Raw genomic sequence first — 72,089 nt, 5'->3', positions numbered from 1 at the left:
AAAAATTAAAAATATAACTACCACATGATCCAACAATTGCACTTCTGGGAATATATCAAAAGGAAAGAAAAGCACTAAATAGAAATTATAACTTCACTCTTATTTTCTTAGCAGCATTATTTATAATATCTAAGACATGGAAACAGTCTAAGTGCTCATCTATTAATGAGTAGGTAAAGAAGTTATGGTATACATGTAATAGAATATTACTCAACCATTAAAAAACACACACACACACAAGAAAATCCTGCTATTTGAAGCAACAAGGATGGACCTTAGGCATTATCCCAAGTGAAACAAGTCAGATGGAGACTGACAAATACTAATATGGTTTTACTCATATGTGAAATCTTAAAACAAAACAAACTCATAGAAAAAGAGATTATATTTATGGTTACCAGAGGTAGGGGTTGGGGAGTAGGTAGAACTGAAAGAAGGAGGTCAAGAGGTACAAACTTTTGGTATATATATAAGTAAGTACAAGGGGTGTAACGTATGATATGATGACTATAGCTAACACTACTGTCTGATATATATATATATATGAAAATTATTAACAGAGTAAATCCTAAGAATTCTCATCCCCAGAAAATAATGTTTTTGCTTTTTAAAAAACTGTATTTATATAAGATTATGGGTCCCACATAAATTTATTATGTTCATTTCACAGTATATGTAAGTCAAACCATTATGCTGTACACTTTAAACATATATACTGTTGTATATCAATTATAACTCTATAAAACTGGGAAAAATTATTATTTAACCAGAAGTAATAATCTAGACTACCTTATCACAAATTTTGGATGCACAAAGAATAGAAAATATCGTCATAAGATTTTGCAGCATACAAAAATGTTTGATCCTAATTCATCATCATTAATACTCCTGTCTTCTTTGATAGTTAGTGATGGAACTAATTTATCTTCTGGCAATTCACTAGGTTTATTTTACTTTTTAATTTTTTCTGGTTGTGCTGCCACAGTTTGCTTAATCTTAATTCCCAGACCAGGGATTGAACCCAGGCCCTCAGGAGTGGGAGCATGGAGTCCTACCACTGGACTGCCAAGAAATTCCCTCATTAGGTTTATTACATGAGTCATAATACAGGCATATGTGCAGGATAGGGTTTGAATGCCAACATTTGTCACAGACTACTTTAAAAAGATACAGGACTTCACTGTTGATTTCATTTACTAGTAACCTTTTCTTTTGAGATGGATCATGCTACCCTTTTGGTGTTTTTTCTTCAGGGGGAATGAATGAGCTGCAAGGTCGACAAGTAATGCACTTAACTGCTAGAACAGACAATAGGCAAAGCAAGAAAGTAGAGAAAGCCATCTCGTCCTGGGGGATCCTGGCTCTGGGGGGCTGGGATGGCTCAGGATACACTGGAAGCAGCGTCTGTCCCTTAGGCCATGCTCTCTAGCACTTTCCTGGAGTACCTTTACCTTTAGCTGAAACTGCTGGTCCTGCACCAGCATTGGCTGCCTCAGTCTTAACTGGGCCATGCTGTTGCCTATGGCTGTAGCTTGTTTATTTTCTCTGCTATATAGCATTCCATTGTTGGAGGCTGCCGTAACTTATTTAATTTGATGAATTCTTTTTAAACATCTCTCATTCCTCTAGGCTGCTCTGCCTGCAATGCAGGAGCCATAGGAGATGCAGGTTCGCTGCCTGGGTTGGAAAGAGGACACAGCAACCCACCCCAGCGTTCTTGCCTGGAGAATTCCACGGACAGAAGAGCCTGGCAGGTGACGGCCTATAGGATCGCAAAGAGTCAGGCATGACTGAAGCAATTTAGCGCTTGTGCACTCTAGGCTGCATCTATCTCCACATAGGGTCCAAATGAATTTTTGTTGGATAAATGGATACTAAGTAGATGATGTGAGATAATAATGGAGAGCTAGTTGGGGCCATATTATAGAGAAACCTAAAAATCTAGTAAGAAGTGTGCGCTAGTTTATTGGACAAACAAGCTTTAGGGAGGTGAGGTTAAAACTGCAGAGTATGGAGGCAGTCTATTTGGAATTGAAGGTGAGTTCTACTTACTAGCATTTACTGGCTATGGAACTTGGGGCAACTTACCCAGTATCTCTGTGGCTCAGTTTCCTTATCTAAAACAAATGGGTATCACAGGAAGATTATAAAGATTAAATGAGTAAATCTAGTAAATTATAAATTGACTAGACCAGTACCCAATACTTAGTTCTATAGCAGTAATTGTTTAATAAAATGAGAATCCACTGTAGGTTTTTGAACAGGGAAGTGACATTTTTGGTGCAGGATAAAAGGTAGTAAAGGGAGGGCCAGTGGCCCAGTTACTATTTAGCTACTGTTTTTGTTAAGAGGCTGGTTCTCACTGACCCAAGGTGAACTGACTGCGCAGGAAATACTAAAGAGCAACTCACATGTAGAGAAAAAACTTGAAAATTAGAATGAGAAATGTACATTTCCAAGATTCCATCCTTTGCCTCTATGGACAAATTGTGAATGGGTGGCTTGGAATTATAACCTGTAATTAGAAAACTTTCATCTTTTGTAATTATCAGTTAGCAAACTATAGTCGTAGCAGTGGAATTTCAAACCAGCAGGAGAGGGATGTTATTCCATTCCACTGAAATGGCACAAAGTAAGAACTGCCCTCTAGCCTATGTACATGGCTGGTCTGGTGAGATTTGCAGAAATTTCCACTGCGAGTTTCCTGCAGTGAAGTTGTCTGGGCTGTGCTAGGTTATTTCACGGATCAAACTATGGAGCAGTGAATATAAAGGTATCTGGGAAGAAACAGATGCTACACTCCAACAGCATAATTTGAAAATAATATAAGAAAAGGAACATTTATGGAGTTAGGAAAAACACCAAGGATAGTGCAAAAGCCTAGACTAGATAACTTGGGAAGACCTGGCCACCCTAGGCCGAAGAGGCAGTGGGAGGGAGGGCTTATCAGAACCAGGAGAGGACTAGGGACAGAAGATGTGGGAACTGGTAGAGGAGAAATCCAACTGCTAGCTCCCTGGTAAGGAGGGAGCTGTGAGAATGAATACAGGATAAATACCAGACTTTCCTCTTACCCCACCTCCTCGTCTCCTGCCAATGCACCCACTGGATGCACTGGTCTGGAAGCTGGAAGGCATGGGAGTCCATCGATGCCTTCATAAGGGTCAGCCTTTTTAAGGTGCTGAGCAGGTGGAAAAGGCAGAGGAGTGGACCTGAGGACGTAAGTAACTAATGTCCAGCAGAAACAGAGAATTGTGACACGGGCCAGGTAGCCCATTTGGCTACTTCAGAGTCAACCTAATCTCATAAAACAGCTGTAATTAATATTAGTAGTAATAATTGATCCAGCAAAAAATGTGGCTTTTCTCTGTTGGGCATCTCCTGTGGGCCAAGCGGTATACTCAGCACATTGCATACTTTATTTTATTTAATCCTCACAATCGTCCCACGCCTAGTATCCGTGCTATCTTGCAGAGTAGGAAAATTGAGATTTAAAGAAATTAGATGACTTGCCCCAAATCCCATAGCTCATAAGAAACATGAGAATTAAAGTTTAGTCCCATGTTTTCTAAAGCGAAGGTCCATGCTTTTATTTATTTATTTTTTTTACCATTTCCTTAATCTGCTGATCCCTTTTATTGATATTTATGGATTCACTTATTTTCTACTCAGTTAGATGAATTTATTTGTTTTAAATGGGAACAGTACAGATGATAGATTCAAAAGTTCAACTTTATCTCTGTCCCTCAAAACATGTCCCTCCTCAGGAGTTTTCACTGTTAATGGTAGAGTATGTCTCCTTCCAGACTCTTTTTTCCTATATATTTATAAATTTGCATATTTATAAGCACCTACATAGCTGTTTTATTTTACAAAAATAAGATCATTTTGTTTATAATTTGTTCAACTTATTACTCTGGTCTTTTTTTCCCTCTTTGGACCCCTGCCTACCATAGTGACTTGAATTATGTTATTATTCTGTGGCTTAGATACATATAGGTGTAAAATTCCTTGTGCTTCTAGGTGGCACATGACTATAAAACCAGAATAAATGAAGAACTAACAAAATTTCAAGATAAAAATTAAACTGTCAATGTTACTGTAATTCAGTTTAACATACTTGAATTAAAATTGCCAATGCGTGTGTGCTAAGTTGCTTCAGTTGTTGCCGACTCTTTGTGACCCCATGGACTATAGCCCACCAGGTTCCTCTGTCCATGCAATTCTCCAGGCAAAAATACTGGAGTGAGTTGACATGCCCTTCTCCGGGGATCTTCCCGCCAGGGATTGAACCTGTGTCTCTTATGTCTCCTGCATTGTTAGATGGGTTCTTTACCACTAGCGCCACCTGTGAAGCACATAAATTGTCAATGGTTCAGTTCAAGAGTAGGAAGGACTATTAACAAAAACATTTTCCATGTATTTCTACAATTACATGTTCTGATAGTGAACTTTTTTAAGCTAATTAGATCAGAGGACTACATACACTTTCTTCCTAGATAGTAGTAATGATTATGTTACTAATCTGGATTAATGTGTATATAGTGATACAACTCTCCAACAAATATTTCCCTCCTCAAACTATTGTTAAGCTTTTAGACTGCACAAAATGAGGTAATTTGACCTCCAGTTGACCTTGGTGCCTCATTTCTATTCTAAGTCTGCCTCAGTTCTTTCATTATTAGACTGCTTCGGTAGAGTATGTTTTGCATACTTTAATTTTCATGATATATAGCAAAATCTCAGTTTATTAAGTTACTTAAGAAATAGAGTTTTAGTCCATGACAATGTCTTTCAATTTCGAGCATCACTTCAAACTCAAAATTTATCTTTGTAATTGGTTAACATAAACCACCTAAGTACAATATCAGACAAAGAATGTTGTCATTTGGATGTTAGGACATGCCAGCTCAAATGCATTCAGTTATGCCTCTTAGCACATAGAAGTTAAATGCTACCCCTTCAAGTGATCAATTAATAATAACCTGATTATAAACCACAGTGCAAAATTATGAGCACTGGAATTAGTATCTGCTGTCGGTACTGAGTGATCCAGGTTGGGTCAATCCTGATTGACCCAGAATATACCTATTTCCCAGTTTGAGAATCACTGTGCACTATGTTCCATTAATACTTTCCTGCATGGGGTCCAAAGGTCATCAAGACTGGAGGCAGTTACCACTCTGCTGTGGCTTGAGCCACCCTTTTCCTGTTTCAAGATATACTTACTCTAAAAGATGAGAGGGAAAGTCATAATGGTGATTGTATTGGTATGTACTAACCTCAGAAATGTATTATCCTGCTGTGTAACTCATCCAGGGGGCACGAGTGCCAGAAATGTGTTTTTGTTTCTAGATCTTTCCTTGTAATTCAATATGAGAATATCTCATTGAAAATGTCCCTTTAAAATGCTCCTTGTTTTCGAAGTTCCTGGTAGTTAAGAAAGAGACCCCAAAAGTTAATTTACCTTTTTTCCCTCCCTCTCTCCTTTTACTCTTTACCTTTCTCCTCTCCTCCTCCTCGTACTTCTTTTTTCTAAAAAACATCCTTTAGGCTACTTTCTTTGGCTTCAAAGTATAAAACAGACACATTCCCAAATTAATAAAGCTTATTAGAGCAGAGCTATTACTAGACTAGGACCTCTAAGGCTCCCAGGGCTGTACTATCCACACTAGACATCTGCTGAGGAGCATAAATCAATATTATATTAGGAAACATTCCACTTTACTGAATTCCAATAATACAGAAGGAATGAGGGAAATACAAGCCACCATTAGGCAAATACCACAGTAATAATTATTGCAGGCAAGATCCACTGATGGATAAAATCAGTGGTTGAAAGCTATTTCTAAACAGGATATTAGCAAAATCTCAAAACTGTCTCTCCCTAGGGAAAAATGACAGCTTGTAACAGTAATTTGCAATGAAGAAATCCAACAGATGCTATAGCAACCAAATGGTCAAGGTCAATGTCACTGGTACAGAGATATAACAGTATTTCCTACCTCTTTATATAATGCACTGAGAATTACACAAGATCACTTTTGCAGATATCTTGTCAAAAAAGGTATAAACTTCTCTTTAATCATGAGATAATATCACTTAAACCCAAATTGAGTGATATTTTACAAAATACCCGTCTACTACAGTTTAAAGGTCATAAAAGACAAGGAAAGACTGAGAAATTGTCACAGGTTGGAGGCAATTAGGGAGACAGTCAAATGCAATGTGGGATCCTGAATTGATCCTAGAACAGCAAAAAGACATTAAGAGAAATACTGGAGAAATTCAAATAAGATCTATAGTTCAGTCAATTGTATTGACTGAATGTTGGTATATTAATTTCCTGGTTTTGATACTTGTGTTAAGGTTATACAACATGTTAACATCAGAAGACAGTAAGTAAAGGTTATATGGAAGCTGTACTATTTTTAAAATTTTTGAATTATTTCAAAACAGAAAGTTAAAAAAAAAAAAGACAAGACAGAGATTCTCTCTTCTTGAAAAGGGAAGAAACAGTTGAAATCTTTAGACCTAACTTTAGAGGACCAGGCAAGTTGACAGGATAAAGTTCTTTAAGAACATCAGTATATTGTAGTTTGCATGAGGAATTTTACTGATTTATTTTGTATTCCATTTCTCATTCTGCATCAAAATGCCTTGCTATTCCTTGGCAAGAGTGATTTAAAAATTGTGCTGTTTTTTAAATGTTGTTTTTTTTTAAATTCTGAGCATGCAGTTTTTTCTGTTGAGAACTCATTTCCAACTTTACAGGAAGACAAAGTGAGTTTTGATTCTCCCAGTTAGCTGTGGTAATCTGCTTTTTGGGACTGTATCTCATCTTTAAAATGAGTCACAGTTGTATCCAAATCTAATAAAATTAATCAATCATCAAGTGTCTACTTACCACTTGCTGAGAACTCAGAACATAGCTGCTGTCCTCTATAAAACTTACTAGCTCACAATGTCTTTGAAGAAATAAGGTCAAATACCACAAATACCACTGAGAAATCAAGGCAGAACCTTAAATGAAGCCCTGAAGGAGATCCTGAGGAGACTCTTGAGAGTCCCTTGGACTGGGTGGAGCTGATGTTTGGCACTGGGCACTGGATCAGGTTGACCAAACTCTCTGCAACCTCTCTAGTTTTAGAACCTTCAGATACCCCTTACCAGGGTTGGGAGCTGGGGAGGTTCCGGCAGTATTCCCACTGCAGGTGCTGAATTTTCTCACTTCGGTCTGGGCTCCCTCCTTCTGTTCTCCTAGCTCCTGATTATTTTCCCTTTTGCCCAGATTCTGATGGTAAACTGAAATCACCTCTGACTGGTTTCTTGTTGTTTATAAGTCGATTTCTGTCTGTGGATGAGTTGGGCTCCCACCCTTCTGATAAGTTTTATCAACTTTTCCCCTTGCCCATCACCTGGCAGGCAGGCAACTTCAAGTTTCCCAGATACATGATCATCTTTAGAGCAGACTGAATTTTGAGCAGGGTTTGAGGGTCCCCTTATGATAATTAACTCAGAGCCATTCTGGTGTGACTTTGGAGAAGTGAAAAGTGTCCTTCCTGCCTTTCTTCTCTGAGCGTCTCAGTGCATTCAGCTATTACAGGTAAATGTGTCTTACAAGGCTCCTATCTCTGCTTGGCTGTGGAAGAAGTTGCCGTTTTGGTCAGGTTGAAAATTATTCATTATTATAATAAATTTGAAAATATATGACTGTTAAAATCATGATCACCAAACCAGAAACAAATAAAGATGAAGTTCCAATGTGGTTCCCTCTTATTCTTTCTCTGGCTAGCATGCTTTCCTATTAGCTTAATCCTCACTAAACTAGGTCTCAGAGTATAAGTAAAATCAATTTTTATTTGTCTGAAACTCACTAAAATGTAGCATCTTTTCCCTCACATCCTCATGGAGTTACCAGCTCATTACCTTTGATTTATTGGAGAGTCTGAAGCTCTTGACTGTAAGCAGAAACTGTTTCCCTCACTCTCTTGTGTCCTGAAATATTTGGCTCCAAATATTTTTTGGAGTCAAAAAAATGCCTAATTTTTTGGTATCAAGAGTTTCATTAAATCTTTCCTCCCCTTTCTAAAGCTTTCCACATTTAAAGTAAGCTACCATGATTATGATGGGACTGAATTTTTTTTTTTTTTTGAGTTCCAGCAAAAGTTACTATGAATCCATTCATATTATATTTAGGTTCATGAGTCATACCCACATTATGTCCCTGGTAAAAATTATGAAAGCCACAGAAAATAGGAGAAAAGGACCATATGAGTGTCTATTTATGGGTCCATGTTTGCTTTCCTACCTCAAATAGAAATACTCAACTCCGCACTCTCTGGGAAAATTAGTCTTTGATTCAAAAAGATGTTCTGTCACAGCATTTCAGCCCTAACCATACCATCAGCCCGCCAGGAAGTCTGAGGAAGAGACAGGCAGGCAACCAGGACAGAAACTTCCTCTCACCAGGAAGTGTCCAGCTCCAAACAAAAGATGAGTCACTTGGTTGCTACCAGGGGAAAGATAACTTAGCCATCGTGTTCATGATTAAGAAGCATTCCGATTCACTCGTGGAAGGCTTTCAGTGAGGCCAGTGCCTGGAGCCAAATGTAATCTTTCCAAGCTGTGGAGAGTCGTCCACAGAACAAGGTCAATTTGTGACCCTGCTGGGCACTCTATAGCTGAGCGTGGGTCCAGACCAATCTCCACAGTCACAGCCGCCCTGTGCTCTGGCCATGGAGCCCGTGAGCAGCGTTGCTGCAGCTCGCTGAAGGCTCCGCAAGGAAAATGCCTCGCAAGAGATGGCGCAAGCAAGCTGCTGAGCTTAGGCTCGGGTCCTTGCGATTGATGGTCACTCAGGACAAGTCAAGGTGGTAGGACTGAGACCGCCTGGGACCTGGGACTCTGTCCTGGCGGGCTTGCACTTGTACTTGGACAAATACCTCCTGGAGCAACAGAACATAAAGAAACAATTAGGGACTGAAAATAACTGTGCTCATGTGCAGGTGGGGCAAATTATGAACAATCACATACAAAATGCCACAAACCAACTAAGCTTTCTGATGTGCGGAGAGCAAAAGCAGCGTCCTGCCCCTGATACCTGCAGACAGCACTACCCAGAAGGTGAGCAGACCGCTTAAGCCAGCCTTCTAGCCTGCCCGCCTATCCGCCCCTCCCCTCCCCCCATGGAAGGACCCAGCGTGCCCTCCTTGGAGAATGTGAGCAAGGGCACCTGCTACTCATTTTCTCTCCCTTTGCAGCAGCGTGAGTCCCAATAAAGCGCTGCCTGAGTTCCTCCTCTGGCCTTTTATCAGTTTCTATTTATTAAAATAGAACTCCTTGGAACTTCGGGCTCTGCCCCCAAGGAGCGTCAGCACTTGTGCTGAAGTTCAGGCAAAGACCCTCGAGGTGTCCAGGGGCAACCTCCAGTTCTGCCAGGACACGTTGGCATTTCCTGCCGCTCTCCGCAGCAGTGGCCGGAGGTTCCTTCCTCACCACGTCCTCTCCCGGGTCTGCGCTTCCAGCTCTGGGGGTATGGTTACTACCCTAGGACTGAACTTTATTCTTACAGGTAATTTAGTGTTTTCTTTGAATTTGGGGGAGGGATAGTCAACTTCATTTACAAAAGGATGTATTCTGGAGTCCAAACAATGTGATCAATTGGCAAGGGAGAATCTTTGTATTAGAGAACAAACTGATCCTAACTCCCAATTTTAACATGACTAACTGGTATTTATCCCTAAATAACTCGGTGACTCAGGCATCACTTCATGTAGGAAGGCTTCTCTGAATTTCCCCACCTCCTTCCAAAGACACAGAGTCAGAAAACGAGAATGTATGGTCACCCTCTATAAAATTATGTCTCAATCTCAGAGTGCTTTTCATACTAATAGATCTCCTGTACTCACACAATCAGAAAATGATAGAATGCAAAAAAAAAAAAAAAAGAAAAAATGTATGGTATAGGGGATGGTTGACCTGGACATTCAGAAAGTACCGTTTCATCCAATGGTTAAACACATCTCTTTAGCACAGAGTGCCTTGGTCCACACTTCAGCTCTCTCACTGACTGTAATCTTGAGCAAGTCACTTAACCTGTGCTTCAACTTTCTCCACCTGTAGAATAGGAATAAATGGTAGCTACCCAAGAGGGTTGCTCTGAGAATTTAATGAATTATGTGTACAAAATGCTTACAACACTGCTTGACACGTTGTAAATGCTACTGATGTCTTACCGATTATTGTTCTGGCATGCGGTTGGTCTAGTAAAAGAGGTAGAATTTGAGATGGAGGTCAAGGAGAAGTGAGTTGGGTAAAGGCAACTTTTTACCAGGATGCAGGAACACACTTTTATAAGGCTATAAAAACTACTGGTTAAGGTGGTGTAGTTGTTTTCATTTTATTTCTCCTCGTCTCTATTCACTGCAGTGGTCTGGGAAAGTAATCCTTCGGTATTTGGCCCAGTGGAACTTACACTCCACTTCCCTACTCCTGAGCTCATGACAGATTCTGATATATTGATAACGGTATTCTTTCCAGTGAGAAGATGCAACCTTAGAATGCTTCTCACCATGGGCCTCCTGGGAGGCCCTGCCAATGATTGGAGGAACCAAAAAGATAAAACCACATACGGCATTCCTTGGTGAGTCCCCTGTTTCACCACAGAGAGACTTAGAGTCTAAAGAAGTTAAGTGACTTGCCCAAGTGCCACACAGCCAGCCAGAGAGAACTAGAACTTGGACTTTTCTACTCTTTGGTTGATATTTGTCATTCCATCATATATAATGGTATTTATTTTCCTAACATATCACTTGGCTAGCTTAGTTCCTAATTAGAATGACTTCTGACACCAAGTACATCAATGTAATTTTATTAATAAATGGTTAAATATACATATATAAAAATACATGTGTATGTATGTGTATATGCATGTGTGTAGATGTGTTGTCAAAAGTTCATCAGTAACAGAAGTAAAACCAATGAATCATTGAACTGGTAATCAGTAAAAGTTTATTGTGCACACATCACAGAGATGCTTCACATACCAGGAACCCTCAAACCAAAACATGGAATGTGGCTCAAAGTGTATTGCTAAAAAACAAGTTATTCATTGGGAAGACAGTGCCTTTTTATTCTTCACCATGATTGGTTATAATATTAGAATTTTGTTAAATGATAGGGAACGGGGTTAGTGGTTGCCACATAATCTGTTTGGGGAAACAGTTGTAAGTTTTGCTCTTAATTTTCAGAGGCATAAGCAAGAAATGACCCAGGTCAAGTCAGTCTTGTAAAATAAACTAAGGTTTGCTTGTATGATTGAACTGATTTTTTCTGCTCATGGAATTTTCCAGGCTGGTCTCTGTTTGTTTCTGATTTTGACAGTATCACATATTTATTAAAGACATGTAGATGCAAATGAAACACTAGGGAACATGACACACTCATTCATCCAGGAGCTGCCCTACACCATTGTAGTGAAATCCATAAGCCTTGCTTGTGCTGCAGCAGTGCTGATGGCACTATCTATCTGGCTTAACCAAATTATTGTGACATGATCTTGTACTAAGATTGCAAATTGAAAAGCTCCACCAGGCTCATCAACAGCAGACTGAGGATACTTAGAGCTTTGTGCCTGTAAGCATAAATTGTGATATTTTACAGCTTTTAAATGATGCATGATGAAATGATTGAAGACCTCATTACGTGGAACAATAGCCAGCAGGGAGTGTGATATTCTTAATGATTTAGCACTTTAAGCCCTTATGGGTGTTAAGTACTTTTACTAAAGAACTGTAGGGAAGTGGTGTTTGTTACAGTTAAGAGTGAATCTAGACCAACAGTAGAGACTTGACCATATCATAGACATGTTCAGGGAACCTGACAGATGGGAGAAAGTAAGTGGAGTGTCTGGTTATACGCTGAATGTGAGTGACTTAATTAGCATTGCTGAAAACCTGATAAAGTGGTTCTCAATCTTTGCTGAATATTAGATTCACCTGGGGACTTTTAGCTCTCCCATGCTGGGGGCCTGCTCTAGGGATTGTGAATTAGTTTTTTGGGTGGGCCAGGCAGTGATGGTTTTCAAAGCTCCCAGATGATTCTAATGTTTAGCCTGAAACATGAATCAATGATGTGGTCCTTGGGGAGCAAATGTATCAATTAGCCTGTTTTTTTGGTCCTCCTTTTTAACAACTCTAGTGTAGGGATTGCTGTGAGAATAAATGTAGGAGCAGAGAGAAGGAGCAGCAGGTAGGAAAATATGAAGGATGGGAAACAATTTCTCAAAATCATCACCTACTTGTTCAGAGTTTGGAACTCTCCTTATAGATGAATCATTCAATACAATTTATAATGACAAATCACGTCTGGAATATGATCTATGCTTCCTAACGTGGAATTGTAAAAATGACTTCTGATCAGTTCAGTTGCTCAGTCGTGTCCGGCTCTTTGTGACCCCATGAACCGCAGCATGCCAGGCCTCCCTGTCCATCATCAACTCCAGGAGTTTACCCAAACTCATGTCCATCGAGTTGGTGATGCCATCCGACCATCTCATCCTCTGTTGTCCCCTTCTCCTCCTGCCCTCAATCTCTCCCAGCAGCAGGGTCTTTTCAAATCATCAATTAAATTCACTTAATGAACTTTTACAAGAATACATGGGGCAAAAAAGCATAGTCTCTGCTCTCCAGAAAATGACAGCTGGATACTTTTGTGGAAAATGACATAGGAGAGGCACAAAATATGCGTATTTGGGCAATGGACTTTTCTTCTTCCCGCTCCTTCTTTGGAGCCAGGTACTTTCTGTCAGGCGAGTGTATGCTCCTCGGTTCTGTCTCATCACAACAAAGATTTGGAGTGACGGACATTAAAGCCCTCGGCGTGTCACAGCTCTCGGGTCTTGGACAGACCGTGTTATAGCTCTTAGACAAATCAGTGTTACAGCTCTATTTTATTTAGAAAATAGCAGGAAAATCCATCCCCTAGGCGTGAGGCCATATTGACCCAAAGACGTGAAGAGAAGAGTGCCCCAGCACGCCCGGGAGAGAGAGCGAGAGCGAGCCCCGGCCCTTTGGCTCCTCTTCTTATATGTTTTTTTTCTCCCCCTGGGCCTACCCTATGTAAATTGGGCTAGCCAGGAGTGTTGTTTGTTCTACCTGAGGTCCTCACTCCGGTCCTCGGACCTTCCTTTGTTCTATTTTTGTAGGCTTCTCCCTTCCTTATCTTTTAACCACTGCCATTCTGGACTCCTTTTCCCTATTCTAACTACCTAACATTTCTATGGTTCTTGAAAATGTAACTTGGGCGGGGAGGATGCTATTGCCTTTGTATAAGGTACAAGAGATAAGCTAACAGAAGATCATATTCAACAGCTGATTTTTTTGGATCTTTTGTCTATTGGCTAGATCAGGGCATGAACCCCCTTCCCTCATTTTTTAAATTCTACGTAGAGCTATACTTCCTCACCTCTGATTCCTCATCTTTCTCCCATCTGGCAGTGACAACTGAGATTGCAGTGAATGACAGTAAAACCTTCCTGGGACTACATGTAATACTTGACAGGGTGAGGGTTAGGAGGAGGTTAAAAGGACTGAGGGGCTATGGGGGATTGGGAGGATGGGGTATGGATTAGGTGTAGCTACTGAATTGCAAGCTGAAGCCCCCAGAGAGGCCTCTCCCATAAACCCACTATTCATTGAGTGAATAGATTTTCTCACCTCAGCCACAGGTAAAAGACTGATTGATTGTTCTTTGGGATTTTGTATAATTGTTTGTTCATTTGTTTTATTTATAGACTATGTTTTGTTTTTTCTTTCACACAACAATGATTAATGCTAGGGTTATGTTAATGCTAGGGTTAGGAAGCATTTCAGAGAGAGGTCAGACGGTTGTCAATAACCAAACCTTCAGGAAGCTGAAGCTAGACTTTCATAGACTGTAGACTTTTTAATTGGAAAAGTCACTGGAGAGATTTCACTCCACTCTGATTTTGTAATGAAGTGACCTAACCTTGAGAAATAGTGATGGAGTGGGGTGGAGATGAGGTGAGGCAGAGGGAACCTTATAAGCCAGACTATAAGAGAAGGGAAGACCAAAGACCCACTGGATAATGGAGAGATCAGCTGCCTGATTATTCAGGTTTTAACATTGGGTAAAAGTGAATTATTTTAACTAAAGAAACTGAAATATTAGTATGAACCAGATGTGAAGCACTTAGTTATGACTCATGTTAGAAAGAAATAAAAGATTCGGGTAGTTCTTGGAGAGATAAGGACAGAGGAGCAGCATTGCAATTTACTTGGACGTGTTGTTCAGTCAGTAAGTCATGTCTCTTTGCGACCCCATCACTGCAGCATGCCAGGCTTCCCTGTCCTTCACTATCTCTCGGAGTTTGCTCAAACTAATGTCCATTGAATCAGTGATACCATCCAGCTGTCTCATTTTCTGTCACCCCCTTTTCCCCCTGCCCTCAATCTTTCCCAGCACCAGGGTGTTTTCCAATGAGCCAGCTCTTCGCATCAGGTGGCCAAAGTATTGGAGTTTCAGGTTCAGTATCAGTCCTTCCAATGATTATTCAGGGTTGGTTTCCTTTAGGATTGCCTAGTTTGTTCTCCTTGCTGTCAGTTTGAAAGCATCAATTCTTCGGTGCTCAGTTTTCTTTATAGTCCAACTCTCCCATCCATACATGACTAATGGAAAAACCATAGCTTTGACTAGATGGACCTTTGTTGGCAAAGGGATGTCTCTGCTTTTTAATATGCTGTTTAAGAAGTGAGGCCTTCCCATGTAAGCTCTGAAAACAAAAGGGTAATGCTTCCTTTTCCTTTTCCCTCTTCACTACTGCTGCCGCTGCTAAGTTGCATCAGTCATATCCGACTCTGCGACCCCATAGCTAGCAGCCCAACAGGCTCCTCTGTCCCTGGGATTCTCCAGGCAAGAACACTGGAGTGGGCTGCCATTTCCTTCTCCACTACTCTCTCACATTTTCTCTCCTCTTCCCTTTCTCTAGTCAAGAGTCATCACTGAGTGGGAATCCATGCTGAGTGACATGAGGCTCTCTCCAATAATGCTTCCCTAGTGATGGAGATGGTGCCACCCAGGGAACTCACCTGCTGTGTGTGGGGACGGCTGTGCCAGCAGAGGCTGGAAGGTGGGGCATAGGGGGCCCTCGCCTCCATTTTGCAGTCTCTCTCTGCCCCACAATCAGACATCTGGGTTAAGTGTTATCTATGTTAGAAGTAGAAATTCAACAATAAAAAGGAGCAATTTGAATTTTAAATTTCATACGGAAATGATTAGGAGTATGAATATTGTCAATGGAATGCGTCATCATTGCTACAAAAATAGACTTTGGTATTACAGTAAAAGCAACTGTAATTTTATTTTGGAACTCCTTCTGCCTCCTCTTTCCTTATAATATCCAAGCAAATAATTGAAATAAAAAATTGGTCCTCTCTTCCCTGCTAACCCCACCATTAAATCTCCTCAATACTATCACATTCATTTTTATCAACATAATAATTCAAGAATGAATCAAAGAGAACACAAACTCTGAAGTTTGCTCTCAAAGCCTTTTCAAGCTCTAGAATTTAGTGTTGGTTTAATTTAGTCTGCAGGAATAACAATGCTACTGGTGTTTTGGTTAGTCAACTGTGGTGATGCAATGTACCTAGAGAATAACACTCTATTTCATGGTGGAAAATTGTAGTCTTTCCTTTCAATAAGAAGTGTAAGGACTCTTGAAATACAGTGAAGCTTCAAAAGCTAGAAAAAGTAGGTGAAAATATATGAAGTTTGTTTCCTTGGACCTCTCAAAGACTATATCCTTTCTTTAGGGCAGCTAATCACTCTGCAAATAACTTTCCCAAAATGAGGAAGCTTCCTTTAGATGATTTTTTAAAAATACTTTATATATTTAATGAAATTATTCCTTTGCTCCAACCCATAAGCAAGATATGTTGACTTTATAGCTCCAAAAATTACATCACATTGCACTGTGTCTCTGTCTCTGATGCCACCACCTTAGTATGGCTCTCATCTGTGTTGGCTCCACCTGCTCAGACTTATGCCCGCATGCCATCTTCTCACATACAACAAACAGTGTCCTCAAATTAGAGTGTAAATGACCTCCCATCCCACATTGCTTACCTGCTGAAAGACCTGAGGTGAGAGAAGTTTGAATTCCTCTAAAGCAGCCCCCTCTCCCCCATCCTCTTGCTTTCTCCCCAACACTCTGCTGTTTCTTTCATAAGACTTTACAATAATTTGTAAACAGTTCATTTGCTTATTTTTTATTGTATTGTATTAATTTTTTATTGTATTATTTTATTGTATTTTTTCCTACCAGATGGTGTGATTCATAAATTCAGGGCTATTTTTATCTTGTTCATCTTTGGTTCCTAGTGGCAAGTGCAATAATGGACATGATGGCCTTTCCCCGCAGTATTTTTAAAATAAAAATTTTCAAGCATATACTATAGAGAACTTTATAATGAACACCTGAATGCCTAACCCCTAGTTTCTACTGTACTTTCTTCATCACGTATTTATCCATCTTTCCATTCCTCTATCTACCCATCAACACATGGTTGACTTTTAATACATTTGTTGAATGAATGGGTAAATGAAGAATTTACTCTTCGGTAAATAGAAGGTGATGTCCTAAGGTGACTCAGCACTAGGCTTCCTTGTTTCTGTGTGGACACAAGGTATGGGGAACTGTGTCACGTTCTGTACTATGTGCATCTGTTTAGCTCTGTACCAGGCATTGGGCCAGAAAACTGAGAAATAAGGACAAATGTCCTGCCTTCCAGGGCTACATGCTTGAATAGTGAGAAGATCCTAATATGTTAGTGATAGAAGAAGAAAGAAGTAGAGAATGTAGACTAGAGGTTTTTTTTTTGCAGTCATGACTTGTTAATAAAGACCAACCAGTGCTATTGCAACGTTAAAACTGCCTGATTTCTTGGCCTTTTGTGTTTGCTGTTGCACAAGTAGGAAGAAACAATTGTTGACTTGGCCAATACCAATGAAGGAATATTTTATGATTCCTAGTTTAGCGAGTGACAAATGCAAGCCCATTGGAACCATGAAACTCCTAGCTTTTTGTTTTTTTAAGTTCTGTACATACCATTGAAATATACACATTATAGAAGCAAAGGAAAACAAATAAAAAGTATTGCTTATCTAGGCTAACTATGGTCAAGGTAAAGTGCATCTCTGCCTAGTCTGCAAAATTGACAGAGAAGGGCACGTAGAGGTTTCTTCCTTCTGCATGCAGATAGTTTTTTTTCCAACTATGGTCGATTATATTTTTTGGACCCTGCATTTATTATTTTGATCGCTCAGAGGAAATGCTTACCTTTGAAGTGACATCCTGGGGCTGTGCTTTGCAATATCCTTTATTAAGCTTTACTGTGCCTATTCACATTTATTTTAATTCTTATTTTTAGAAGGAGGATTTTAAGAAGGTCAATGCATTTAAGAAGGTCAGTGATTGAATTCCAAGAGTACTTAGCAGGGGTCCATGTATATAAGGGTGTTGAATCATTGTGAACTGGGAATGCGTCCAAGTTCATGCTTAACTGAGAATCCTCTGTGAAATATTTAAAAGTGAAAGTGTTCTTATAAAATGGGCCCATGGGCCTGGACAACACAGAAATGGGAAGCACAGCACTACAGAAGCAGCAGAAGCAGAGCTGAGATCTGGGCTTGCTGTTCTTCTGATCTTGGCTATATCCCCAGCCCCTCACCCCTGTTATTGATGACATTCTGCTTTCTAGCATGTGAGGGACCCTCAGACAATTAGCTTTCATTTGCTCACTTGTCCTCCCCTGGGCTTCTATGTGGCAAATATTTCAGGGCCCAGTATGGTCCTGACCTGGATTTGCTTCCTGGCCTTGCCATTAGTGGTTAAAGGACCTTGAACAAGAAATGTGCTTTTTCTAAGTTCTAGGTTCCTTATCTGTAACTGGGAGACCTTAATACCTATTTGGACATGTAAAGCATGTCTGCTATGTAGAAGACTCTTATAAACGTAGTCTTACCCTACCATCTGAAGATCAGTTGCCACCTTGGATTAGTAAGAAATGATATTTGCAGAGAAGTATGGATGTAAGCATCTAGATATTGAGTGCAATAGGAGGAAAAAGCAAATCTGGAGGTGGATATTTTATTTATAAAATTAAACCTAATTTTATTTTGCAAAAATCAACAAATACATGTTCAGATCTGGTTTGTCTTCAAAACACGTTTTTGTTTTTTAACAAACATGCAAGATAAGTTGGCATGCCAAGCATCTTTCTCTCTAGCTCTCCTTGAAATTTTCTTTCATAACACAAAGAAGGGTGCAAATATTATCCAAAAACTATTTATATCTTTTGCCCTCCAGAATTACTAGCATTAATATTTATTGAGAGGAAAGGAAAACTGCAAGGTTTGTTCTTTGGCATTCACATTTGACTCAACAGTATAATTAAAAACTTGTATTGGTTTCTAAGATAAACACTTTGAAGGAAATTTAATAAATCTTGTTTTTGCTCTGCAAAGGAGCCACTATATCAAAGCATTTAACTGAAGCTGTCGAGTTCCTGCTGGTAGAATATTACTTCCAGCCTATTTATTAGCTTTTCTTCCTGTAGCCCAATATATGATCCCTATCCCCCTCGCCACTGAGTGAAAACTCAGACAGGAGGCGATTTCTTGTCTCTTTCCCCCCAGCATCATGCAAGGCAAGGCAGCATCACAATCACAATATCTGAATTTATTTTGATTATATATTTTTTCTTATGCTTAAAATTATTTTGTATTATAGTACTTACTGGGTTATCTAAAATCAACACTGTTGATTTTGAACTGTTATAAAGCCAGACTTTTAGAGGCATTTGAAACAATTCATGAACCATGTCTGATCGGAGTTAATTGCCTTCAACCAATGCCTTCAATTCTTTTGCACTTGAAGGAAAAGAATTTTCGAATCAGCAGGTTCCTAGAAAATAAGACTTTAGGGGTCTATATAATTTATTCAGGTCTTTTTGTATATTGTAAACAAAGATAGGATACTTTGACAGTAGCTTATGAACAAATTTTCAAAAAATATATCCTTCACTATAGAATAGGTATCAAGGGAGCATTTTAAATATGACTCTGATAGGTCTCTTATGAGCCTATCTTCCAGAAAAAGCTTATAGGCAATTTACCAATTAAAAACAAAATCTAAACTTATAGATTTAAGTTGAGAGAATATGGTATGTGATGTAAGGTCATTGTGTTATCCATGGTCTAATGCACAACATAGCGTGTACAAAAGAACCTAAAGAGACATCTATCTCAAATTTCAGGCAGGATCTAAGACTGCATAGAGAGGGGAGAGCTTTCCCAGTTAGATAGTGAAAGAAGCCACAGTATTCACCTAAATCAACGCGTTGGAAGCAACATACACATATGCAATGCCAGTTCGCAGAATGCAGAAAAGATTAATTAGAAATTGTACTGTGATAGCCACACATTTTGGAGAAAAATTCCCAAGCCAGGCGAATGTGGATGGGGATAAAAACATAGGCGGTGTACACCACCATAGCAAAGATGGTTAGTAGGATTGTATTGAACATAGATTGCTCCCAAGGCTCCAAGACAGCACAGCAGCTAATGATTTGATATTGATAGTAGAGCCAGGATAAATAGTCCTTCACACGCTTGAAATCCATGGCTGGTTCCTTCAAGCTGCAGCAAGTCTGTCCTGTTAAACAAGGTAACAGATTAGAACAAAACATAAATAAGGCACTTTATACAGAATCCTCTTAGATTTTCATGATCTCAGCATGTAAAAAATTTTCAAAGGTTAATGATCATTGAGTGAATTACTAATAGGAATATTACATGGAAATAATAAATAGCATGTTAATCATAGGAATTAATAATATTGTCATTATTGCTAATAATTACTACTAGAATTAATAGCAATATTAACAGTAATATTTAACTAAAAATCATAAATGTTAGTAATAATTCTAGTGATACTAGTATCTACAATTGAGGCTAACCACATTTTCTTTAGCCCTGTACATTGAGAGAAATAAATATGAATTTTCTATTTCCTACAACATATATTTTGCAAGAAGAAGTTTAAAAAGTAGTATGCAGGAAAGAGCTAATATAGCAAGCCTGAGGCTGCTATCTTTAGAAGGGCCCTTGGCTGGCATCTGGGAACTTGGTTTTTGGAATGTTCTCTTCATTCCCTAATGGATAAGGATGATTCACCATGCCTAGACTGTGCAAACACTGTAATTTATGGTGAACACCTGCTTTATTCTGGGAGCCTGGAATTTTTGTAATTGCCAGACAAAGAGTGTCCATGTAGCCAGCCCCAATAAAAATCTTGGGCTCTAATGGGCTGCCCTGGGCAGAAACTTGACATGTATCATGGTACTTTTTGTTGGTAAAGAAAGAAGCACATTCTGGGTGTCCACTTCATGGGAGGGAGAGAACATCTGAAGCCTATAAATGAATTTCTTCAGACTCTGCCCATGTCTCTCTTCCTTGCTGATCCCGTTGTTTATTTGCTACAGTAAACCTTAGCTGTGAGTGTGAATATATGCTGAGTCCTATGAGTCTTCTAGTGAGGCACTTGACATGTGGTTGGTCTTAGAACCTTGGAAACAAAGGGGAAGCCGAAAGTGTACCTTTGGGTGATCATTTGGTTTGGGGGTAGAGAACTTATGAAAACCAAAAAAAATGTTTTGTTGGCCCTGAGATAGGATCACAGTTAAAACGTCCTAGAAGGAAGGCCATCAGATGCTCACAGACATGGTGGGTGTCCTTATAGATACGAGCTGACCCGCGCTTGTTCTGCTTACTCCTCAGGACGTCACGGTGCCACATAATCTAAGTTCATCTTGATGACTTACTATTCAAGTCACAGTTACATTTTTTGAAGATCATTCCTATGTTCTGACATGAACTTATCTCTCTTTTCTTTGTTTCTCATTTGAGTAAAAGCAAGATATTTTTGCTGCATAAGACTGTGGACTCCTCAGGTTATGGGGAGATTCTCATGATCTTAAGACCTAGCATAAAGACAGTCATCAGCGAATACTTGCTGAACAAATAAGCAAATGAATGAATAACATGTAACTAACTTAAAAAAAAAAATAGAGATGACTCATAGTCTGGACCTAAGTGGGATATGGTTGGCTATTGCTGATTTTCAACAGCTTGGCTTTGATAATAAGTAACCCTTTCTGATAAGGATAATTTCCACAAAAACTTAAAATGGGAAAGCCTTTGTGTTACCAGGTCATGATTATTTGTAATAATGGTCAGAATAATCCAAATAAGTAGATAATACAAACTGAAGTTCTTTTCACTTTCCCATGAAAAGAAAGGTGAGCCTCTCATCTTTTCTAGAAGCCAGAGTAGGGACTAAGTCATTGGATATAAATGCATTGTCTTGGCAGGCGGACTTCAGTGAGAAGTTACCTCCAGTGTTCTTCATTCCTAACTCTAGTTGTAGAGAAAAAGCAAAGGTCAAAGGTCTTAGAGAGAATGAGTGACAGGAGGAGTGATAATTTTAGTGAATAATATTATCCAAGCAGCCAAGACTTTCCACTGATAGACTGATAGAGAAAATTAGGAGATATGACTATTTGAGCTTTTAGGCTGTTTCGTTAGGCAACTGTATGTTTCAAACTAAATTTGATTTTTAAGAATCTCATTCATGGATACCCATACTTGCTCTTTCTCCATTACTCAGACAGTTTAGGGTGGTGCCAGGTAAGTGACTAGGAACGTGAAAGTTCATTCATCAGGTATGAGGTCCCAGACTAGGCTGGGTGAAGGTGGGAGAATGATGGTTCAGGGAGGCCCAGACCTTCCCCTTACCAAGCTTGATCCAGTTGGAAAGACAAGTAGCAATCAAACAATGTACATAAATATATAATTATCAACTACCTTATGCCCTAAAGGACAGGAGCGATGTATAAAGGGGCTGTGGGAAAATTAATCCAGACTGAGTCTATGTCTCTGAGGAAGAGATATTTGAGGTAAAACCCAAGAGATGATTGTGAGTCTAACAGATAAGTCAGGTGGGGAGAATGGCCAAGACAGAAGAATCGACTTGTGTTTGTTCAGAGGTTAGAGGGTGGAAGGAGTTTGATGACTGGTTGGGTGGGGCAGTGAATGAAGCACAGAGATCTGGGGAGGGAGACGGGGAGTGTGAGAAAATTGAAGAGGAGGGAATGACCAGAGTGAGGCCACACACCCTAAGCTTGAACCTCTGAGTGAGGGGGCTCCAGAGGTTTTTAATATGGGTTTTTAATATGCTGTAGTGGGTTTGAGAGGATGAGGCTTTAAGTTCATATAGACATGTTGCCTTCCCTGTATTCTAAAGCCAAGTTGAAACGCTTTTGAATTTTCAGTAAATCTATGCCTCTGCCCTCCCATGGGAATTACTCATTCAGAATTCAACCATGTACTGAAAATCTGTTTAAAATATTTTCAATTACTCTTTTTACTTTTAAAAATGAGATAAATCACTCTTTTAGGAATATCATTGACTTTTTCCCCGATACATTTTAGCTTTTAAAAAATGTACTAATTGATTGCCTAGCCATTGGTTTCTCTTAAAAAATTAAACTTCTTTCTTGAGTAGCCCCAGTGGACACCTTGATTGTACCCTTGTGAGGGATCCTGAGCCAGAGGCACTGAGCTAACTTGAGCCCAAATTTCTAAGCCATAGAAACCCTGAGGTGGTCAGTGTTCATTGTTTTTAGCTGTTAAAGTCAAACAATCAAGGAAACAGCAGCTCTAAAGCATACCAACATGCATCACACCAAAGCTGGATACCTGGTAAAGACTTGGTTACATATTGCTAACAATTTAAAGGATTAAGATTGAACTTTTTTATTCTCGCCCATTTCTCCAGTGCCCCGGATCATTTCCCAGCCCTCTCAGTTCTCAGCTCTGACAAGCTTTTATGGTCCCATTTCATTCCAGTCTCACAAAGTAGGGAATCAATAAAAGACATTGATGTCTCCCTTTCCTTTGATTCTTTTCCCCCTTATTAATGAGATGCAGTTTTAAAGATTATCTATTTACTGTTGGTCATGAAAAGGTGAGAAGAGAAGAGAGTTGGTTATTATTGGTAAACCATCTGCTACAACCTATTGTTAGAATATACACTATATTTAGATTCTAGATTTGCTTAGATAATATGCTTTTCCTTCCTTTTGAGTCTATTTTTAAGTTTCCTATGGGACAACATGCAAGATTTAAGAAAACCACTTTAGACAATTTAAGATGAGTGATGTGGGAAGGAGAATTCATTCATTCATTAAACAACTGCACTTTGAGTACTGCTCTGCGGTTTTTTCTGAGTAGTAACAGCTTCAAAAGAAATCCATTCCAAAATGGCATTGCAGACAGAAGATGCTCTTCTTGGCAGCAGCAAACTGGACCACGTAGCAAGCATGCAGTGATGGGGGCCAGGAATGAGCACTAAATGAGGGGAAAGTGCATGGAAAATGCTAAGAAGCAAGCTAGGAAAACTGGCTGAATTTGGGAGATAAGATGACAAAAATGGCATGAAATTAACTATCCACAGGTAACCTGGAACAATTATTGTTGTGTAGTTGCTAAGTTGTGTTCAACTCTTTTGTGACCCCATGATCTATAGCCTGCCAGGCTCCTCTGTCAATAGGATTTCCCAAGCAAGAAGATTGGAGTAGGTTGCCATTTCCTTCTCTAGGGGATCTTCTTCACCAGGAATTGAACCCACATCTTCTGCATCTCCTACATTGGCAGGATTCTTTATCATTGAACTACCAGGAAAGCCCAACCTAGAACTAGATAACAGCAAACATCTTAATGTCTTAATTTTCACAGTGAAGTGTGAAATTAGCTTGCCCTTAAAGACCTGATGGCATATCCTAGTAATGGTAAAAGAAAGACATAAAATGCTTACTCTATTTAAGCATACTATGCATCTCCTTGTTTTTAATTATGTGTTTTTTAAAAGATGATTTCCTGTATATGGAAAAGAGGCAGCAAGTAGTTTGTTCTTTCTCTTCCTCCTGCTTCTTTTAATTTTTCCTCTAAACTTGATGATTTTTTAAAACCCTCTTAAATGGTTAAGGAGGTTGTGCATTCAAAGGTGACGCTGCCTAAGCACGTGGTGGTATGTGTCCAGTAGGACAGTGGCCTGGCTGGGCTTGGCTCTAGCAGCTGAGGCTGTGTGTAATGGCTTAAGGCGAGTGGGGAGGGCTGGGAGCCCCTGTGGGACACGAAGTCAGTGAAGTGCTCGGTAAAAAATGGGGGTGGGACACAGGCCAGTACTGTTGCTTGGAGGGATGGATTGTGAGGCCAGGGGAAGAGGCTTCTCTGGGCCATTGTTTGATTTTTAATGTTTCTTTCAATGGAAGTATAGTTGTCAATGTTGTGTTAGCTTCAGGTATATAGCAGTGATTCAATTTCTTTGTGTATTTATATGTGGAAGTGTGTGTAAATATATGTATATATACATATATACATATGTATGTATATGTGACTAAGCCTAAGCGCTGGCTCAAGTTCTGACTTCCCCACTTGCTGGGCATGTAAGCTTGGCACAGTTACTTAATTATTCTGACCTCAAGCTCCTCATCTGTAAATGGAAATAACAATCCCTTCTGTTTAAGGTTGCTGTGAGGATTAGCAAAAATGCAAGCAAAGCGTCAAGTAAAGGGATTTGTATATGGAAGAAGTATAGATAGGAAGATGGAATCTAACCAGAGAAAGACTTTCCTCTCTCTCTACCTTCCTTTTTATTTACTACCATCCTGGTAATTGCACTAGGAACTTGAGATTCCATAGTGACTGAGACAATCATGGCCACTGTCCCCAAGAATGATAATTATAATTTAGCTGGATATATTCCACATATATGCATTTTAGACAATATTTACCACGTGTTAAGTAGCTAAAGTGTAATCCTAGAATGTTAGTGGCTGGATGAACTGTAGAATCCCCTAGACCCAGTCATTAATTTTAAAGAAAAGGGTCAAGCCTACAAGGCTAAACATTAAATGGATATTAAATTGCTTGATGTCAAATTGGTTTGTCAAACCGAATTAAAGTGACTAGATTATTCCAGGTGGTGAATACCCTGTGTTTGTGAACTGATGTTGGATGAAAGAAGTAGACATTTCAGTGGAGGCTTTCTGTGATCTTCAAAGATTCAAAGTTGAGCAAGGACATTGATATCAAGTGTGTAGATATCTGCAAGAACTTCAGCCCCACCTTCTCTCAATTTCCCAGATTCTACTCTTCTCTTACTCAAGACTCCTGAAACCCCAGATTCTCTTCCAGTCAAATAAAGGTCTGAATGCCCACTTATTGCAGATATTACTGGGAACTGGCAAAAGCCAAGGTTCCTATTACCAGTGTACAACTTAGCATGGATAAAAGACCTAAAGTAGAGTTTGCCAAGTTGAGGGGAGAAAAAGCTGGGAGGAAGAGATTATTAGAGAATGATTAAGAGAGTCTTGGGAACCAGAGGGAGAGAGAGATTCCTGCAGGGAACCCAGGGAATGAATGGGGACACAGTGACAGTAGAAAACAGGAGAACTTGGAATTCCCCTAAGAAGTTACATCATAACTGATTGGAGAGTTAGTGGCTATTTTTACTTTCTGAATGATTTTTTTATTTCTGAATATGGTCACTGAATGATTTCTCTCTCACTAGATTGTATACAGTGAGAAAAGGTAAATTTTAATCTCATCTCTCACAATGAGAGGGAGAAGTCCTGGGATTTGGGATCCACATTAATCAGGGACAAAACTTTCTTCTGGCCTGAGCAGAGAAGAAGGTTAGAATAAATAGAGCAATAAAAAAACTCATATGCTCGCATAAACCCATGTAATCTATGAGTCACGAAATGAGAACACTGTTAAAGCAACCTTCAGGGTGGGGACAAAAGTAGAGGCTGGGCTTGCTCAGGAGGTTTTTTGGTTTTGGATCTCTCCATGGGAACGGAAGTGGTAAAAGGTTAGGCAACCACAATGAAAGATGAGTACTTGATGATTTGTCAGGGTGGTGTTTACCTTGGGAATACTGCAAAAGACTTGATCCTGCAGCCCTCTTCTGCTTAAAGAAAGTACTCCAAATGATTGGATTTTCTAAGAAAGGGATTTTCCTTTCTAAACATTGGTTAAAAATGAATCTTCCCTCCCTAGGTGGGTGTGGGACCTAACACATTTTGGTTTAAATCTCCTTCTAAAATGTCAGAATCTGGGGCTAAAGAGAAAAGTCAGAAGGATCTACAATTGATCATGGGCTAACTCCTTCCCAACTTATTTTGGAATTCTACGTCAATCACTCAGCTTTTTCTGTGCTTCATATTTGGAATCTGAAAACCTGAGAAGTGGGAAAAGTATCCTGCCTGCTGCCGCAGAGGGAGATGCTGTATCTAAAAAGAGATTGTGTCTGTACTTGGAAGTAGCTTTCTTTAGAAAGAGCTCAATATGACTGACTCAAGTTGAAGCCTTCCTTTAATTAACTAACTCATTTAGAGAGGGAGCAGAGTGATTTCCTTCCAAAGACTACAGTGTGAAAAGTGGTGATAAACGCGAGTAAATTTACAGAGGAGGAGACTGATAAGCTCAGTCAGCTGATCAAGGCCACTATCAACAGTGATAACTCAGGCTGACAGTATGTATCCATGATATCATGGCATGAAAATGGCACTTTTCTACTGTCTTTCTCTCCCAAACTCAGCCTCAGTCTAATCATGAGAAAAAACACCAGACAAATTTCAACAGAAGAGCCTCTTACAAAATGCCTGCCCTTAAAATTCTTAGTACTTAAAACTCTCAAGGTCATCAGAAACAGGCAAAAGCAGAAAAATTGTCACTGCCCAAAGCAGCCTAAGGAAACATGACAACTAAATGTAGTATTTTAGCCTAGATAGAATCCTGAAAAAAGAAAAAGGATTTTAGCTAAAAACAAAGTAAATTTGAGTAATGTATTGGCTTTAACAATAGCACATCAACATTGGCTCATTAATTATAACACATGTTATACTAATGTAAGATGTTGATAGCAGAAATTGAGTGTAGGGTATATGGTAATTCGCTGTATTACTGTCTCAATTTTTCTGTAGGTCTAAAAATGTGCTAAATATTCTAATTTTCTAACAAAAGCAAAAAAAAAAAAAAAAAAAAAATTAGGAAAGTCCCAAAACATCCAGTTATCCTTACTCCAAACTCCAGTGAATTTTGCTTATACTGTCTTTCCCTTCTGGAAGTCTCTTCCTCATAACTCTGAATGTAGCTAAATAGCTTTCCACAAAAGACTGGCTTTCAAACATTTTCAAACACAATATAGAAGAAAAGCACACTTTACACCGTGATCCAAGGGTGCACACACATACACATACCTTTAACTGAAATAAGCACCTCTCACAATAAACTCTTCAGTGCATGCTGACATTTTATTTCCTATTCTGCTCTACTCCATTCATTTCTGTTCTGCTGTCTTCTGTGTTATTGTCTTCATTCATTAAAAAATACCAATTGTGAACTACCACATCAATTTTTGGGGGGCTGTGCTGCTCAGCTTGTAAGATCTCGGTTACCCGACCAGAGATCCAACCTGGGACATGGCAGTGAAAGCCCAGAATCCTAACCCCTGGGTCACCAGAGAAGTCCCTACCACATCTACTTCTTAACCCACCAATTGCAACCTGCAGTTGGAAAAACTCTCCTTTAAGGTTTAACCCAAGGTGTCTCTGCATTGTCCAATTTGGCAAATTTAAATTTAAATTTAAAATTTTAGTGCTCAGTAGCCGCATGTGGCTCATGGCTACCATACTGGACAGCACAGATACAGAATATTTCCATCACTGCAAAAAATTTTCTTGGACAGTGCTGTGGACTCTTTCCATCTCTTGTTTGGACTAATGTAATAGCCCATCTACCACTTGTCTCCTTTTCACCTTACACTCTTCCATGCTGTTGCTGGAATTAACTTTCTAAAATAACAGATTTATTTTTCTGCATGAAATCCTTCAATAGCTCTCAATTTCCTATGAAATGAAACATTCATCTAAGACCTCCAGCTCTCTGAACTTTCCTGCTAAATGCCATTCACTCTTAAGCTTCTATGTCACCTGCTTTCCTTTTCTAGAAATATTTTTTCTTTTAGATAAAATCTTATTTGTTTTCAAGATGTAGCTCTTATATTCTCTCTTCTACGAAACATTCTCAGAAGACTACCTTTCCCAAGGAATGTATATTGCTTTCTTCTATGGGTTACCATTGTAGCAAATATACTGTGTTATAATTAGCCACATATTCAATACAATGTTGCCCCATTAGACTCTGAGGTCTTTGAATACTGAGGATATGCCACAGTCATCTCTCTATCCCCGGTGTCTGGAATGGGATACTTACACACCGGCTCATGAGCTGGCGGGCTGACTGACTGACTTACTGAACTGTAAGGTTGTGGAGCACAGCGACCACACTTGTACTTATTAAATATTTCCGTAGCACAACGTGGGTATAAAAGGAACTTATGAATTCTCATTGTCTGCTTTCAGGCAATGAGTTTTAGACATATTGCTTTCTAAGTGCTGTCAAATTCAGTCTAATCTGTTTTTTGTAAGATGGAAGGGAGTTGGTACTAATTTTTTTATTATGACAAATGCTTTTTAATTTTCCAGTACTGTTCAAAGTTCATGGACTCTGTGGGGGAAATAAAAACACTTCTAAAGTTGTCTTAAATCCCATTAAAATAACTTTTTACAAGGGAGTATTCTAGGTGAGTAACAATTTAAGATTGGTAGGTAGAAAAGAGGTTCTAATGGGAATCATTCCAGGATGAAAACATCTGAAGACCTGAAGTGTATTACAGCTTTTTTTCTCTTCATCTCTTTTTCCCTTTATTTCTCTTAATTCATTCATTACTTTGTGTCTTTGAGAAAGTTCCAAAGTCTTTCTGTGTCACAGCCTCTCTATGTGAAATGGAGATAATTGGTAATTTTCTCTGTCTCAGTGATGTAATAAGGAATGTAGGCATAGTTTGTGAGTTCTTCAGGAATATTTGTAAGAGCCATAGTGATAGTAATAGATGTTTGTTGTTGTTCCTTCTGGATTGGTACAACTTTAAACTCTTTGCAAGATTTTATTAATTATAATTTAGAGTCAAAGATTCTTCATAGGAATAGTCTATAACGGTCACCTCAACAAGGGAGTGCTTTGGGGAAAAAACCTCAGTCCTATTTATGTTTATTAGATGAATTGCCTAGTACATTAAGAAATTGTAATAAAACAACACACATATATATAGTCATTGCCATAAACCATTACTTGAAAGGTGTTATAATCTTCACACAATTTTTTAAATGTGTTTTGGGCAGGGCCACCACACACCATTGTGTGGACTGTGTGTTGCCTAAGTTTGTGTCGTTGTTCATATCTTGAGGACCAAACCACAAGCTGCTTCTTTATATGAACACAGTTTGATTGACAGAGGTACAAATCTGTATTATTAAAGGAAAAAGCTCACATTGTGTCTGTGTAAGAATCAGACATAACAATAGTTTATTGACTTCCTCTGAGTTTGGCTCTAAGTTTTCTGTGGGTGACTCCGGTTTTTTTCTGTATCCCACAGAAGGTTCTATTTCTGCTTAACATTTTCTGGAGAATTTCCTTTTCATCTTAAAACACTCTCCAGTCACCCTTTGGCAAGTCAGATACCAAGGTGAATATTGGATATCAGACCAGAAGTGATGGATTTGAAGTCCAGGTCCTCAGAGGGAGCTTTGAAAAAAAAAACAAACAAAAAACTTAAAAGTTTGTGAGAAGCAAATCAAATAACTATAGGGCAATTAAGGAACTTTCTTTATACTTTTATGAATTAGATGAATAATTTATAGACTCCTCGAAGAGGAAGAAATAAACAATTGTAAGTTGAAGCATGTTTCTGCTTTTAGGGAGCTAAGTTACTCAGTTTTATACTCTAATACTTAGAAATGAGTTACTGAAATAGTATACTAAGAGGAAAAAGTTTCAACAACAATTGAGCCCAGTTGTTGTTGGTATGGTGTTAGTCTGAGTAATACACAAGAGTAGAGTATTTTTGTGGAACCATACTTTTGGCTTCCAATTTCCACTAAGGCCAACAAAAGCAAAACAATAGAAAACACGTATTTCTAGTCCAACTATCAATTGAGGCCATTGGGCAACACAGTGTGTGTTGAAATACTAATTTCAAAGCAGTCCTTGCTGTTTCACATTTTATGACAGACTCTAGAGGAATTTATATGAATGAAGGACGTCTCTCTGGGAAAGGAAATTTGGAATTTCACTTTAAGAGAAAATTTCATAATCATTTAGGAAATACAAAATTCAGATTAGATCAATTTCAATGTCATGTGGCTATTAAAAAGGTGATGCACATAATAAAACCAAGAAAAAAAAGGCAGTACATATATTAATGCTGAATAGATGTTATGCATAGGAAGAGAAACTTGTAATAGGGGATGATATAGTTATTCCTGGCATCCTGTCAGCAACTCATATATAAACAGGGTGAGGGGTATTCCCTGTTGGTCCAGTGGTTAGGATGCTGTGATTTCACCACGTCTGGATTCAGCCCCTGGTCAGGAAACTAAGATTCTGCAAGCCATGTGAGGACAAAAAAAAAAAAAAAAGCCTCTTTAAAGAAAACCAGCAAAGAAAAAGAAACAGGGCAAGTGTCCTTCTTTATTTCTGCTAACTTGGGAATGGAGAGTAGGACCTCTGGACCAACTTTTTAACTCTAATGTCACTTCCTAGGATGAACCTCTTCACTTTATTGTTTTATTAAAAAAAAAGAGAGAAAAACCCTGTTATCCTAAGGAAAGAAGAAAGAGTACAGCTTCTGGGTTGTTTTTTCCTTCTGCAGGTACTGTTCCCAAAGGTTACCAATTTGTTTTTTGTTTTTAGAAGTAAAACATGGATACAGCTACAACACTAACAGTTGACTTAAAGACATGAACAGTCATTTTTAAATGTCATTAAATGTACACACATGTTAAAGCACATCATTCACAATAGCCAAAAAGCAATCCAAATGTCTATTGGCAGATGAATGGATAAGCAAAATGTATTAATAGCATATACCTACAATGGAATATTATTTATTTTTAGAAAGTAAAGAAATTCTGACACATGCTGTAACAAGGATGAACCTTGAGGATATTATGCCAAGTGAAATAAACTAGTCATAAAAAGACAAATGCTGTATGATTTCACTTATGTGAGATATCTGGAGTGGTCAAACTCAAACAAACAAAGTAGGATAGTGATTACTAGGGGCTGGAGAAAGGGAGAAATTGGAACTTGTTCATTGGGTATGAAATTTCAGTTTTGCAAGATACATTAAAAATACTCAGAATGATATCTTTTAAAAGTCGTTGAGAGTCTCAGTTTGTAGTGGGCACTACTAGTCTAGCAAAATTGCTTGGATGGACCATCTGTAGTTGAATAAATGAATAACCCTAAAATGTCTTCAAATAATCATTTTAAGATCCCAGTTGGGGTTTTCCTCTCCTTGGTTTTCAGGGTATAAGAGGAAAATTGGAAACTGCTGAAATGCAAAGAATCTTCTGAGAGGAGTGTTGATCTATTTAGGTTGACTCTTGGCACCTGTGAAATTTTCAAATTTTAATTTCCTATAGTACTTGTGGGAATTATAAATTCTGTGATATGCTTACCTGTTTTTGACAAGACTGTGAAATAAGGGGCTCATAAGACCCCCAAGCCCAGAATATCCAAAAGTAAGCGGAAAAGTGGCTAAATCATTTGACTGAAGCTACTACTTTTCTACTGTCATTATAGACCCCTTTACTGGCAACTCTGTGCCACGTACATCATAATAATTCTGACTTTCTCTTTTCATCCCCAGGTCTTCACCATCAAACCTATACTTTGGTAAAGGAAATACCCGCTTTACTGTTCGTTTCTAAGGACTCGGTTTCCTTAGGAACTAGAAGCCTGGAGCACATAAACTCAAGCCTTTCTCTCATCCCTGCCTATTGCCATTATTGATGTGTCTTCAGAAATAGAAGACTTTTTTTCCCAAGGAGTCTGAAGGCAAGGAAGGTGAGTTACTAAAATACTGATTTATAAAATGCATACCTGCTAAGCATTTGTTCCTCGTGTTCTGCCAAAGGAAATCTGGTTGCATAAGCAGTTGGTCAACCAAGACTCTTCCAATAGTATTTTCTAATACTAATTTTCTGAGTTTTTTTTTGTCCTTTGGGGGCAATTTTTTGGATGACATTGAATAGATTTACTCATAAAACTTTCAATTGCTTTTATTTTTCTGTCCTTCCTCCTCCTCCTCTTTCTTTTCCTCATTCTTCTGGCTTATTCTTTACATCTTACTGCATTGTCTGGAAAGCTTTTGGTGATGAGTTCAATTTTTTGGTGACTAGTAACATGGAACTTGCATAGGTGTGATTTTTTTGATGACAATAGTAAGATACTCTTACTGGCTTTTTGTTTTTCAATACCCTTTTACTGCCCTCACTTGACTTGCTTTTGTATCTCAGTTATCACTGCTTTTAAGAAAATGGAATGGAGAGCTAAGCTGATTCCAAGGCTCATGGAGATAGATACAGCATTGTCGAGGTGTTCTCTCTGCTAACCCCCAGCTCAGGGGAGATTTCCCTACTGGGTTGGTTAGCCTGTAGGTCTAGTGAAAACCAGAAAAGGGCTGAGCTCCAAGATTATTCTTCTAAATAAGTAACAATTGTTTGTTTCCTAAGAACATTGTTGATTCTCAAGGAGAAGGCTAATGGCAACTGGGCATATTAATAAAAATATTTCAACCAATAGATTTATAACCAATTTAACTATAGGCTCAAACTGGATGAGATGAAATGTTCTTTGCTCTCTTTGAAAAAATATGGGCTTGTTTGTCAAGAATACCAGAGGAAACCTGCCAAGATAGAAAAATATTTGGGTTAAGATATTGTAGTAGGTTGAATGGTGACCCTCCAAAAGATACATCCACATCCAGAAACCTGTGAATATAACTTTATTTGGGAAAAGTGTCTTTGTGGAAGTAATTAAATTATAGGTCTCTACAAAAGCTCATCTTGGATTACTCAGGTCCGTCTTAATCCAATGACAGGTGTCCTCAGAAGACAGGCATGGAAGAGAGGGCTAGTGAAGACAGGCAGAGATTAGAATTATGTAGCCATAAGCCAAGAAGCCATCAGAAGCTGAAAGAATAAAAGTAGAATATCCCCTAGAGTCTTTAGAGGGATCGCAGCCCTGCTGATATCTTGATTTCAGACTTCTAGCCCTCAGAACTATCAGAGGATAATTTTCTTGCTTTCAGTCACCGACGTTGTGGTTCAGTGTTACAGCAGCCCTAGGAAATGAATTCAAATCTCTTCCTTAAATGTACTAGAATCGTATCATGTGGAATTGTCTTTAGGGAACAGAAATAGCATTTATTAAGTAGCACTGTGACAGGCGCTGGCTAAATGTTTAACTTAAATGATTCCTATTTTATGATGAAGAAACTGAGGCCCAAAGTCTCACAGTGACCACGTGAGGAGCTGGGTGAGAATCCAGGTGAGAATCCTACCAAGAGGCAGGGTGGTGAGTGTTTACGAGCCCTGTCTCTGGATCCTGTCTGGGTTTGGCCCTGGCTAAGTTGCTCAACCCTTCAGACTCAACTTCCTCTACTAGGAAAAAAGGACTGATAATAGAACTTCATTCATACAATTTCTGGGAATATTAAAAGGTTAAAGTATTTAGAATAAAACATAGAAAGAAGGCCTAAGTGAATGTTAACTGTTACGATGAATATATGCTACGCTAATATATTATTGCTGAGGCTATGAATACCAGGCAAAGAATAAATGAGAATGAGATCATTTCAAGGCAAAATGTGTGAACATTGGAGAAGGAAATGGCAACCTATTCCAGTATTCCTGCCTGGGAAATCCCATGGACAGAGGAGCCTAGAGAGCTACAGACCATGGGGTCACAGAGTCAGACACGACTTAGAAATTAAACCACTACAACACAGATTTAATAAAAGTGGGTATGTGGCCAGTGGCAGTCAAGGTTTTTTCCACTCCATTTCCTTTTCTTTCTTTCTTAAAAATAAAATAAGTTGAAAGAAAATGAATGCCCCATATGAACACTGACCAGCCTTACTTTCATTAACATTTTTTATGAAAATGTTTTTATTTTATCAAGTTTCTCTCTTAATGTGGTTAACTGAGAACTTATTGAAACATTTACTCCTTTCTTGTATCAGAAGTCTTCCAGGATAAGACATTGCTCCATTTAAATAAAAAATGAAGGATGCAGAAGCAGAGCAGCTTTAACCAGCAGACCCATAAATAAGATAGTAGTTGGTGCTATGTAATCCTTACCTTGGCACTTGTACTAGAATTGGCCAGAGGTTCTTACCGAGGAGGCCAATAACTTGCTGTGTGTGTGAGGGGGGAGGGTGTGGAATCTATGAACCTCTTGAAATGTTTTCAAATTTTGCATGAACATTTTTTAATATCCATTTCAAAGTGCTATTTCAAAGTGCTAGTCTCCCAGTCATGTCTGAGTCTTTGTGATCCCATGGACAGTAGCCCGCCAGGTTTCTCAGTTCATCGAATTTTCCAGGCAAGAATGCTGGAGTTGGTAGCCTTTCTGTTCTCTAGGGGATCTTCCTGACCTAGGGATCATACCTGTGTCTCCTGCATTGCAGGTAGTTTCTTTACCGTCTGAGACATCAGAGAAGTCCACTTCAAAGGTGCCTGTAATGTCTGTAAGTTAAGAATCACTGTTTCAAAGCCTCATTATTAAAGCTAATTGCACATTTCAGTCCTATATATCATCTTAAATGCCTTTGTAAAATCAAATATATCATAAATGTTTCATGGTTGCTTAAGTGAGAACCAGAAACTTCATCTCGTTAAAGATATCACCTTGTAAGGAAAAGGGGCAGATTTCTAAAAACGATACTCCATGATATAACCAGAAGAATCTACCTACCTAGGAGACTCCAGGTCTGGGTTCTTGTCCTTGCTTCCCCTGAGGAATGATTCTGTGTGTATTACTTCTACTCTCTGGGTTGCAGTTTCTTCATCTGTGAAATTAAGATTTGAATTAAACTCAAAGATGACTTCAAACTTTAAAACAATTGTATTCTATATAAAAGGTCTTTAAACCTTAGAGAGATGATCTCCCACACAATTCTAGAATGTATTATGTTAATAAAAATAAGGTATCAGAAACCAGCCTTATTTTAAAATTTATTTTTAGAGAAGGTTACAGCTTGAGGACATGCCATTGACCAGTGACTTCCCAATGTTCTCTGAGGACTATAAGACGCCACATTACTATCTATGGCGGGGTTGAAGGGAGGCCCCAGGTGGGATAAAGAGAGAGAATCTGAGAGCCCTCATCTCACTTATATCAGAGTAGACTGCTTTTAATCTGCTTTAAACACTACGTTTCTGGGTTTTCTATATTTTCTATAAACAAAAACACTAGATTTTGTTTATAGAAAATATTTCATGATTTTAATTAGTCTGTGTTGATATCTATATGAGGGGGAAAGGAAAAAGATTGGGTCAATCATTATATTTAAACATTCATCTTTGAAAAAGCACTAGAAACAGAGACAGAAGCTCTAAGGCTTGTTTCCTATTTTGTGATTTATTAGTTGTATCACATCAGGCAAGTCAGATATTCTTTCTGAGGCTCTGTCCTCGTGTATAGAATGGTGGTGCTGGTGGTAAAGAATCTGCCTGCCAATGCAGGAGACAGAAGAGGCACGAGTTCAATCCCTGGATTGGGAAATCCCTTGGAGGAGGACCTGGCAACACACTCCAGTATTCTTGACTGGAAAATTCCATGGACAGAGGAGCCTGGCGGGTTACAGTCCATGGGGCTACAGAGGGCCGGACATGACTGAGCACAAGCACAATAGAATGATGACAATATTCTTTTCACAGGTTAATTATAAGAATGAAATGAAATGACATTTGTGAAATTGTTTGGTAATTGGTGAAGCATTTATAAAGATGGTGAGCAGGACTTGAGTGAAGAGCTCTAGGGCTCTGCATCTTGTCCTACCCATTGTAGCATTTTTGTCCATCTGAATTATGTCAGAGAAAGTATCACTTCAGTTCCATCGCTCAGTTGTGTCCGACTCTTTGTGACCCCATGGACTGCAGCACGCCAGGCCTCCCTGTCCAGCACCAACTCCCGGAGTTTACTCAAACTCATGTCTATTGAGTCAGTGATACCATACAACCACCTCACCCTCTGTTGTCCCCTTCTCCTCCCACCTTCAGTCTTTCCCAGCATCAGGGTCTTTTCCAATGAATCAGCTCTTCGCATCAGGTGGCCAAAGGATTGGAGTTTCAGCTTCAACATCAGTCCTTCCAATGAACACCTAGGACTGATCTCCTTTAGGATGGACTGGTTGGATCTCCTTGCAGTCCAAGGGACTCTCAAGAGTCTTCTCCAACACCACAGTTCAAAAGCATCAATTCTTCGCACTCAGTTTTCTTTAGAGTCCAACTCTCATCTCCGTACATGACTACTGGAAAAACCATAGCCTTGACTAGACAGACCTTTGCTGGCAAAGTAATGTATCTGCTTTTTAATATGCTGTCTAGGTTGGTCACAGCTTTTCTTCCAAGGAGTAAGCGTCTTTTAATTTCATGGCTGCAATCACCATCTGCAGTGATTTTGGAGACCCCCAAAATAAAGTCTGCCACTGTTTCCACTGTTTCCCCATCTATTTGCCACGAAGTGATGGGCCTGGATGCCATGATCTTTATTTTCTGAATGTTGAGCTTTAAGCCAACTTTTTCACTCTCCTCTTTCATTTTCATCTTTAGTTCTTCAGCTTTCTGCCATGAGGGTGGTGTCATCTGCATATCTGAGGTTATTGATATTTCTCCAGGTAATCTTGATTCCAGTTTGTGCTTCATCCAGCCCAGAGAAAGTATAGGTGGTCAAATTAGCAGATGAACCAGGGTTATGGGATGTAGTTATAAAAGACTTAGTTGGTTACAGAGTCCCAAGAATGACCAAGGGTAGAATTTCGAGAAAAATACAAAGTCTTGTTCTTCAGTTCAAAAAGCTAATTGTCCAGGGATAAGATAGGGAAAAATGTGGCCCACAATCATTTCAAATAAAAAAGACTAAGGAATTTTATTTGACTTCAAGTTCATTATGAACCAATATTGTCGTGAAATGGTTTACAAAGAAGTGATCCAATTGTCTTAGTCTGTTTGGTTTATTATAACAAAATAACATAGACTAGGTGACTTATAAATAACAGAAATTCATTTCTCATGGTTCTGGAGACTAGGAAGTCTAAGATCAAGGCACCAGTGTGGTTGTCCTCTGGCCAAGTCCTCTTGCTATTCCTAGTTGCTACCTTCTGACTGGTTGAAGGGACAAGGGATCACTCCAGAGTCCAAAGAACACTAATGTCATCATGAAGATCCCATTCTCACAACCAAAGCACCTCCCAAAGGACCCACCTCCTAATACCATCTCCTCTGGGGGTCAGGATTTGACATATGAATTTTGAGGGGGAAACATTCAGACCATAGCACCAATATTCTTTATAGAATGTTGTGCCACAGATAAGAAAAGAGGGCCACAGCTCTTGGCTTTGGTTACCATCCTTCTTCCATCTGATGAAAACAGTCACTCCAGGAAGTTGACCATGTCCTCAGGAAGCCAGATGGAGAAAATCTGGAAGGCTTCCAAAAGGAAAGGTTGCAAGAAGATTTTAGGGGAAGGAATGTATCATGGAAGTCTTAAAAGATCTAAGAGATTTTAAATGGTGTTATAAGCTATGATGGAGAAAAAGGTTTGGAATTGTTTTATTGTTTTCAGAGGTTAATCTCAGGAAAAACGGGAATTCTCCGGTGGTTCAGTGGTTAGGACTCAGCCCTTTCATTGCGGCGGCCTGGGTTCAATCCCTGGTTGAGGAACTAAGATACCCTAAGCTGTGTGACATGGCCAAAGACAAAAACAAAAAACTCAAGAAAAACTTTAAACAGTAAGAATAATCTAAAGGGGAAAGGGTTAGCTGACTGAAGTAGTGAGAATTCCATTAGGAAACTGCTCAAACAGAATCTGGATAATACCTTCTGGGGGTTGCTAGCAATCAGGAGGAAGGGTTGAAGAAGAGAGTACTAAGCTTTCATCATATCTAAGGTGCTATTTCCATAATAGAATTCAATATCCAGTTGGAGAATGATTTGCTTCATTAATTTTTTCCATAATGAGAGAATATGGATTTTGAAATTGGCAAACTGGAGTTTGCTGTCGTGTGATATTCAGGATATTGATTAACCTCTATAAACATCAGTTAAGTGTTGGTAACACAGAGATGATTAGTTATTTCTGTGTTGTTGTGAAGATTATACAACATTGGTAAAGGGTACTTAATGGAGCCTGGTTTTAATAATGGCTCAAAGAGGGTAACTTTTATCAGAATATTATTTGTTCCTCTTATTTTCTACATGCATTTTATTGTTCCTTCTAAGAGAGTCCTTTCAGGTGACTCTTTTGAACTCATAAAGCACAAATGATGTAACTGGGTAAAATGGTGACTCTCATGAGTCTGGGAGAAAGAATTCACCCTGTAGGTCATGGGGAGGGGTACCATATCATCTATTTTACATTTGCATCAGGGTTTCATAAATGGAGGAAACCTGTAGAACCACTTTTTTGGTTCTGAATTATAACATGATTTTCCTGCCCATCAAGATCAGAACTAGGCCAACCTGATTGATTTTTCCTTTGTTTAAAGTTTTAGGCAAAAGATATCCTATTAAAAATTTAATGACCAAGCTCTCCCTTGTGGAGTAAAATATCTGCAGCCTCAAGGAATAAAAAGAGTTGGTAACTGAAGTATCAGGGTTTGTTACAAATTCTTACTCTAATTTTTTTCTATCCATAAAATGACTCTAAGTTAACTTTACTTAAAAATTACTCTTCAATGGATGAGTTAATTAAGGAGAATCAGTTTGCTATTCTTAGGAGAAAATTAAAAAAGAGAGAGAGAGAGATTCCCCTATGACTGGGGAAGAGGCCAAGAGAATTCTCTTTAATAGCAGTAGAGGGAGACATTAAAATTACTAGGTTTCCACAGAAAGTCACAAGTTGGCATTTCAGCTTATTTAGAAGGTAATCAACACAGCATTTGAAGACGTACTAGGATAATCCTGACTACAGATCTCACACAAAAAGAGGATTATTAAACTTTCAAAAGAAACAAAAAAGATTATATAACAATCTTAGGTTTAGATAAGGCTTGACTTTAAATAAAAATTTTTCCCACTTTTCTTTCTTCTGCATTAGTAAACACTTATTGATGTTTATTGGGCATGACATCCTATGAGGCATAAGTATGTTCTAGAACAGAGATGAACTGGCCTGTTGGCTGGTGGATGTGAGAGAAACAGAGGTATTATTGCCCCAGAAAAATTGCTTTGGACATGCCATCTTGAGCACTTTTCCTTTTTTAATTTTCCAGTTCAATTTCTACTTATCTTCATTTCCAAATTCTCCTTTTAATCTTTTCAGAGATCTTGAACCCAAAGTGATAACTTTAGCCCTAATGGACATCCTTTGATCTTATAATGGAGCCAAAACGGCAGGGATGTGATATTTGGATAGAAAATGGTCACCCAGGAAACCACCATTCTGTACCGGTAATAATAGTAGATATTTATTGAGCAACTTATGTCTCAGAATTTTATATGCATTACCTTAGTTCACTTAAACAACACTATACCAGAAGCACTATTTCTATATCCATTTTACAAAGGAGGAAACTGAGGCATTGAGAAACTTAAATATTGACCCAAAGTCTCATAGTTAATGTTGGTGAGAACACACTCTTAACTGCTATTCTTCCAGACTGCATCTCTTGGCAGAGACCTCTGGTTGCAACCTGGCAAATCATCCATCCATCCGTCCATCTAGTCAAATATTCAGTAAGCATGTACTAGGGATATATAAACTGTGAATAACGCTGACATACTCTCTTCAGACCACTTTCTAGAGAGGAGGAGAGACAGTTACAGAGGCATCCCATGCACTGTGATAGGTGCTATGACAGGGAAGTGGAGGGTACTCTGGGGCATGGAAGGAGGCTCTAATCTAAACCAGAAGCGGCTGTCAGAATAGGCAGGTCAAAAAGTTCTTGTCCTCGTCATTGTGTGCTTTGACTATGTAACAAAGGGCATATAAGGTAACCGAAGGAAAGTTCTTTGAAGCAAGGCCTGTGTTGTTCCCCTAGTACTTGACATATGGTGGCTGCTCAATTAAAATATATTTACTAAATAAATGAGAATTCTAATGCTCCATAATGACTCCATTGTAACAGGAGGTTTTTGACTTATTTCTAACTTGACTCTTAAACACTTCTCCTCCAAGCCTAAAATAAATGTTCCCTTTGACTTAAAAAAAAAAATCAAGTCCCTGATCCCTTTTAAGCCATTTTCTAAAAGTCCTATTTCAGGCGAGCTGCCACACCCATTATAGTTTACTAGAACAGTGTGTGCTCAGGTATCTTTTAAGTATCAGATATCAGATACCTCAGGTATCTTTACTCCTGAGGAGAGACTGTGGGTTGGTCTGGGAAAGCAGGTTGCTTTTTCCCTTTTTTCCAGTTCATCAGTGAGGTTCCATGCTATGTTCTGTAGTTCTGAAAGATCTGTTCTCCTTTCACCTTCCCAGAGAAATTTTTCTGCCTGGAAATTTTTCTTCCCCTTAAACTCTCCTGTACTCACTTCACTCTTTCAAAAGGTGTTAACTTTGGGAAAGTGGTTCTTAATCATTGACCACACAATCCTCTAGCAAACTACAAGAATCCAGGGCACAGTGAGAGAGAAAGGCCAGAAGAAATGGAAAGACCAGGCTAATGATTTTCCTTAACAAGAATTTTTGTTGTCATAAGGTGGGGTTTTATTTGGGTGTAGTTTTGTTTGGGTTGGGTTGTAGTTGCCTTTAAAAAAGGCAAGAAGTTCTGTCTTCCTTGTGCTAGCTTGGAATGTTGGGGCTAATGTAATATTTTCTTTGGTGAAACAGCAGTAAATTCAAGATAGTAAAACAATGCTGACGGGAAGGGGAAATGAAACTCCCGGGGGGAAAAATTAACTTGGAGCAGGTAATCCTCATGGCCCATCCCATATATGATTTTTATATTATCTAATTACATAATTGTACTTCCTAGCCTGATGCCACAGTTTAAAATTGTAACTCGTTCCCTTCCCTGTTTTTCTCCAGAGCCCTTATCTCCTACTCATGCACTGTATAATTCACTTAAAAATTACATATTTATATGACAGCCCCTCTGGAATGTTAAGTTCCTTAAGCATAGGAATTTTGTCTGTTTTATTACTCATCCAGGGCCTAGAGTTGTCTGGGTACAGAGTAGATGCACCATAAATATGTTGACTAGAAGAATAATTAATCCTGATCAAAGCAATATTAATAAATAACTACAATCAGATTTTTCCTACCTGGATTTAATTTATAGACAATTGGTTGGACATTTAAAATTACTTTATAGAAATCTGACAAAACATGACAATAGGATCTCTATAAAATCTTCAATGGTCACAAACTGCATGGAACCCATTTTCACCAGCATGGCGTGCCCTTCTAAACATAAACATGGAAGGATAAGCTTGGCCTGGTGAGAGTGGAAAATCCTGAGGTTTCCTGAGGCAGGTGGACTTGCTTGAATCCCTAAAGCTAAGGGCATCCTTTGGCTCCATGTGCTCATACCTGCTCCTGGCAACAAGTTCAGGTGTTGTTGACTACCCCTCTCAAACTCAGACTCACTAATTTTGTCTTCCCGTTTTTGAACAAAACATTATCATCCGATTCCATGGTTTTTAGTACAGGATCAGGTAGTTTATAGAAACTCAAAATACAGAAGATGAGTAGAGGGGAATATGAATTATTTGGAAGCTTCTGTATTTGAGATTGTTGAAACCACTAGAGATGCTTCCCAGCAGTGACATGTCAGTGTGCTGAGTACCACCATGGCTGCTCCAGCTCATCCTTTCTCCTTAAGACTTCTACTTCCGAGCCATTCTAGTGTGAGTGAAACTGGGGCTGTCTAAGTGGCAGACAAGTACACTTTTGGCTGAGATTCAGGTGCCCTCCTTCCCTCTCTCATCTACTGAGGTTTCTCTCAACAACTGGCCTGAAGAACTGATAACGGACTAGACTTATCTAGAAATAGAAGGAACACCTGGCCTCACTGAACTTGTATTAATCTAATGAGTGCATGAGTTAAAAAAGTTAGGGCATTGCACACCAATTCTCTATAGGACTGCATTAAAGACATTTGACATTTCAAAACAGAGAAAAGCTTGGGCAGGTGTGTAAACATATGCAAATCACATTTGTATCACTTGTATCACTCAATTATTTCATCTATTTCAATGTGGCCCTTAGGAAAGAGCTTCATGTAAACTATTGGTCTGGTGGTACATGAAGATTCAAGAACTCCAAATTCTGAACCTATATGTTCTTTTAATACCTTGTATAATTTATTAAAAACAGCTCAATAAAGAGATATAATTCAAACACCATACAATTCACCCAAAGCACACAATTCAGTGGTTTTTAGTATACTCACAGTTATGCAACCCCTACTAATCAGTTTTAGACCAGTTTTGTTAGCCCATAAAGACACCTTGTACCCTTTAGCAGGAACTCCCCATTCCTGCTCAACTCCACCCCCGCCCCCACTTCAGTCATACTTAACCACACATACAAAAAATCTACTTTCTGTCTATCAGTTTGCCTGTTGTGGACATATTATATAGGTGGAATTATACAATATATGGTCTTTCACTTAGTATAGTCTTAGATGTTCATCCATGTTATGGCACATATCGTTTCCTTTTCATTGCTGAATAATATTCCATTATTGTATTCCATATCACATTTTATCTATCCATTCACCAGTCAATGGAATCTTGAGTTATGGTCTCTTTTTGCGTATTATGAGTAATGCTGCACTGAACATCAGTGCACAAGTTCTTACATGGACCTAGATTTTCAATTCTGTTGGATAATACCTAGGAGTGAAATAATATGAGATATATGGCTGGGCTAAAATGGTAAATTTCAATTTTTTGAGGAATTCACAACTTATCTTCCACAGCAACTTACACATTTTACATTCACACCAGCAATATGTGCTGGTTCTAATTTATGCTGGTCTAATATATGCTGGTCCACTCCCTTTCCAACAATTGTTATTATCTTTCTTTTTGATTAGTCTTTTTGGTTGGTATAAAATGGTATCTTGTGTTTTTGATATTTATTTCCCTAATGGCTAATGATGGTAAGCACCTCTTCATGTATTGATGGCTGTTTACAGCCAATTTTGCAAATTTACCTTCTTTAGAGAAATGTCTGAAGTCCCTTGCCCATTGTAAAATGGGTTAGTTCTTTTTTAGTTGTTGAGTTTTTTCTCTTTTGCCTTAAGAATGGGGGGTGGTTGGAAGAAGAGAGCCTCAGACTTTCACTTGCTCTTGACTGAAATAGAGCTTCTGCAACACCGGTGGTGGATGAGATGCTGGTGGCCTGTTTTCTCGGGACATAACATAGCCCTCAGCTGTGATCTAGGTTGAGAGTGAGCCCAGTGTTCTTGGCTGCAGTCCCCCTCAGAGCAGAGCACCATCATGTCCAGGTGGAGCTGGTGAAGGAAGTGGGTTGTAGCTCAGAATCCAAACTCTTGCTGTTCTTACTGAAACTTAATAGACTGTCTTTAACAAAGTTTTCTTCATTTGTTGTATTTCCTCAGGACAATTTCTAGAGACCAAATGGTTGCTTATGTACAATTTCCAACAGTAATTTTGAAGTTATTGTTGTTTTGCTTAAGGGGGTAGGTTCACAGAGTTCCTCATACCACCATACTGGAAGTTGAGTCCCATTTAGATAATTTTTAATGAAGATTTTTCCGTCTTGTATACTTGATAGTAAAATAGTTATGCTGACATAAAAGCCCAGTAGATATAGAATTACAAAGGACAGTTTTTACATAAGTATTTGCAAATTTACAAACAGTGGGTTAAGGAAGCCAATTGAAGGTGAGGATTGGTTGACTTTCAACTTCATATCCACTACATTTTTAGAATGCCCATGAATTTGGTTTGGCAAACCATTGTTAATTTGTTAACAACTATCAAATAGTTGTATAGAAATCTTTGGGTATTGAGGGTGATAGTACATTTAACATGTTTGCTATTGCTCTAGTAATGCATAAAACCATCAACAACCATTGAAACAATCATCAAAATGATGCCTGTTTTATGGACTTATGGTCTCTAGGCGTGGAAGGGGGGGGGGTTGGATGAATCGAGAGATTGGGACTGACATATATATACTACTTCTTGCCTGGGAAATCCCACGGACAGAGGAGCCTGGTGGGTTGCAGTACATGGGATCACAAAGAGTCAGACATGACAATAACCAAACAACAACTTATAAAATAGGTAACACAGGTAGCACGGGGAGCGCTACCCAGTGTTCTGTGGTGACCTAAATGGGAAGGAAATCCAAAAAAGAGGCGTTATAGCTGGTTCACTTTGCTCTACAACAGAAACTAACAACCCTGTAAAGCAACTATCCTCCAATAAAAACCAATTAAAAATAACCATAAAAAGATGTCCTTTAAAAAGTATAGGTATAATTCAGAAGTGAAAATTAATTTTACACACTAATCTACAAAACTCACAAGCAAAACTAATCATGCATTTCTTAACATTTATTTAATTCAAAAGAACTACCAGACCACAAAGTCATATAGGAAAACAATTGCCCCAACTTTCTTGGTGCATTTATTTGTAGTTTTAGGGTTAAAATTTAAAGTTAATAATTCTTCAAATTCTTTATTTGATCAAGGGCTGGGTTCATATGTTAATTGCCAACCAGTTGAACGTCATTTTAGTTGACACAGATCTAGAATCTCTGCTCATATCTAAACTCTTTTCTATCCATTATGCCATATCCTCACCCCTTTGTCAAAGTTATCTATATGTACTTTTCTCCTTGGGTTTAGAAGTCTAGTTACTTATAAGTGGTCACTTAATCATCTTAAAGAAAAAACATACTGCTTAATTGGAGATGGAAATGGCAACCTACTCCAGCATTCTTGCCTGGGAAATCCCATGGATAGAGGAACCTGGTGGGCTACAGTCCAGAGGGTTGCAAAAGAGTCTGACAAGACTTGTCAACTAAAACAAACAGCAATACAGCGTAAGAAATCATGATAAAATGTTCAAATGTATCCCTTGTTGGAAATTCTTTACTTTGGGGGCAATTGACTTGTGTGTATTATTGCCTCAAGTAGCTTATGGGCAAAAAGTATTGTATAAAAACACGAAACAAGATAAAGAAAATATTTAAGAATGACATTAAGCAACTCTCAATGACATTTCTCTGAATAGTGTCACTGCATTATACAAAGACAAAAAGCAAAAGTAATTAACAAAGTAATTTTCTCTTCTTTTGGCTGGGAAAGTTTCAGTAGGAAAGTTTGGCTTCTGTTGACTGAAACATCTTAGTTTCTAACATAGTTAAAGGCAAATGGAAAAACCCATTCAATTCTTAAAATTTTTAGTGCAGTTAAATAATAAGCTGGTACATTGCTTTATGGCTCGGTATTATTTTTCCTTCTAAAGACAGGAATTCTAGCCTTTAAAAGCTACGTTACCGTTCAAGCGTTTTTTTGGAAGATGCTTACCTCCCGGTTGGGTTGGGTATGTCTCCTGCGGCTTAGGTGAGCGCGGTGCTTTGGCTCCTCCCCAACTGCTGCGAGCTTCCTACTGCGCTGGTCGCCTCAAAGCTCCAGGAGTTAGGTGTTCGGCCCCGCCCTCTGCACTATTGCTAAAACTCCAATTCTGCCAGCCCGATCCCGGTGATTAATTATTGACGGAAGGAAAACACTCCCAGGCACACTTGTGTCCACCCGGTCGCGGCTCCCCACGACTCCTTTCAGAAGGGAATGCCGACTGCACCGCTCCCCTCCCCCCTTGCTCCGTGCTCCCAACTTCCCACGCCGCCACTCTCGGTCCTGGGCGATCAGGCTCGTCCGCGGAGGAATGCAGCCCAGCGACTTCTACATTTTCAAATTTGGTTTCCTGCAGCACGTTAGCACTTCTCCAGGGACCAGCCTCTCAGAAGGAGGCGCTTTCCGGAGGCTGGGGAAGCCGGGGCTCTGAGAGCAACGGAGGAGGCTCAGGCGTCACTGTCACCTCCGGCTGCCGCAGTAAAACCCCGAATCGCGGCGGGGATGGGGAGGAGGGGATGCGGAGGCGCCCTTTCCCTCGCTCGGGTGGCGGCGCCAACACTACCAGAGGGGCACGTCCTTCGATGGTAGCGGTGGGAGCGGGCAAATAAACAGAAGGCGAAGGTGGCAGCTTTGGGGCTTTAGCCTGGGGAAAAGCCTACGCCCAGCATCTATCGATCTGCAGACTTCGGCAAGGGGGCGAAGCCGGGCGGATGCTGAGTACTGCGGTCTGAAACTCAGCGGCAGGCTGCGAAGTGAACCCGGGGCTCCGGGTCGGGGCGGCAGTCGGCCCAGCAGGCATCCCACCGCATTCGTCTGTCAAAAACGGAAGAAAGCAACCCTTGTAGCTTTGGCAGTTAATTTTGGTGCCCGTGAACGTGCAAAATGCCTCCCCCCGCCCCCCCCCCCCCCAACTCCCTCCATCCTGCACCTTCCCTTCTCCCGGTGGCTGGGAGGTTAATGGTTGAAAGGCTGGATCCCATCGGGGAAACGGAAGGATCGTGCCCAGGGAAGAGAATTAATTTGGGCTCGGACTGCGGCAGGAAGGCAATTTGGGAAGAGAGGGCTCGGAGGAGGCTAGGTGCCTGCACACACCAGGCAGGCTGCCGCGGCTCCGGCACCGCCGAGCCAAGAGCTCGTGCGCTCGGCGCTCAGTTATCTTCCCCAGGAGGCGCGGGACCGTGAGGAGCATCTTCCCCGAAAACCCTCATGCAGAACACCGTCGATCCCTTTTCTACCGAGGACATAGTGCTTAGACAGAATGCCGCGGTTGCTGGATGAGATCTCAGAGGCCCTTGAAGCTTCCAGCCCAAATATCTTCGTAGCTGACTATGCCCAAGACCTGGGGGATTCCGGGGCGAAAGCGTCCTTGGATTGACGAGTCTTTGGGCAACAGCTGCCAGTCAACCCCCACAGCCTAAGGAAGACACCGTACAAGTCGGCCTCATTGCGCTGAAGCGCGAATTTTAGCTGCGGGCAGGTTTCTGCTCCCTCCTCAACGCGCTTCCGGCAGGTTCCAAGCTGCCTGCCTTTGCAATGCAGAGAGAGACACACAGTCAGGCGGGGGTTTCTCCAAGCAGGAGGGAGGTGTCCTCAAAGGAACCTGAAGGTGTTGGGGCCGGGGAAGGGGACCAATAGAAAATGAGCACCTTGGAGTCTGTGTTGGCCGTTTTACATGTTGTTACCTTTTCTTTATCTTGTATCTAAATGTTAGCAACCTCTTGGCTTCTCCTGACAAACCTCATCAAGTTGGGAGCACAGGTATGACCATTCCCACTGAGAGATGAGGAAATAGAAACCTCGAGGAGTGATTTGTCCAAGGTCACCAAGCCATTTTGTGGTGGGATCAATACTATTTACACTCGTTTTTAGGTCTTATTATTTATTGTTTAGTTTTCTTATCAGATTTTGACAGCCTCCCCGCATACTCCCTGTGACTGTACATTTGTGAGAATGTAGAAACAAGTCTCTCTCCGTCCTGCCAAAGGTTTTTGAAATGGCGTTGAGATCTTGCAATTATTTGAACTGTAGGTGGGGAGAAACGGCTATCTCTTGCAGAAGCATCTAGACCATTAAAAATCATTTAAAATGATATATGTAATATAACCACACATATCTTTGCACCCCCCAAATGGAGAATAGGTGTTTTTTTTTTTTTTAATACAAACAGAACATTCTCAAAACTTAACTCGCAAATAAAGATCCACTCTTTTCTTTTTTCTTTTTCTTTTATTTTTTAAAAGCTTTTTATTTTGCATTGGAGTATAGCCAGTTAACAATGTTGTGATAGTTTTCAGGTGAACGGCAAAGAGACACACATGTACCTGTTTCCATTCTCCCCCAATCTCCTCTCCTATTCAAGCTGCCATATAACAATGAGCAGAGTTTCATGTGCTATACAGTAGGTCCTTGCTGGTTAGCCATTGTCAACACTGTTTTTTTCTAGAGGGACACATTTTAAGTGGCAGACATTATAAATAGCACATTTCCCCCTGATTGATATAGCACAATTAAAAATTTAAGAATGTGTTAAAACTAGATTAAAGGGAAGCACAAATGGGAAACTACAAACTCTTTAGAAACAGAAGAAAAACAAAAATCCTACATAAAATCAGGAGAGTATAAAAAAGCGATACAACCTTCAATGTATTTATTGCAAAACAACATACAAACCAAGAAACATAGAAGGAATTGCAAAAAATTATATTAATTCATTGAAAATAAAAGCAGAAATTAATAAAATAGAAAAATAAAGAGCAAGGCGAATTGATCAAAAAAAGAAAAAACATTTATTGAAAAGATAAAGAAAAAAATCAAGAAACAAAAATACAAGCCTTATTAAAAAAGAAAGATGGTATACAACCACAGGTGAGTAGGGTATTAAAAACAAAATAACAGATAATGTTTTTTGCCCTCAAGGAGGAGCCTCCCTTTGTGTTGATAACTAGAAATCGTGAGATAACAAATGGTTAAGTCATACCACAGCTTATGGAAAGTGGAATAAGGTTTGAAGAAGTAGGCAAAATTGTTTAGCATGTAATAGTGTAAGAATATAAAGTAATTCTATTTGTATCAACTGAACATTTTGAACCAGGCCTTTCATCATGATTGTCATAAAGCAGTTGTTGAATAACTGAAGAACACATGTGTGCTAGAGTAGAAAACTTCATAAAGTAATAAAAGTTAAAAGACTCTATGCCTTCCAGGTTACCTGGGAGGTTTGAGGACAGAAATTACAGGGAAGGGAATAGTATCACCTTGTAAAAACTGTACTTATGACCCAGAAAGATCGTTTGGAAATGATCTCTGGAGTTCAGAACACGGGGAAGGAGAAAGGGCTTGATGTGAGAATCCACTGAAAATAACCAGTGGTCAGGTATCCAACCTTGTACACATCTGCTGAGGATGGTCTTCCCTCTAGGGGACCAAAATTAACAGCCTGAGATGTGAGTTTTCCCAAGCTCCAAACCTGTTCAGGGTGGTATGATAGAAAGAGTATGTACTTTGGGGCAAAGTCTGGGTTCTATTAACAGCTTTTCTACTAAGAAACTCTGTGGTGGTGGTAGTTTAGTCCCTAAGCCATGTCCAACTCTTTGTGACCCCTTGGATTGTAACCTGCCACGCTCCCCTGTCCTTGGGATTTTCCAGGCAAGAATACTGGATTGGGTTGCAATGCCCTTCTCCAGGGGATCATGAAGATCCAAGGATCTAACCTGGGTTTCCTGCATTGGAAGGCAGATTCTTTACAGTCTGAGCCACCAGGGAAGCCCAAGAAGCTCTTTAGGCTGAGACAAACTGTCTAATATTTCTAAATTTTAGTTTTCTTATCTATGATGTGCAAATTATATTGCCTCCATGGGGTTCTTTTGAAAAATTAAAAGAGCCTCTGTTTATAAAGTACTTGTATAGTTCTCTATCTTCCCTACTCCCTGTTCATCCCCCCTCTCCCCTTTGCTGACACCTCCCCCCTTCTCTAAACATCATCTTTCAGGATATTCTCTTCTATCCATTGACATTTTTCCTATTTTGTCAGTAGGACTCTACCTTCCTTCCCTTCCTTTCAGTGACCCAGGTACCTCCTCTGTGACTCCTTAGCCATCAGGAATCCAAACATCATGATTGAGTACCTTTGGAATGCTTTGGAGAGACATCCCTGAATCTAAAAGTAACTCACCCTTCTCTTATAAGATGGATGGCAAAAGCAGGATTGCCCATCCTCCCTCCCTTTCTTCCTTCTTAATTAATATATATTTTGAGTTCCTATGTGGCTATACTCAGGCAGCATGAGTGTCATTGTGCCAACTCACTGATTACAGTTTAACAGAGATGCAGTGCTTCAGCTGCAGTCTTTAATGGAAAGATTCTGACATCTAGCTATTCCTAGATTTAATATTAGGATAAAGATCATAATAAGAATCAGTAGTTTGTTCTAAATATTGGAAAAACAGTATTTCATTAAGGTACTGATTGCCTGTCCCATTAATCATCAACAAACATATGAGATACATCATAATAGACACAATTAATTCTTGACCTTAAAAGGCTATTCTTAGCAATAAAGATATCCCAAGAGAACAATACAGAAATTCCCAGAGCAGCAGTGAGATCAGTTTAACTGAAGATTTTCTGAAGCATCTATTCTGAAGCAGCATCAGACACTATCTTTTCATATAATGTCCAAGGTATAACTGCATCAATGTGGATAAAACAGAGAAGACAATGAAAAGTCAAAGGAATTGAGAGGAAATAACAAGGTTCCAACCAGCTATATCTCCTTTTAAATATTAACTCTTATTCTCTTCAATTGATCTTATTATCAGGAGGGGGAAAAGAAAAAAGAAATAGTAACAGGTATATTTAAAACAAGAACCGAAGTTTGAAGCAAATTTTATTTACTTCCTTCTGGTTTGCTTTTATGGTGTGCAGATTAACCCTTCCTTATTTCTTTTAAACCTTGTAGATTAGCACCACTTATTTTTATTGTTGTGTGACCAAAAAAAGTTGCCTGCCATTTTAGTAAACAATATGCACTCCATCAGTCATGGGAGCCTGCCCATTGGTGTGAATTGAGGGGAATTCAGGATGGACAAAAACAGGATACTGGCTCTAGATAATTAAGATGCATAATCAAGAAATAATTTCAATGACTACAGACTCTTGCATCTTCCCGTGGGTAGAAAAGCACTAGAATCATTAACTTGAGATGTGTGCTTTTGTTTGCTGTTTGTTTTTGTGATTAGCAGTAATCTTTTGATGTTCTACTACTTTTGCCCCTCCACAGCAAAAACTCATATATGGAGACTCCTCTCTTACCTCTTCGGCTTCCCTGGCTGCTCAGACAGTAAACTATCTGCCTGCAATGTGGGAGATATGGGTTCGACCCATGGATCAGGAAGATCCCCTGGAGAAGGAAATGACAACCCACTCCAGTATTCTTGCCTGGAAAACCCCATGGATGGAGGAGCCTGGTAGGCTACAGTCCATAGATAGGGTCACAAAGAGTCGGACAGGACTGAGCGACTTCACTTTCACTTTCACTCTTACCTCTGGCACAATTCCAAGGAACTATCTGAGAGGTTGCCTTCCCAGGCAGTAGTCCTCAATAAGGCCACCAAATAAATCATAACTTGCAACTTTTAGGTTGTGTGTTTCTTGTTTTATTTTTATTTTTCAGTTGACAGTGGAATACTCTCCCAGAGCAGAACTCTTCATAACACTCAATAGATTTCTAAAGGTATTTGAAGGGATTGTCATATGTTAATAAATCTTACATATTTTATTTTTTAACTTTTTATTTTGTATTGAGGTATAGCCAATTAACAATGTTGTGATAGTTTTAGGTGAACGGTGAGGGGACTCAGCCATACATATACATGTATCTAGTCTCCTCCAAACTCTCCTCCCATCCAGGCTGCCACATGATGTTGGGTGGAGTTCCATGTGCTATGTGGTAGGTCTTTGTTGGTTGTGTATTTTAAATATAGCAGTGTTTTTAGTCTTTACTGAGTTTCCAACTAGCTATACACTTTTGGCTAAACCAGCTAACTTCTCCAGAACCATATCACAATTAACTCAGGTACTTGAATAGATTATTGGAATACATCAATCAACTAAAGGAACCAATCTCCAATTATCTGCTAGCTAGTACAAAGTCCCTTTTCTAATTTTATATTTATTATCTTGTTTTTTTTTTCAGATTAAGTAGATAATTCTGTTTTATTGTAAAATGGAAAACATTTTTTTCCCCTTCTCCTGGCTATGTTGTTATAAAAATGCACCTGATAGCCCTCATTACTATCAATTCTTTTATTTCAATTTTCCTTTATCAACATTTTATTTTCTTAATTAATTAGGACTGTTAGGTTAAAAACAATAAAACAGGGAAGTTGTATGACCGGAGTCTTTGATCTGTCTGCAGAACTTCAAAAGAGTAATAATAACAATGATAATGATTATCATTTATTGAACTACTACCAAGGTTTTCCTTAATCATCTGTTCTTCTTGCTACAAGTTTACAAGGTAGCTTTTATTTCATTTTTATAGATAATAAACCAGGAATCAGGGAGGTGTTAACTTTCCTAAGGTGATGCAATTATAAGACTTGGATGCCAAAACCTGTCTTTTTACCCTATACTATTAGTTCACTTTACACAATTTCTCCATAATTTCTCAAATGTCTTTTTTTCCTGATACTTTTCTCAAGAAAGTGGCTGTGTTGTATACTATGTGTTAAGAGAACTAATGTTGGAGCCAAGCCTCCCATGTTTAAATCCCAACTTGACCACTTAACTTTTGTGAAAAGGCCAGCTAGCTTAAATCTCTCTAAAGCCTCAGTTTCCTCATCTGCCATAAAGGATGATAACCATATTGAATTATTTAAGTTAATATACAGAAAGCATGTGGAAAAATAAATGTCCCGTAAGTGTTCACTACTACTGTTGAGAGAATTCAATGAGATTATAACTCAGTATCTGGCCCTTAGACAACACTTAATACAACAATTTCACTTTTAAAAGTATTTTATTTTAATAACATATATAATTTTAAACTAGTCTTTCAGGAATATGATTAAGTCCCTCCTTCCTTCCTTTCATCACTCCCTTTCCCTTTGTAATAATCATTCCCTATCTTCTCTTCCTCCCTTTTTATGCCGATAACTAGGACTTACTCAACTCTACTATTGACAAACCATTTCCCCGCCCCCCTCCAGAGAGACCCATTGTTTACCCTAATGTGTCAGACCAACATAAATATGCTTTAACTCAGTATCACATATTCAGGGACAGAGCTATTTAATTCCCTCATCTTTTAAAAAGACTTTTGCTAAAACAGTAGTTGATAAAAAATAAGAATGTTCAGGTTTTAAAAGGAGAAATTAGCTTAAATATGAAAACTTTCTATTTTATGAGTAAGAAAAGTTGATTGAATACAATAATGACAGAACTCTCAGTATCTGAAAAACAGATTTGTCTAATGTGACTGTGTTAGGGTTCTCCAAGAAACACAACTGATTATCTATTAATTTGTCAAGATATTTAGTATAAGGAATTGGCTTATTCAGTGTTCTGGAGGCTGAGGAGTCCCCATATCTAAGGCTGGCAAACTGGAGACCCAGGAGAACTGTTAGTGTAAATTCCAGTCCAAAAGCTGGCAAGCTTGGGACTCAAAAAGAGTTGATTTTTTTTAAATTGGGGGATAATTGCTTTACAATTCTGTGTCAGCCATACAACAACATGAATCAGCCACAAGTATACATGTCCCCTCTCTCTTGAACCTTCTCCCCACTCCCCACCCCATCCCATCCATCTAGATTGTCACATAGTACTGTGTTGAGCTCCCTGTGTTATACAAACTTCCCACTAGCTATCTATTTTACCTATGGTAATGTATATGCTTCACTGCTACTCTCTCAATTCATTCCCCGACCCCTTGTCTGGCTGTGTCCAAAGTCTGTTCTCTATGTCTACATCTCTCTTCCTTCCCAAATAAGTTCATCAGTACCATTTTTCTAGACTCAGCATCCCACTACTGGGCATCTACCCTAAGAGTTGAATTTTTAGTTCAGCTCTGAAAACAGGAAAAGATCGACCTGCAGCTCCAGCTGCCAGGCAGGAAGAGTTTTCCCTGTTACTCAACCTTTTTGTTCTGTTGGTCCTCAACTGATTGGATGAGGCCTCAAAAGAATCTGCAATAGAGTGAGCAGTCTGCTTTACTTAGTCTACAGATTCTAAGGTTAATCTCACCTAGAAACACCCTCACAGACACACTCATATTAATAATAAATGTTTGCCTAAATTTCTGGGCATCCTGTGGTCCAGTCAAGTTGATACATAAAATTGATCATCACAGTGGCCAAAAATTTTGAGTGATCCAACCACCGCTTTTAACTTTGACATAAGACTGTATCTTTTCCAGAACAAGCATAGTTCGCCCGTCCTTTGCTAAGGGATTTATTGCTTCTTTTAAGGCTTTTGATTTGATTTCTTTTCTTATATTTAATTAATTGAGAAAGTCTCTTCAGTTATAATGAATAGTTGTGTAATAAGAAAGTGAAGAATCTTGTCCCATGATTGCCTGCTCCCTGTTGAGTGAGTTGTCTGCCATCTTCAACAAAACCTCTTTCTCTGACTCTTATGCACTAAGAAAATTCATAGCTATTCTAGTATCTTGACATTTTTCTGTGGAGAGTTTGACATTCATTGTAAAGTTATTTTTAATGACTGTCAAGATAAACTTTGGGGCCAGGGACAAAAAGAACCAATCCAGAGTGAAAATAAAACACAAGAAAATAAAGCAACAAGAAAATGCATCTGTCAAGAGGAAACAACAGGAAAAGAAGCTTATGGAAACACAATGGCAACTGAAAATGAAGCCATGGTCCTTTTTCGTTCATCTGCCCCAGTTTTTAATATCTGATCTAGTGACCTGTAGTTGAAATTTGTATGATAGTTTTATGGAGGACATCAGGGAAATTTAGTGAAGCATCTCACAAACCATGTATTAATCACCTAAGAAATTCTTCCCAGCAGGTGTAGACTTTTAAATATGGGCAGACACAGCATGCATCTGTGTAAATTAAAACAGTATCCCACTAAACTAGCCACTAAAAGTTTATATTGACTTCCTCATCTTTTTACTTTTTAAATGGCTGTCATTTTCTTCTGTTATATATATATTTTTAAAAAACAGCACTGTCGTGATATAATTTGCATACCATTAAAGTCATTCATTTATAAGATGAAGTTCAGTGGTTTTTAGTGAATTCACAGAGTTGTACAACCATCATTACTAATTCCAGAATATTTTCATGACCCCAAGTAGAAATTTCATATTTTTTAATCATCACCTCCAACGCCAGGCAACTACTACTTAGCTTTCTGACTCTATGGGTTTGCCTACTCTGGACATTTCATGTAAGTGGAATCACGCATTCAGTGATCTTTTGTGACTGGCTTCTTTTATTTGGCATAACATCTTTAAGGTTCATTCATCTTGTACCATTTATCAATTTTCCATTCATTTTTATTTCTAAATAACATTCTATTTATGTGACTATACCACATTTTATTTATCCATTCATCATTTGATGGGCATTTGAGTTGTTTCTACTTTGGGGGTATTATGGACATTTGTGTACATACTTTTGGTGGAGTTATATTTTTATTTCTCTCGTGTATAAACCTAGGAGAGGAATGACTGGTTCATAAGATAACTCTAACTTTCCGAAGTACTACAAAACTATTTCCTAAGTTGGGTGCACAATTTTACATTCCCACTAGTAATGTATGAGGCTTCCAATTTTTTTTCACATCCTGGTCAACACTTGCTGTTGTTTGTCTTTGTGATTTTAGCCATTCTGGTGTGTGTGAAATGATATCTCATTGTGATTTTGATTTGCATTTCCTTAATGAATCATTATATTAAGCAATTTTTCATAAATGTATTCACTATTTGTACATCTTTAGACAAATGCATATTCAATTTTTTTGCTAGTTTTTAAAATTTGGTTATTTAATTGGATCTTTTTATTGTTGAGCTGTAAAGAGATTTTCTACATATTTTGGATACAAGTCATTTGGCAGTATACAATTTGAAAATATTTTCTCCCATCCTGTCACTTGTCTTTTAACTTTCTTGATGGTATTCTTTGAAGCATAAACGGATTCTAGTAATCTGATGAAGTCTAATTTGTCTTTTTTCTTTGATCTGTTGTTCTTTTGGTGTTGAAGAAAACATTGCTTAGCCAAGGTAATGAAGATTTCCTCTCATGTTTTCTTCTGGGATTTTTAGAATTTTAGATTTTACATTTAGGTGTATGACCCATTTTGAGTTAATTTTTGTGCAGAGTGTGAGGTAGGTATCCAAATCCATTCGTTTGCATGTAGATGTCAAGTTGTCCCAATACCATTCTTCGAAAAGACTGCTTTTCTGCATTAAATTTTCTTAGCACTCTTGCCAAATCAAGTGTTCATTTGTATGGACAGAATGTTTGTGTCCCCCAAGGGACTTCCCTGGTGATCCAGTGATTAAGAATCTCCCTTCCAATGCAGGGGATGTGGGTTCAATCCCTGGTCAGGAAACTAAGATCCCACATGCCACAGGGCAGCTGAGCCCATGCACCACCACTGGAGAGAAGCCCATGCACCGCAATGGAGATACTGCATGCCACAGCTAAGACCCAACACAGCCATAAATAAATTCATAAATGTTTTTAAAAAATATGAATGTTTATGTCCCCCAACACTCATACTTTGAAATCTAATCCACAGTGTGGTGGTAGTTGGAATTAAGAACTTTAGGGAGTGCTTAGGTCAAGAGGGTGGAATCCTCATGAATGGGGTGAGTGTACTTGTAAGAAGCAGCCAGAAAGTTAGATAGCTATTTTTTCACCCCGTGAGAACACAGTAAGAAGTCAGAAGTCTGCAGCCTGGAAGAGGGTGCTTTCAAGAGCTCAACAATAATAATACCCTGATCTTGGATTTCAGACTCCAGAATAGTGAGAAATAAATTTCTATTGTTTATAAGCCTCCCAGTTTGATTTTTATTATAGCAGATAATGTAAGAGATTATTTTTGGAGACTCAATTCTGTTCCTTTGATCAATATAGTAGCCTTATGCCATATATATCATACTGTTTTGATTACTGTAAGTTTACTATAATAAGTTTTGAAATTGGAAAATATTGGTTTTCCAGTTTTTTTCTCCTCTTTTAAGATTGTTTTAACTATTCTGTATCCCTTGCATTTTCATATGAATTTTCGAAGCAGCTGTCAATTTATTTGAAAAAGACAGCTAAGATTTCATAGGAATTTATATCTCTTTATACAGATTGAATCTGCAGATCAATTTGGGGAGTATGCCATCTTAACAATATTAAATCTTCTGATCTACGAACATGAACTGTCTTTCCATTTACGTAGATCTTTAACTTTTTTCCAAAAATGTCTTGTAATTTTCAGTGTGCAAGTCTTACACTTCTTTTGTTAAACTCTTATTCTAAGCCCCAAATTTGAATAAAGATTCGTAATGTTCAGGACTTATGTCTTGGTTAACCCAGCATCCTGCTTACCTGGTTTAGTCTCCTGAATTGTGGTTGTTGATCCCTGTGCTTATTGAAGTAAATTGAGAAAATACATTTTATACTCTCAGAAAGTTTACAGTATTTTTCCTTTTTATTTCAGCATCCCTTTAAGAAAACAGAACAAGTATTGACCTTATTTAATAAGAAAGTTAACTGATGGATATATAAAGGCCAAGAAGGTTAATTGGCATGACTAAAGATACTCAGTCCATGTCAAATATAAAATTAGAGCACAATTAAACATTTCCCCCAATGTTGTGTTAATTCTGAAAGCTTTTAGCCTAAGAAGCATATTGAGAAGTTCAGGGTAAAATGGGGGATGGCACGAAGTGATTTTTATTGAATTACATTAAAAATGTATACTGTCATATTATCCAGCTTCTTTAGGGCTAAAATAAGGGTTTCACTCTGGGGATGTATTTCGTGAACTTTTAAGTTAGCAAAGTGTTTGTAAAAATGCTTATGGTTATTTTCATGCCACATTTCAGTGACTTGTAATTGATGTGAGGCTACAAGCAATTTGACTTAATAAAAGTTAAGGTGTAACTGTCACAGATGGAGTTAAAGATGTGGCAAACCTTGGAGACTCTCTCTTCAACTTGTATTTCAAAGGTACAGATGTCTTACAAGTTGACACCTCCTATTAATGGTCTCTGATTCAGGCTTTAGAATCGAAGATCCAACTAAGCACTCAGTTGAGCAGCTGATAACGAAGCTTGTGATGGGATGAAACAGGTACTAAGAGACTGAAAGGAGAGCAGCATATGGGCATCTAGCATTTATAGGGAGCGCTTACCAAGCAGGAGGACATTGTCAAGTTCAGGCAAATGGACCAAGAGAAGAGTACTAGCCTTGACTACAAGATACTGATGACACATCTCTCTTTAGAAAGGGGAAAGGAGGCCTACTGGACATTTCTTGATGATGAGAACAGGAGGTGCAATAAGAGAAAGGCCTGTTATCAACAGTATCAGACATTATGGCCTAGAGGAAACAATAGTGACTGACTACTGCTTTTCAGGTCAGAACTGGATGGATATGATGGCTGCCTGGACCCCAAGTGAAGAAATTTTAATTATAAATAGTTAAAAAAGAAATGGCTTTTTACTTCAGGAAGTATTCCCTGAGGTAACCAGGTGAAAATAATAGGGTTTTTCTTCTCTGTAGGAAAATTGGATGAGGGAAAGTTTCTGAAATAAAAGTTAAACACAAAAGAACTTGAAGAAGAAAATGTGAGTTTAGTTGTTCTTTACCACATACATGTTATCTATCAATTGTTTAAGAGGCAAACCTCTTTATATTCACCTCAGTGAATATAAGGGAAAGATAAACACTTAATCTGTCAGTTCAGTTCAGTCCCTCAGTTGTGTCTGACTCTTTGTGACGCCATGGACTGCAGCATGCCAGGCTTCCCTGTCCATCACCAACTCCTGGACCTTACTCAAACTCATGTCCATCGCATCAGTGATGCCATCCAACCACCTCATCCTCCGTCATCTCCTTCTCCTCCTGCCTTCAATCTCTCCCAGCATCGGGGTCTTTTCCAATGAGTCAGTTCTTTGTATCAGGTGGCCAAAATATTAGAGTTGCAGCTTCAACATTAGTCCTTCCAATGAATATTCAGGGCTGATTTCCTTTAGGATGGACTGGTTGGATCTCCTTGCAGTCCAAGGGACTCTCAAGAGTCTTCACCAACACCACAGGTGAAAAGCATCAATTCTTCAGAGCTCAGCTTTCTTTATAGTCCGACTCTCACATTCATACATGACCACTGGAAAAACCATTACTTTGACTAGACGGACTTTTGTTGGCAAAGTAATGTCTCTGCTTCTTTCTAATATGCTGTCTAGGTTGGTCATAACTTTTCTTCCAAGGAGCAAGTGTCTTTTAATTTCATGGCTGCAGTCACCATCTGCAGTGATTTTGGAGCCCCCCAAAAATAAAGTTTGCCACTGTTTCCCCATATATTTGCCATGAAGTGATGGGATCAGATGACATTATCTTAGTTTTCTGAATGTTGAGCTTTAAGCCAACTTTTTCACTCTCCTCTTTCACTTTCATTAAGAGGCTCTTTAGTTCTTTGCTTTCTGCCATAAGGGTAGTGTTATCTGCATATCTGAGGTTATTGATATTTCTCCTGGCAATCTTGATTTCAGCTTGTGCTTCATCTAACCCAGCATTTCACATTATGTACTCTGCATATAAGTTAAATAAACAGGGTGACAATATACACCCTTGACGTACTCCATTCCCCATTTGGAACCAGTCTGTTGTTCCATGTCCAGTTCGAATGAATTTCTAAACACTTAATGAAGGCCATGAAATAGACTGTTGGCCTATGTGGGTGTAATATTTTTAGTTCTACTATGTTCAGATCATTCTAGCAGTTCATGAAATTTGTAACTGTGCTAAGCCACAGGCTTGACTTCTGAATTTGAGGTTAGAATGAAAGAGCAAGTTGCTTAATTAGGAAGTGACCTATCTAGTAAATAAGAGGTAATCTTTAAAAAGTCGTTGTTTTGGTTTGCTTTTGTTTTTAATTTGCCAGCATCTCTGGTAAAAATAGGTAGGGAGTAACATGAATATTTGTAGGAAAATACTTGAATTACTTAGGTATCATTTCATGTTAAACTTATCCTTCATTAACACAGATAATTATATTTATTTGGAGGAAATCGGGTGGTTCCACATTTCTATATAGGAGTTTCTTAGAGATGACAAATATTAGGAAGGGGAAGATTTTTGTCTTGAAGCTGCATTTCCATAGTTAGTATCAAAGTTTAATTCAGGAGAAAATTAAATAAAAATTGCAGGCATTTATTTTTTATCTTAGTTTCAAGTAAGCTTATCTTTCCTTATAAAAATAGAATCAAATTATTGTTGTTGCTAAGGAAAATTGAGATACAAGTTTGAGTAGTAGGTTATTTCCCTCAAACTGTTTATGTGAATAATGTATAATCAATTCCAGGCTATTAGGGTGAAAGTTATTTTGACTGCAGTGACTGTTTGTGTGTCACATGATTTTGTGGAGGGTGTACTCAGAAGTCTGAGAGGTCTTTGGAAACTGCAAATCTAAACATAAGTCCTTCTAAGGGCTAATGCTATTTCAGGTCCCAAAAGAGTAGTGCCAGGTTTAGGCTCATTGAATTCAATAAGAAAGGACCTGATTTTGGGATACAAAGAGCAGAACTGTGAATCTGGGCTCATGGTAGGACCTGATGGTAGCTCTGAAGCTGTAAGGGATCTTGGAGCACAGATTTTAATTCTTTGATGTTCATAAGCAGGACAAATCTTTTCAGTCAGCAATATATTCGTATTCGTATCCTCCCTTTAGAGGTATTTGGCTCTGAGGTTGCTTCTAAGTTTAGAAGCTGCAGAGACAAGAAGATACCCTCCTTTCCTCCTTTGTCCCTCTCTCTGCAGGCATTTGAGGGATAAACAAATTAATAAATGTGCAGCCCTCCTTCTGATTTTGAAATCGATAATGACAAAGGAAGGAGTAATTAAGGGGTAGATCAATAGCTGAAACAAAATGAGCACTGGCAATCTCTCTTTACTTCTGAAAAATATATTAAGATAATTTTTTTTTTTTTTTGCTTCAGGATTTCATTCTTCACTCTGAAACAATATAGTGGTTTCTGTCGGTGTATCTTAGCAAAGGTGCATTTCCCCCCAAATCTTCTATAATGGAGTTTTTCTTTCATCAAGGCTTTTACTTTTAATTTTTTTTTAGCTCAGTGATTGGCTTTACAAGTAGTCAGGTATTCCTAGATAACATCTTCTTGCAGTGTGTGCTTCTCGTGGCCTGCAAAAATCATGGTTTTCCTGATTCAAATCAGAAAATTTGTTTTCCAAATTCAATGAAGTTTTCTAAATTCAAATAAATGGAAAGACAATCTAATGTTCATGGATCAGAAGACTTAATTTTGTTAAGATGGCATACTCCCCAAGTTGATCTACAGATTCAATCTGTAGAGAGGGATAGCAATCCTATTGAAAACTTAGCTAACCTTTTTCACAGAAATTGACAAGCTGATTTTAAAATCCATCTGAAAATGCAAGGGATCCAGCATAGTCAAAATAATTTTAAAGGGGAAAAACAAAATTGAAAAGCCAACACTTCCCAATGTCAAATCTTTTTACAATAAAACTACAGATAATGTAAATATTGTTTTTCATGGAGGCATAGAGCAAGGATTTTTTGTCTTAGCAGATTTCAAGACAATTGTAAAACCTTGTAGTTTTAAAGAAGACTGAAGCTCATTAAAAAAAAAAAAAAAAACAGCAAAAACTTGAGGCATTCTTAAGGGAGAATTATAAACTTTTCCAAACAGGTCTTTAACACTGAAGACTCCAGTTCTGTATTATTGCCACTGACTTTTAACCATCCTAGTAAACATTACTGTATAATGGGAGATTTTTGACCTCCTGGACCTCTTACGAATAAGGGGATGACCATCTTTACCCTTGCTAAATCCTTTTAAAATATCATTTGCAGCCCTTATGGTTGACTCCCCCCGCCCCCTTTTTTTGTCCTTGAGAAAGTAATCACCGTTCTTTGAAATGATTGTCCTAACTATCTCAAATAGTATTCTGGCCTTACTGGGAAACATTTTTCCTATTCTTATCTCCTAAAGCTAATGTTTATTTTCTCCAGTTTTAGTCACTTAACACATATACAAGGCAGATGTTAGGTGTTAGAAATTTAGTTTTCAACTTAGCTGTTGGGCCATTTAATTTAAACACAAAATGTGCCTGATTCACTTACTGTTGGTTTCAATAGATATCTGGATATCTAGATTACTTGGCTATTGAAAATTAGTGCCTGTTGACATTCTGAATAAGATGACGCTTGTTAAGAGTCTTTCCCGCCACATAGCATGTACTTAGTGGTTATTTGTTTTCTTCCTTAATAGCGAAGTTGACAGTGGAAGATTTTTTAAGTGACAAAATTACAATCTAAAGTTAAATGGGTTAACTAAGGCTTCAGTTTTCCTCCTGAGTAGATTTCGTGTTCATATATACAGAGAGCCTTGTTAGGATCCAACTAAAATTAAAAATTCAAAAAAGTTACTGCACTAATTTAAACTAATTTTCATACTTGCACCCATGGCTTAACACACTTTAAGTTTCCTCGATTTGAAAATGCCCCTTTGGTATCACTAGCAAGTGTTTTGTGTAGAAAACACAGTTCCTTATGATTTCAAGCCCAATGTAAGGACTGTGGGATCCTCAGCAATAGAACAAGTCATTTGAGTTATTCTGGAAAGTTACAAAATGTTATTAGAGCTATGAATACCTATGATGGTCTCATTCATTCATTAACTTATCCAACTAATGTTCACTGTTACTTTGGCCACCTGATGTCAAGAACTGACTCACTGGAAAAGACCCTGATGCTGGGAAAGATTGAAGGCAGAAGGAGAAAGGGATGACAGAGAATAAGATGCTTGGATGACATCACCGACTCAATGGACATGAATCTGAGCAAGCTCCAGGAGTTGGTGATGAACAGGCATCACCTGCCTGGCATGCTGCAGTCCATGGGGTGGCAAAGAGTTGGACATGACTGAGCAACTAAATTGAACTAAATGTTCATTGAGCATCTGTATCCAGCTGTGCCCACTCTGACATTCAGTTGGTGATAAACACAGGCTGATTTCCTCCTTTCATGGAGTATTATTCCTGTGATGGTAAATTAATTGATCAAGCCTATTTTAGATACCATAGTTTTGAAGGATTTATTTATTTATCTTTAATTTTTTTCCTTGTTTATTTGAAGTTTTCTTTTCGTATCTTTTCAGGTGATAAACAACCTAACCATATTTTTCTTTCAATATGGGATCACGATATTTTTCTCTCACTCTCTGTGTTGAAGGATTTATTTTAAACAACAATCCTATCATTGAAGAATAGGTCAAGGAGCCAGGTAAAGTTGCCCTGAATGAGAGAAGTCTTGAAGATCTCTGTCTTCACCTTTTTGAAAACTGTCATTCTGAAATCTCCTAAGAGTATTGTAGGGAAGATTTTTATAATATAAGCTGTTGAGAAGTTAAACCAAAATATTTCTAAGGTCCTTTTCAACCTAGGATTTGGTGAATTGGTGGTAAACCTGAGAAGAGGGATCTCTCCAAAATAACCCCAGAAAAACGCAAAAAGTGCCACTTAATTCTGTGTCACTATAGTAAGCTCTAATGAGCAGGCAACTCTGGGTTATGTCTATTACACTATTGACCATTGCTCATCCTTTATCATTTTGAGCAAAGAAAGTCTGGAGACTAATGGAAAAGCATTACAGAAGTTTATTGATCTCTGCTTCTCGCTGTGAACTGGACCTAGAGACTTGTTAAGCTAAATGAGCTCAACAGAGACTCTGGCTGTCAACATTTACTCAGAACCTGTGCATTAGCCTCTGGGTCTTCAAGGGTTTTCTTCTGACCAGCATAAACATTGCATATGGACAGTTTTGACTTGGGATTTCTGATAATTATTTTTAAAATGTGACCTTTTATTTTTTTAGTGAAATATAGCAACTTTTGTTGTTCGTTTTTCAGAAATAGATATATTAAGAATTTATTATTATAAGGTATTTTTCCACTTTAACATTTGGTAGCATTTCCTCATGGTTAGTAAGTAAAATTACGACCTCCTGCTTTGTTGAGTGGGCAGTGTTCATCTCACTTCAGTGTCCTTTGTGGTTGGAGCTATTTAAGCAGAGGCGTGGGAGGGGATTAATATTATAGCACAGTGTCTTTCAAAGTGTGGTCTTTAGACCAGGAGCATTAGACTCACCTGGGGACTTGTTGGAACTTCCCCCTGGTCCCACTGGTTCATGTCCATGCTAAAATTTGAGAAACCTGTAATAAGAATGTGAGCCTTAGCTCAGGACTTCTGTAGAAAGAAGAAGCTGAAGGAGAGTATCAACAATGCTTGTTTTTTCTTTTTCTCCCCTGAAGCTCACAGTCTTTTTTTCCCCTGCCTTCTACTCCTATTGCTGCACACTGAGCTATTCCTTTGAGAATCTGACTTGTGCTTTGGAGGGTTTGGGATGGATCATTGGACTAGATGGATGAAAATTTGTAGGATTGGTCAGTCATGATGAAGTTATGCCCTGACATTGTGGCTTTTTCAGGATTTGTAAAGTTTTGTCATCTTTGAATTTACTACAGATACACTGATAGCCCCAACTGCTACTATGAGTTAGACAGAAATGGTTGAAGATGGATGTTATTTTGCAATCTTGAACTAGCTTCTGGTTGTTGACCTTTCCTAGAGAAGTTGGGAATGTTCCACTCTTTCCTGAAATAAGGTTTTGGGTCCTATTGTATAATGCCTGGCACTTTCAGTTTCTTGATGGTAAGCCACCCATTGAGAAAAGACAGTGGAATGGCTGGGGTGATCATATGGCCTTCTAGGCTACTTGGGCCCAAATGCTGGTTCCGTTGCTTGCTCTATGTGTGACCTTAGGAAAGTCCCTTTCATCCTCTTGGTCAGTTTCTTCGTTTGTAAATCAGACTGGTAATAATGTCTACCTTTTACTAAGTTTTAAACATTCATTTTGGGAATCAGTGAACTAAAATGGACTGGAATGGGTGAATTTAACTCAGCTGACCATTATATCTACTACTGTGGGCAAGAATCCCTTAGAAGAAATGGAGTAGCCATGATAGTCAACAAAAGAGTCCGAAATGTAGTACCTGGATGCAGTCTCAAAAATGACACAAAGATCTCTGTTTCCAAGGCAAACCATTCAATATCACGGTAATCCAAGTCTATGCCCCAACCAGTAATGTTGAATAACCTGAAGCTGAATGGTTCTATGAAGACCTACAAGACCTTCTAGAATTAACATCTACAAAAGATATCCTTTTCTTTATAGGGGAATGGAATACAAAAGTAGGAAGTCAAGAAACACTCAGAGTAGCGGGCAAATTTGGCCTTGGAGCGAAGAACGAAGCAGGGCAAAGGCTAATAGAGTTCTGCCAAGAGAATCCACTGGTCAAAGCAAACACCCTCTTCCAACAACACAAGAGAAGACTCTACACATGGACATCACCAGATGGTCAACACTGAAATCATATTGATTATATTCTTTGCAGCCAAAGATGGATAAGCTCTATACCGTCAGCAAAAACAAGACCAGGAGCTGACCGTGGCTCAGATCGTGAACTCCTTATTGCCAAATTCAGACTTAAATGGAAGAAAGTAGGGAAAATTACTAGACCATTCAGGTATGACCTAAATCAAATCCCTAACAATTATACAGTGGAAGTGAGAATTAGTTTTAAGGGACTAGATCTGATAGACAGAGTGCCTGATGAACTGTGGACGGAGGTTTGTGACATTGTACAGGAAACAGGAACGAAGACCATCCCCAAGAAAAAGAAATGCATAAAAGCAAAATGGCTGCCTGAGGAGGCCTAACAAATAGCTGTGAAAAGAAGAGAAGTGAAAAGCAAAGGAAAAAAGGAAAGATATACCCATTTGAATGCAGAGTTCCAAAGAATAGCAAGGAGAGATAAGAAAGCCTTCCTCAGTGATCAGTGCAAAGAAACAGAGGAAAACAATAGAATAGGAAAGACTAGAGATCTCTTCAAGAAAATTAGAGATACCAAGGGAACATTTCATGCAAAGATGGGTTCCATAAAGGACAGAAATGGTAAGGACCTAACAGAAGCAGAAGATATTAAGAAGAGGTGGCAAGAATACACAGAAGAACTGTACAAAAAAGATCTTCATGACCCAGATAATCATAATGGTATGATCACTCACCTAGAACCAGACATCCTGGAATGTGAAGTCAAGTGGGCCTTAGGAAGCCTCACTACAAACAAAGCTAGTGGAGGTGATGGAATTCCAGCTGAGCTGTTTCAAATCCTGAAAGATGATGCTATGAAAGTGCTGCACTCAATATGCCAGCAAATTTGGAAAACTCAGCAGTGGCCACAGGACTGGAAAAGGTCAGTTTTCATTCTAATCCCAAAGAAAGGCAATGCCAAAGAATGCTCAGACTACCCCAGAATTGCACTCATCTCACACGCTAACAAAGTAATGCTCAAAATTCTCCAAACCAGGCTTCAACAATACAAGAACCATGAACTTCCAGATGTTCAAGTTGGATTTAGAAAAGGCAGAGGAACCAGAGATCAAATTGCCAACATCTGTTGGATCATTGAAAAAGCCAGTGAGTTCCAGAGAACCATCTATTTCTGCTTTATTGACTATGCCAAATTCTTTGACTGTGTGGATCACCACAAACTGTGGAAAATTCTTCAAGAGATAGGAATACCAGACCACCTGACCTGCCTCTTGAGAAAACTGTATGCAGGTCAGAAAGCAACAGAACCGGACATGGAAAAGTAGACTGATTCCAAATAGGAAAAGGGGTACGTCAAGATGTATATTGTCACTGTGTTTATTTAACTTATATGCAGAGTACATCATGAGAAACACTGGGCTGGATGAAGCACAAGCTGGAATGAAGATTGCTGGGAGAAATATCAATAACCTCAGATATGCAGATGACACCACCCTTATGGCAGAAAGCAAAGAAGAACGAAAGAGCCTCTTAATGAAAGTGAAAGAGGAGAGTGAAAAAGTTGGCTTAAAGCTCAACATTCAGAAAACTAAGATCATGTCATCTGGTCCCATCGCTTCATGGCAAATAGATGGGGAAATAGTGGAAACAGTGTCAGACTTTTTTTGGGGGGGAGCTCCAAAATCACTGCAGATGGTGACTGCAGCCATGAAATTAAAAGATACTTGCTCCTTGGAAGAAAAGCTATGACCAACCTAGACAGTATATTAAAAAGCAGAGACATTACTTTGCCAACAAAGGTCCGTCTGGTCAAAGCCCTGGTTTCTCCAGTGGTCATGTGTGGATGTGAGATTTGGACTATAAAGAAAGCTGTGCACTGAAGAATTGATGCTTTTGAACTGTGGTGATGGTGAAGACTCTTGAGAGTCCCTTGTGTGGGAGTAAATCCTAAAGGAAATCAGTAAATCCTAAAGGAAATCAGCCCTGAATGTTAATTGGAAGGGCTGATGCTGAAGCTGAAACTGCAATACTTTGGCCACCTCATGTGAAGAACTGACTCATTTAAAAAGACCCTGAAGCTGGGATAACCCTATATGCAAAACAGAAAAAGAGACACAGAAGTACAGAACAGACTTTTGAACTCTGGGGGAGAACGTGAGGGTGGGATGTTTTGAAAGAACAGCATGTATATTATCTATGGTGAAACGGATCACCAGCCCAGGTGGGATACATGAGTCAGGTGCTCGGGCCTGGTGCACTGGGAGGACCCTGAGGAGTCGGGTGGGGAGGGAGGTGGGAGGGGAGATCGGGATGGGGAATACATGTAACTATATGGCTGATTCAGGTCAATGTATGACAAAACCCACTGAAATGTTGTAAAGTGATTGGCCTCCAACTAATAAAATAATATTAAAAAAAAAATAAATAAAAAATAAAAAGACCCTGAAGCTGGGAAAGATTGAAGGCAAGAGGTAAAGGTGATGACAGAGGATGAAATTATTGGATGGTATCACTGACTCAGTGGACATGAGTTTGAGTAAACTTGGGGAGTTGGTGATGGACAGGGAGGTCTGGCACGCTGCAGTCCATGGGGTCGCAAAGAGTGGGACATGTCTGAGCGACTGAACTGAACTGAACTGAAGCATTTCATGAGTTAGTACATGTTAAATTCCTGACACTTGATAATTACTCAATAAACGTTAGATATTACTTTTATCATGGGGGCTTCCCAGTGGCTCAGTGGTAAGGAATCTGCCTACCAATGCAGGAGACCTGGATTTCATCTCTGGGTTGAGAAGATTCCTTGCAGAAGGAAATGGCAACCCATTCCAGTATTCTTGCCTGGGAAGTCCCATGGATGGTGGAGCCTGGCGGGCTATAGTCCATGGGGTCACAGAGAGTAGACACATCTTAGTGACTAAACAGCACAAATTACTATTATGACTGTTGTGTAATAAGAAAATCACCTACAACTGAAGAGATAACTAATTAGCATAGTAACTACAACTGGAAAATACATGTAATCTGCCAGGACAGAGAAAAAAGCTATAGAGTCAGACACACACCAATTTGATTTCTTGATATGCATCTTCTGGCAAGTAATTTAGTCACTCCTGAGCCTTGATATTCTTATCTCTGAAATGGAGCTAATTTCTGCTTTGCAGGGCAGTTGTGAGCAGAAACAGGAACATTTTGGAAGAGGATGACATATTCAATACAAGTGGTATTATTCTTTTTATTGCTACTTGCTTTTCTTGAGCTAAATTTTAAATAGCAACTTCTCTTCCCTATGGAAATCTAGGGAGTCTGATTTAGAGGAAATGTGTATATGCTGTGGAATGGCCCATATGCCACTTTGTTATTAGAATATGACTCATTATTTCTAAACTTAGTGTTGTTTTATTTTTATGCCATTTGCTTTTCTGAAAAATCGCCATGTTCAGATCCAATCATAAACTTTGGATAATAAAAGAAAGTAACATCAGTTAAATGCACTTTTGGGAGCTACGGCTAGTCACTCATCTGAGGTTATTCAATCAATTAGTGATGTACTTAGTCACTCGATTGTATCTGACTCTTTGCAACCCTATAGACTGTAGCCCACTCGGCTCCTCTTTGCATAGAATTTTCTAGGCAAGAATACTGGAGTGGGTTGCCATTTCCTGCTCTAGCAGATCTTACCCATACAGAAATGGGATCAGTGTCTCCTGTGTTTCCTGCATTACAAGTAGATTCTTTACCCACTTAGCTGTTAGGGAAGCCCTAATTAGTGACATATAGAGGACTAATATTTTGGCAAGCAACTGTGGAATTTTGGTTGCAGTAGGTCTTTGTTGCTGCATGTGGGCTTTCTCTAGTTGTGGTGAGCTGGGGCTACTCTTCATTGCTGTGCATGGGTTTCTCCTTGTGGTGGTTTCTTCTGTAATGGAGCGTAGGCTCTAGGCGTGCAGGCTCCAGTAGTTCCAGCACATGGGCTCAGTAGTTATGGCTCGAGGGCTCTAGAGTTTGGACCCAGTATTTGTGGCTCATACATGGGCTTAGTTGCTCTGTGGCGTGTGGAATATTCCTGGACCAAGGATTGAACCCATGTTCCCTACATTGGCAAGTGAATTCTTATCCGCAGTGCCACCAGGGACAATTTGAGCCAATGAGTGTCTGAGGCTGGCCCAAGGATTGAAGCAGAACAGGGGATCTGGATGGAACTGGGTTAGGGTACAGATCTTCAGATTTGTTCAGAAGTTCCGAAGATGCTCTAAGAGAGAAGCTTTGTCTTCCAGAATGCAAAAGGGAAAAAGCATGGGCACAGAGTAGGAGAAGCCTCTTTTAAGTCCCAGCTTGGCCATACACTGGCTGAGGGAGCCTTGGCAACTCCATCTGTAGATCGTCTTCATTTGAGTCTGTTTCTCCATCTGGAAAGAGGTATTAATAGTTTAATGCTTCCCTCCCAGGTTCCAGTGAGACGTTCCTGACACAGAACTGGTTCTTCCTGTGCTGTATTAAGGGTGGTCTTCAGGGAGCATTAATAATGTGCTGTTGACTTTGGTGTGGAATTTCCATGTATGGAAGCACTTATCCTCCCCTTTATTTCTGAAGATGCTAATTCATAACTTATAGACTCTGAATAGAAGCAAGAAACTTTGCTTGTCAATAAAGTCCTCATGAAAATAAAGCAAAGGAAGGACACAGAGGGATTTGTTGGCTTTAAAAGAGCTGGGAAAATGAATACAGCTAATTACGTGCCATGAAGATCCTTTTTTCTTATTCCTTCTTAAGAAGAATGCAGACATCTTCAGGATGATGCCCCTTATTCAGGAAGCTGATTAGACTGCATAGGTAAAGAAATCTTGAAGAAAAAACCAAACGGGGAAGCATTTTACTCTCAGGCTCCATCACCCCTATTCCTGCTGTGTTATGGATTCAGCAATGTCTCTGGGTCTCCATCTCTTCACCTATGACCCTTAAAGAGCACACACCTCAGGACTGATGTGAAATTTGATGGGTTCAGTTTTCCAGTGCTTTATGTGGATGCAAAGATTTCAGTAAAAAAATTTATCTGTGTACTATGTAGTTTGAGGTTAAGTGTGCCATCTAGAGAAACCTTACAAACTATGAGAAAACTTGGTATATGATGACTTAACAGTAGGATACATTACATTATGGTCATAGCAAAAATTGGGAGTCGTCTTAGAAAAACCTAGGGTTGGATGATTAGCTTAGTGAGTGAGAGCATCTGAAGAAATTTCAGACAGTCCATGACATTGAAAAGTGAAAGTGTTAGTCATTCAGTCATGTTTGACTCTGTGACTCCATGGACCGTAGCCTGACAGGTTCCTCTGTCCATAGAGTTCTCCAGGCTGGAATACTGGAGTGAATTGTCATTTCCTTCTTCAGGGGATCTTCCTGACCCAGGGATCAAACCCAGGTCTCCTGTGTTGCAGGGCGATTCTTTATTATCATGACATTACTGAAATGTTTTCAACCAGGATTGTAAAACGGTGATCTCAAGTGATCCAACGAGGACTTGTGGCTCTGCGGAGCAGGCTTGCCTCCCAGTATTTACCTTTAAACTTCCCCTCTGTGTTCCTAAGGAGGGGCCATGCTTCCAAGGGCTCAGGGCTTGTGTGGGGTGAGGAAAACCAGTCCTAATAGTCTGCGGATCAAAGCAAAGTGTTTCTGCAGGAAACTGAATGATAGGCTTAATTTATGGTTTTCCATAATTGGCATTTAAACAGTGGTTCTGCTGGCTCAGCTTTATAATGTAACAGATCCCCTGTGTGTAGGAGGGAGAAAGAATGAATATGCCTCTAAAAGTTGGGTGCCTTTTTCATGAAGAATAGCTGAGAGGAAAGAGATGACCATCAGACAAGGAGGAAAAAAGGGAGCATAGGATAGAGAAAAAAGACATCCCATGCAGTGTATGGTTATATGACAGTTGTTTGGTTCGGGCATTTTGTTGGAGAAGATTTTCTTTCAGAATTTACATTATTTTTTTTGTTGCTTTTCAAGAATATTGCATGATTTCCTATTTATTTATATATTTATCTCCCTTCCAGGCATAAAGGAAAAGATACTTTGAGTTTCAAGTGATGATAGGCATGCAATTTTAACCACTTATTTAAAAGGTGACATATATTGAGTGTTTTTTTTAATGTGCCAAGTACTGACATAATCACTTGTATTTTTATTGCTTTATTTATTGTTTTCTCATAACAGGCACATGAGAAAAGTATAATTATTATTTTTATTATTATCACCTTGTATGTGCATGTGCACTTGGTCATGTCTGACTCTTTGCGACCCTATGGACTGTAGACCACCAGGCTCCTCTGTCCATGGAATTTTTCAAGCAAGAATACTGGAGTGGATTGCTACTTCCTTCTCCAGGGTTTCTTTCCAACCCAGGGATCAAACTCGTGTCTCTTGTCTCTCCTTCATTGACAGGCATTCTTTACCAACTGAGCCATTGGGGGAAGCCCATTTTCACCTTAGAGATGAGGAAACCAAAGGCAAGAATTTGCTAAGTTTAAGCAACTGTCAAAGCCAGGCACATGTTAAAGCCACATGTCAAAATTTAGGCACATGTCAAAGCCAGGGCATTTAGCTACATTTTTATTCTGTATTGAACTTCTTG

General features: G+C 38.9%; 1 protein-coding gene across 1 annotated transcript; it reads right to left on the bottom strand.

Annotated features, from left to right (window-relative positions):
* Nucleotides 1–19,475: 19,475 nt before the first annotated feature.
* On the bottom strand, nt 19,476–45,866 carry SPTSSB (serine palmitoyltransferase small subunit B). The gene is made up of 3 exons (XM_065942295.1): nt 45,794–45,866; nt 35,035–35,128; nt 19,476–19,738 (listed from the first exon to the last, which is right to left on the bottom strand). The coding sequence occupies exon 3, from the start codon at nt 19,704–19,706 to the stop codon at nt 19,476–19,478; it is 231 nt and encodes a 76-aa protein (XP_065798367.1). The 5' UTR covers nt 19,707–19,738; nt 35,035–35,128; nt 45,794–45,866.
* Between the last annotated feature and the right edge of the window lie 26,223 nt (nt 45,867–72,089).

This window comes from Muntiacus reevesi, chromosome 8 (assembly GCF_963930625.1).
Source record: "Muntiacus reevesi chromosome 8, mMunRee1.1, whole genome shotgun sequence".
NCBI classification, from domain to species: Eukaryota; Metazoa; Chordata; class Mammalia; order Artiodactyla; family Cervidae; genus Muntiacus; species Muntiacus reevesi.
Note: the sequence above shows the minus strand (reverse complement) of the source record. Positions and strands in the feature narration are given on the sequence as shown.

Excerpts from the sequence above, each read along its gene's own strand:
- SPTSSB (XM_065942295.1), bottom strand. The coding sequence starts at position 19,706 with ATGGATTTCAAGCGTGTGAAGGACTATTTATCCTGGCTCTACTATCAA.